General features: G+C 43.8%; 5 protein-coding genes, 2 long non-coding RNA genes and 1 pseudogene across 7 annotated transcripts in view; 2 read left to right on the forward strand and 6 right to left on the reverse strand.

The window, feature by feature from the left end:
- Positions 1-8,104: 8,104 nt before the first annotated feature.
- LOC107276421 (F-box/FBD/LRR-repeat protein At4g00160-like) lies at positions 8,105-11,343 on the reverse strand (annotated as a pseudogene).
- A 5,761-nt stretch (positions 11,344-17,104) lies between these two features.
- On the reverse strand, positions 17,105-18,865 carry LOC4342936 (F-box/LRR-repeat protein 13). Its single transcript, XM_015790766.3, has 3 exons — positions 17,931-18,865; positions 17,710-17,844; positions 17,105-17,590 (listed from the first exon to the last, which is right to left on the reverse strand). Exons 1-3 carry the CDS (start codon positions 18,822-18,824, stop codon positions 17,192-17,194), a joined length of 1,428 nt encoding a protein of 475 aa, XP_015646252.1. The 5' UTR covers positions 18,825-18,865; the 3' UTR covers positions 17,105-17,191.
- A 3,052-nt stretch (positions 18,866-21,917) lies between these two features.
- LOC136357360 (uncharacterized) lies at positions 21,918-23,891 on the reverse strand. The gene is made up of 2 exons (XM_066312590.1): positions 23,756-23,891; positions 21,918-23,564 (listed from the first exon to the last, which is right to left on the reverse strand). The coding sequence occupies exon 2, from the start codon at positions 23,509-23,511 to the stop codon at positions 22,144-22,146; it is 1,368 nt and encodes a 455-aa protein (XP_066168687.1). The 5' UTR covers positions 23,512-23,564; positions 23,756-23,891; the 3' UTR covers positions 21,918-22,143.
- A 6,041-nt stretch (positions 23,892-29,932) lies between these two features.
- On the forward strand, positions 29,933-31,345 carry LOC136357151 (uncharacterized). The gene is made up of 2 exons (XR_010742288.1): positions 29,933-30,520; positions 31,130-31,345. It is a non-coding gene; the product is annotated as an uncharacterized lncRNA (long non-coding RNA).
- LOC4342937 (F-box/LRR-repeat protein At3g03360-like) lies at positions 30,979-32,261 on the reverse strand. Its single transcript, XM_026027181.2, has 2 exons — positions 31,338-32,261; positions 30,979-31,204 (listed from the first exon to the last, which is right to left on the reverse strand). Exons 1-2 carry the CDS (start codon positions 32,259-32,261, stop codon positions 31,106-31,108), a joined length of 1,023 nt encoding a protein of 340 aa, XP_025882966.2. The 3' UTR covers positions 30,979-31,105.
- Positions 32,262-35,766: 3,505 nt separating this feature from the next.
- Positions 35,767-37,818, forward strand: LOC136357188 (putative FBD-associated F-box protein At5g56440). Its single transcript, XM_066312149.1, has 4 exons — positions 35,767-35,918; positions 36,012-36,995; positions 37,103-37,237; positions 37,339-37,818. Exons 2-4 carry the CDS (start codon positions 36,030-36,032, stop codon positions 37,702-37,704), a joined length of 1,467 nt encoding a protein of 488 aa, XP_066168246.1. The 5' UTR covers positions 35,767-35,918; positions 36,012-36,029; the 3' UTR covers positions 37,705-37,818.
- A 24,035-nt stretch (positions 37,819-61,853) lies between these two features.
- Positions 61,854-62,902, reverse strand: LOC136357202 (uncharacterized). Its single transcript, XR_010742386.1, has 2 exons — positions 62,816-62,902; positions 61,854-62,728 (listed from the first exon to the last, which is right to left on the reverse strand). It is a non-coding gene; the product is annotated as an uncharacterized lncRNA (long non-coding RNA).
- Positions 62,903-71,381: 8,479 nt separating this feature from the next.
- Positions 71,382-71,413, reverse strand: part of LOC107275454 (F-box/FBD/LRR-repeat protein At3g26920) — a 2,096-nt gene continuing 2,064 nt past the window's right edge. The window contains exon 4 of the mRNA XM_066312660.1: positions 71,382-71,413. This exon is cut by the window's right edge and continues 306 nt beyond it. The gene's annotated coding sequence lies outside the window, so the exon portion shown is untranslated.

Here is a 71,413-nt window from a genome sequence, read left to right on the forward strand (position 1 = left end):
TCTGCCTCCCTATGACCCCGCAGATAGACCTAAATCGGCTCAATATTTTCCTTGGAGATGTCGGCAACCCTACGGCGTTCACCGCTGTTATACGGAACCGTTCCTTAGGAATTTTGTTCCCTGTCCTAGGAGTACGTGCCCTTGAGGACCCACTAGTTGTCGTCGACATTGGTTCGCCTTGCTGAGACATTGTCTACTTTTTTCCAAAAAAACAAAAAAAACACAATTGAGTGCTACAATCTATTACAAAGAATTGAATGTCACTTATAAAAATAAATGAAACATATAAATAAACTAAATTGCGCATATCACAATGATAGAATGAATTGAATGGCACATATAAATAAATTAAACATATCATCAAATCCTAAAATCATAAATTCACCTCATAACATCTATTCATCCACATATCATGCATCTATCACTAAATTGATTAATGCACCACATTCCATCTATTCATCATCATGTCATCAATCAAAAAAATCATTCCTTTACCATATATCATCAATCCCTAAATTCATCCCAACATCCACATTTCATCCCAACATCCACATTTTCATTATCAACCACATGCAGGTAGCAGAGGGAGGCGCGATGGAGGACTCACATGAGGTCGGCCGGGGGGGCTCGGTGGTGGTGGCGGCGGGCTCGGCGGAGGAGTTCACGGCGGCGGCGCCGGTCGGTGTAGACGCCGGTCGGGGAGGTCGGCGTCGGGCGGGCGGCGTCGGGCGTCGGTGAGGAGTAGGCGACGACGATGAGGAAGGACGTCGCCGGCCTCGGTGGGGGCTGCTGTTCGTGTCGGTGAAGAGGCAGGCGGCGACGACGAGGAAGGCCGACGCCGGTCGGTGTAGAGGCTCGGTGGCGGCGGCGGCGGGCTCGGCGGAGGCGGCGGGCTCGGTGGCGGTGGCGGCGGGCTCGGTGGAGGCGGCGAGCTCGGCGGCGGTGGCGGCGGGCTCGGTGGTGGTGGTGGCGGTCTCGGTGGCGGTGGCGGCGAGGGAGGACAACGGTGGCAAAGGAGGAGTTGGTGGCGTCGCTAGGGTTCTAAGGAGGCGGGAAACTTAGCGGGACTTAGAAAAATTTTCGATCCGATCTGAGAAACCCTAGTTATATTAGAGTGATGAGTCATCTCAATCGGGCTTTGCCGTAGAGCCCGTCACAGATGACTCATTGGTGACGGGCTCCATACTAATGCCCGATTGAGATGACATTCAGGCCCGTCACGGATGACTCATCTGTGACGGGCCCTAAGATAATGCCCGATAGAGATAGATTAATCTCTATCGGGCTTGAACTAAGGCCCGTCACCGATGACTATTTTTCCATTTCCCAGATAAGTCTTTATATTTGTGAGTACAACATATATAGCTGCTGTATAATAATTCATTTTATTAGTCATAACACATTTTCGGATAGTAAATGATTTCAAATCGAAATATGGTCAACAACAAAATTGATCCTCTCATCAAGATCTACAACTTTTATTTTGGTCATTTATCTATATAACTTTGTTTCTAACAGCTTGAAATTGATTTTGACAATATGACAAATGTAAACAGCATTTGTAAATATTACATGACTTTAAATGGGAAAGCCATAAACAACTAACTTGTACAGCTAATCAAGATCTACAACTTTTATTTTGGTCACTTCTTCATCCAACAAAGTGATAGTACCAATGTTTAGAAAATTGACATATCTGTGTTGATATTTATAAACCAGATGAGAGAAATGTGATTTTTGTGAATAATATAACTATCACTTTGTCGGATGAAGAAGTAACCAAAATAAAAGTTGTAGATCTTGATGAGAGGATCAACTTTGTTGTTGACCATATTTCCATTTGAAATCATTTAGTATTTACAAATGATGCTTATATTTGTCATATTGTCAAAATCAATATCAAGCTGTTAGAAACAAAGTTATATAGATAAATGACCAAAATAAAAGTTGTAGATCTTGTTGAGAGGATCAATTTTGTTGTTGACCATATTTCGATTTGAAATCATTTACTATCCGAAAATGTGTTATGACTAATAAAATGAATTATTATACAGCAACTATATATTTTGTACTCACAAATATAAAGACTTATCTGGGAAATGAAAAAATAGTCATCGGTGACGGGCCTTAGTTCAAGCCCGATAGAGATTAATCTATCTCTATCGGGCATTATCTTAGGGCCCGTCACAGATGAGTCATCCGTGACGGGCCTGAATGCCATCTCAATCGGGCATTAGTATGGAGCCCGTCACCGATGAGTCATCTGTGACAGGCCGTACGGCAAAGCCTGATTGAGATAGATTAATCTCTATCAGCCGTAAACTAAGGCCCGTCACCGATGACTCATTTTCCATCTTTCATTTGTTGTGAGTGCAAAATATATAGCAGTTGTGTAATAATTCATTTTATTAGTCATAATACATTTTCGGATAGTAAAAGATTTCAAATGGAAATATGGTCAACAACAAAGTTGTAGAGCCTTTCAAGATCTAATATTTTTATTTTGGTCATTATTCTATATAATTTTTTTCCCAACAGCTTGAAATTGATTTCGACAATATGACAAATCTAATTAACAGCATTCGTAAATACTAAATGATTTCAAATTGAAATATGGTCAACAACAAAGTTGATCCTCTCATCACGATCTACCACTTTTATTTTGGTCATTTGTAATAAAACAAAATTAGCCATATTAATGACTACACATATCAAGTCTTCGCAATAAAACAAAATACTTCATTCATTACAATAGATAAGTACAAATGCATCAGTCACAAGGTTATGCCTTCGGTATGATCTGAACGAGCATATGCCACAGGCTCTTGGGGATCATCGTCAAGGTCAATGTGAGGTCTTACATGAAGATTATGGTTGTATTCTTCTTCATCGACGACGTTGTCAACTCCTACAATTCGGCGCTTTCCATCCCTCACGATGTGCATCTTCTTGTTTGAAGGGTCTTTTATGTAGAATATCTGCTCGACCTGTTTCGCAAGTACAAATGGTTCATCGGCGTATCCCACCTTAGATAGATCTACTAAAGTGAAACCTTCCTTGTCGGCTTTGACACCAGTGCGTAGATTCACCCAACGGCACCGGAACAAAGGAACCTTGAACTTGACGTAGTTTAGCTCCCAGATCTCCTCAATGCGGCCGTAGTATGTGTTTGACCCAACTTGATCCTGGAATGCATCTATACGGACGCCGCTGTTTTGCACTCTGCTTTTGTCATCTTGTTCGACGGTGTAAAATGTGTATCCATTTATATCGTATCCTTGCCATGTGTCTATGGTCCAAGACGGTCCCATCCCCAACAACTGTATTGTCTCATTTGGGACATCCGTGGACATTGTCACACGATTCTTGAACTATTCGTTGAACCGAGAATTATGTTCTCTGTTAATCCATGCATCAGATCGCCCCAAGTTCTCATCTCGGATTTTCGCTAAGTGCTCCTCAAAGTATGGGCCAACTTCTGCCATATGTTGGAGCACAGCGTAATGAGCCTGCGCGTACGACGCTTGATCGGGCCTAATTCTTTTCCTTCCGATTGTGCCAACACCTGACAACCTTCCCTCGTGACGAGACGCTGGAACTCCGATAGGATCGGAATCGGACATTTAATTGACACAGAACTCAATAGCCTCCTCGGTCGTGTAACCTTCAATGATGCTCCCCTCGGGTTTAGCTTTGTTACGAACATACGACTTCAGAACTCCCATGTACCTTTCAAACGGCCACATTTCCCTTAGAAAAGCCGGGCCACATAGTTTTGCTTGCTTCACCAGATGAACAGGGAGATGAACCATTATATCAAAGAAAGACAGTGGGAAAAACATCTCCAGGTGACAGAGGGTATTCACAATATCGGTCTGCAGCCCATCTAGATCTTCTGGATCTATAACCTTCTGTCCAATTGCATTGAAGAAGGCGCACAGACGTTGGATCGTGTGACGCACTTTCGGTGGTAGAATGCCTCTGATAGCAACTGGCAAGATTTGTGTGATTAGCACGTGGCAATCGTGAGACTTCATTCCAACAAGTTTTAGATCGTCCAATTTAACATACTGACTTATCCTCGCTGAATAGCCCGATGGAACTTTAATATCCTTCAAGCATGATAACATTGCGATCCTCTCATCCTTCGACAGTGTGTGGCAGGCTGGAGGGAGGTACACTTTACCTGTCTCTGCATCTCGTATGGGCTGGAGTTCGCTGCGAATATTCATGTCCTGTAGATCAAGGCGCGTGTTCAACCCGTCCTTTGTCTTCCCGGGAATATTCAACATCAGGTCAACCAAACTCTCACACACATTCTTTTCTACATGCATGAGATCAATGCAATGACGGACATCAAGATCTTTCCAGTAAGGTAGCCGCCAAAATATGGATTTTTTCTTCCACATACCCTTCTCCTTTGTCTTGCTACGTTTTCTTTTCTTCCCAAACTCATTGCTTATGTCCTTGACCATATTGTGGACCTCATCTCCGGACAAATCTTTGGGAGCAGGCTGAAGTTCTCTCTTACCATTAAAAATTTTCTTCTTTCTTCTAAATGTGTGACGTAGCGGGAGCCACCTCCGGTGATCCATGTATACCATCTTTCATGATTTCTTCAGCCACCGGCTTCGTGTATGTTCCTTGCAATCGGAGCATGCCTTCTTTCCTTTTATAGTTTGTCCGGAAAGATTACCGAGTACAGGGAAGTCATTAATGGTGCAGAACAATAGAACTCTTAGCTTGAAGTTCTCCTGACCATATGCATCCCAAGTTTCCACACCTTCTTTCCAAAGAATCTCCAGATCGTCGATAACAGGCTCCAGGAATACATCGATATCATTGCCGGGTTGCCTTGGACCTTGGATTAACAAGCACAACATAATATATTTCCGTTTAAAGCATAACCATGGCGGGAGGTTATAGTTCGCAATAAGAACTGGCCAAGTGCTGTGAGTACTACTCAAGTCACCGAAAGGATTCATGCCATCCGTACAAAGACATATCCTCATGTTTCTAGGGTCGGCAGCAAAGTCTTTGTGTTTTCGATCTATATTCCTCCATTCAATCGAATCCGCTGGGTGTCTAAGCATACCATCATTCCTTCTTTCCGTGGCGTGCCAACGTACTAACTTCGCTTCGTTCGGGTTGGCAAAGATTCTCTTGAAACGATCAATGATAGGTAGATACCACACAACCTTTGCCGGACCACCCCTCTTTGACTTATTTCCTTCGTCAGCACTTTTCTTTCGCTTGTATCGAGAAGCCTTGCAGACAAGACAAGCATCCAAGTCCGCATATTGCTTGTGGTACAATATGCAGTCGTTGGGACAAGCGTGAATTCTACGGACCTCTAACCCCAGTGGACACAGAACCTGCTTTGCTTCGTATGTCGTCTCGGGCAATGTGTTCTCAACAGGAAGCATAGCCTTCAAAATTCCTAAAAGATCTGTGAAACTCTTGTCTGTCCATCCACTACTTGCCTTCAGCTTCATTAGGTCCAAGGTAACTGACAACTTAGTGTGTTTTGCTTTGCATCCAGCGTACAAAGGCGTCTCGGAATCACTTACCAACCTGCTGAATTTCATTCCATCTCTCTCATTCTGGGCTGGGTCCTCAACGTCACATAACATGTCTTGCAGCATATCGTGATCCACATCAACCATTTCACCGCCCAATGGAGAAGGTATAAACATGTCATACTCATTTTCATCTTCCTGATTATGCGCACCACTTCTGTCTGCTGCTGCTCCACTTCCTGATTCTTGCTCTCCATGCTTCACCCAACATGTATAGCCCTCCATGAATCCTCGTTGTATCAGATGACCGTGTACGTCCTCTCCGCTATCAAACATATTCTCGTTCTTGCAATTTGCACATGGACAACACATGTAATCACTGTTTCTTCTTATCCGATCCTCCTCCGCAGCGTTCATAAAATTTATTACGCCCTTTCGGTACTCCGTAGAATGACGTTTCAAATTTTTGGCATACATCCAACTTCGATCAATTGCTACAAAAAAAAATTAGAGGCACATATTATAAGATCAGTATTGCAAAAGTAAGACGTGATGAAATTGCTCAATTAATGATTTATATTACTCACTTGATTGATCCATTTTGATCACTTTTGGGAATTTAATTTCTGTTTTCCTTGGAAAAAGGACAAAAAATCGCCCCCTACAGCCTCCCACCAAAATAGTAAACAGTGGGATACATTTACACTAGGTGGTGGGGGGTATTTATACTATGCAACAAATATCTGTAACGACTCTAAAACAATCAACCGTGACGGGCATACAAGTAATCTCTATCGGGCCTTAATAAAAGGCCGTCAAAAAAGAGTGTCATCTGTGACGGGCAATAAACTTATCTCAATCGGGCCTCTAGTTGGAGCCCGTCACAGATGACCCTCATCTGTGACGGGCTTCTTTTAGGGCCCGATTGAGATATGGAACCCTCATCTCAATCGGGCCTCAACTATAGCCCATCACAGATAAGTGTCATCCGTGACGGGCTTTAGTATCGATCCGATATACCATGGCTATGCGACCATATACCACGGCCCGATTGAGATTACTTCCTTGTGACGGCCCGCAAATTCAAGTCTTGTTATGGGCCGTCACAGATGGTAGGATCTGTACTAGTGAGTGCCACAGTTTTTAAATCCAAAACTGTAGTCTAGCATTAATATCCACACTACAAGGAAATACAAGTGTTGCTTTATCGAAATCCGACCTTATATGCTAAAACTAATACCCAGATTACACAACCGACTTATATATTTAAATAGAAAACACCAAACATCCCATGTGCATATGATAATACAAATATATGCCCATACATGTACAAGAAAATAAAGAGACGTAGTAGCATCATGTATTTCCACATTTTACATGTGTTCAAAATGGTGTCTAAACAAGAATTGACTATACTTGATGTTGCAGCAACAATTTGAATATATTTGTGTGTATTAAATACATCTCTGCTGATACATGATGATCAGGCTAGTCTAGATCTGCCAGTCAACTACCTTCCCTATTACTAGATCTGCTAGTCTAGTAATAGCTCAAGGTGTATGCAGTTCTTAATTACCATATCCATATCTGAAAATAGGACATCCATGGCAGGGAATGTATTAGTGGTAGAAACTTAAAATTGGACCGGTGCAATGGCCGAGTAGGTAGGCATAAGCATATAGATAGTTATGCGGCATAGAGATTTGATTTCTATCCTTTTTTCCTAGTTTATTTAGTTTGAATTGCAATTATATCTCTAGATTTCCTTATATAGATGGGAATATAAGCGTAAAGGTAACCTAGCTTGTATTAGGGTAACAAAAAGTAGTATCAAAACGGGTCTTCTACAAACCTAGTTATATCGAGCAGAGCCTCCAGGGAATGGATTCTAATTCTCAGGTGAACGTCTACCCGTTTCTTGCATGTTAATTAAATAACTATGAAAAATTTTAAAAAAAAATTTACAAGACAGATTAATATGTAATATGTCACTTCACAAACATACAAGTTCAAATTCGACTTCTAGAAGTTGTAACAAAAATAACAAATTAGTTAAATTTGTTATTTTTGTTACAACTTGTAGAAGTCAAATTTGAACTTGTATGTTTGTAAAGTGATATATTACATATTAACCTATCATGTCAAATTTTTTGAAAAAAATTTCATAACCATAAACTCTAACTAGTATACGTATATTCACAGTTAAATTTGTTATTTTTGTTACAACTTGTCGAAGTCGAATTTGAACTTGCATGTTTATGAAGTAATATATTACATATTAACCTATCATGTCAATTTTTTTGAAAAAAAATTCATAACCATTTAGATGACATGCAAGAAACGGGTGGACGTCCACCCGAGTGCTTAATACAGTTTCCCCTCCAGCCATGCATGTCCAGCCTGCCCGACCAGAGAACACAGTCTATATTTTCCTTGTCCCAATCAGTTTTCCAGACATGCACTTGTAGGGATGTATACATGCAGTATGCAGGTTTAAATAGAGTTAACTCAATGACTTGTTGACATAGTCTGACATCGTTGCATAGTAACGAATCTTTAAATAGAAGATATCTTTTGCAAACACACTATAACCGAAACCAGAAGCAGCATCAACACAAAGAGCGGTCGAAGGGGTCAGATATCGACAAATCATGGGTGTGCCTAATGCTAACGAATCTACACCAAGAGGTTTTTTTAAATGTAAATTGAGCATCTTGAGAAGCCTTATTTTCCAATTGAAGTCTCCTGTGTTGATTAGCCAACCATTTCTGATTGCAATTGGGAAGGCTACCGAGCTCCATTTGTCTTAGCACTTTTGCGTTCAAAACAAAGAACTAGACAAGGTCAACATCTGGCCTCTTGCCTCCGTAATTTCTTACCACCACTTTTTTGAGATGGAGCTCGATGCATTCTATTGGATGTAGCAGGTCACTCATACCTCCGCGCATTTTTAATAACCTTATCTGGGCGAGACTGTAAATATGAAGAAGAAACCATTTTAAAGTGGTTGCTAATAGGTTATTCCCAACCCATGATATTATTCATAGTTTCCATAAACTCTACATCATCAAGAAACTAGTAATAGACACTACTCTTCCAATGCAAACACCATTATTCCATACTTCAATTTAATACTACTTATCTCACATGATGTCTTAGATATTGTGTACAAAGCATGTCTCATGCAAGACATGGTTTTCTTCTCTTTCCTCATTTATTCACTTGTCACATCATTTTTCATCCTAGGTGATAGCTTATTTAATGCTATGGACACTATCCTAGTCATTGGGTTGGGAATGGCCTAACTACAATAGTTGGCAATGCAATAATTGGGAAGGTTATAATCAATCTAGTGTAAAATCAAAGGTGTTTTTGATTATTATTCTGTGATGAACAATTGGCATTGGAGATTATTGGTTTTGTTATTTGGAATTTATTCACGAAGTGGTTTTGGAGATGATTGGATTTCACAAGTGAATCTACAGGATACTGCTGTTATTTTATGTGGACCGGTCAGACCGGGTAGGTGTTGCCGGTCAGACCGGTGTGTATTGCGTGGTCAGACCGGCGCAGCCCACGGTCTGACCGGCCGACGCTGTGTCGGTTTCGGTTTCGGGTTGTTTATTTGGATATCCGTGATTGTTTCATGATTATGGCTTCTAGATGGATACTATACGTATGTAATACTGTTGTTTGCTACTAATGAGTCAAGTTGGAGATAGCTTGGTTTCGGAATATGGTTTCTTTGTTTATTTCATGTGTAGGTGACTCGATGCCTCGGGAGAGTATTTGCGGTGATGGACCGGGAGTCGGCTTGGGGATAAGATGACGTCCGTGGTGGTCAGAGATCATGCGGGATACTTAGGCTAGAGTTGATACACGTGGTTAATGGAGATTCCATATGGCTTACGATGGAGTTATTGTGTGCGTATGGGATGCGGAGTCGAATTTGGAAGAAGTCCAAATTTGGTACGATTGGTTATGTAAAATTTCTTTCTTGTACTAGAGGGTTTCCTAAGGTGTTTAGGACTCCTAGTATGAATTTGGTTCGTGGCTTTAGGCTGCCTACCTCAGGTATAAATAGAGGGGGAGTGTGAGGCTTCCCGGTATCGCTTTTGTATCGCTTTTGAGAGCAATTGAGTTGAGTTTTGAGTTAGGGTTTCGAGTTTAGTCGAAATTTTTTAAGGAGTGTTGTTGGTGCACTTTGTAAACACAGAGAGAAGTAATAAAGTCGTCATCCACTTTAAGAGTTCTTTGATTTGTGTTTCATCGGGTTTCGGCGGTCTAACCGACAACTCACCGGCGGTTGGACCGACGGCAAGCGGCGGTCAGACTGGCGGGAGCACGGCGGTCAGACCGGCGGCGGCGACAGGTGCGGCAGGCAACATCGGCGGTCAGACCGGCGGCATCCACACGGTCAGACCGGCAGATCAATCTCGGTCAGACCGATCTCCGTCAAATTCGAGGGTAACTTTTATATCCGCTAAAAGTTTTCGGTCTTTGGGGATACCAACCATTCACCCCCCTTTTGGTTGGCTTAGTTATTGCTATTCGATCCTACATCTAGTGAGCGAAACAAAAAGGGAAATACTCACAGTGATATACAGCGTCTCCAAGCATGGGACACATTTGAGGAAATCAACAACTGCATCCAGATTAGGGCCATCAGAGACAAGAGCCAAAACCTTCACTGTTGGCATTGAGCTTGGCATGTTGACAGCAGTCGTTTTCTGGCAAAAGAAGAAGAAGAAATAACAAGGCATAGATATCAAGAATAATAGCCAGCACATAGCAATGATGAATCGTCATTAACGAATTGGTTTGCTGCTACCGGAAAATATGTTGTTCCAAGGTGGAGTTCAGATATGCCATCAGAAATCCAACCCAATGCCTCCATTTTAGGCGCTGCAATCACCCGGATGGTCGCTGGACCATTATTCAGATAAGGTGTAAGCAATCTCTGGAGGCAAGGGGCATCCACGATGACCACCTCCTGCAACCTGCCATCATCTCGTGCATTCCACGAATAACAGAGGCCCAAGCTCCTGAGAGTTTGGGAGGCGATGCGGAGGCGACGAACGCCGAAGCTCTTCCCCTCTAGCAGAAGGCTCTCCAATGCAGGGCAGCATGAGAGCACGCCATGGATGGCGTCCTCGGAGATGCTGACGTCGGACAGCGTGATCTGCTTGAGGCGAGGGAAATGCGGCCGCGGTGCCATTCCGCTGGGGAAATCGCACCAACCGAGCTTGACCACGCGGAGGGTGGGCGCGAACCGCAGCGCGGGCAGCGGCAGCGGGTGCGGCTGCGCCACGCCGTCGAGGGCGGTGAGGGCGCCGGAGCGGAGCCAGCCGTCAGCCATGGCGTACCGGTCGCGGACGGAGAAGCGGCGGCCGGGGCCAGGGTGGTCGGCGAGGATCTTGGAGACGACGGCGGCGCGATCCTCTTCCTGGGTGGAAGCCGGTCGTCCGCCACGAGGTTGAGGGGCGCGGTGCGCCAGAGGCGGCGCCACCGGTGGGAGACGGCCTGCGTGCGGGCGGCGTCCTTGGTGGGGAGGAGGGAGATGATCTCCCCGAGGATGGCGTCGGGAAGGAGGCCGATGAGGTCGGGGCCCTGCTGACCCCGTAATCGAGCGGACCTACGCAACTTGGGTGCCGGCGCCACAGGTTCCATCGCCGGCGGCAAGCGGCGCGGCCGGAGAGGCCAGAGCGGCGGAGGGGTTTAGGTAGGGTTTAGGGAATGGGGATCGCCGGAATTTGTTCAGGCTTACCGTGCAGCCCCGGCGAGCAGAGACCCAATCTGATTCAGTTGACACCGCCTGCGCTGGCCCATCCGGTCCGTCACTGATTCTACCTACCTCGGAATAAGTTCATTTTAGATCCTTCAGTTTGTCGTCGAGTCTGAAATTCATTCCCAAACCATAATACCAACAATGACGTGTCCCTCAACTAAATCACAAGGTGGTTTGGATGACGGTTTCAGCTGATGTGACATCTATATTGTGTTGACATGGCTCTTAAAATTAGAAAAAATAGTAGGATCCATATGTCAGTGAGTGCTCGAATTTATATTTTTTTTATGTTAACAGAACGCTCACTGACATGTGCATATCACTATTTTTTATGACTTAAAGTGCTACATGAATACTATGTTGGCGTCATGTCAACCGAAACCATCGTTCAAACCGTATTTGGACCTTATTGCACTGTTTTTGAGAGTCGAGGGATGCATCATATCTGGTTTGCGGTTTAGGGATGAATTTTAGACTCAACAACAAACTAGCATTATACCTCTGTTCTTTCCGCTTGCGGCAACCACGGTCGGTCGGTCACACAGCTCGTGCAGGGCATCAGCATCAACACAGTGCTTGTAGTAGTATAGCTGTTGACAAAGATATGGTGTTCTTCATGTGCAATTCTGAAAAAAGAGGAGTGGTGACAATGTGGTACAATAATGCCATGTGAGAATATTTGCAAACAAGCATTTGTTAGCTACGATATGAATTGTGGGGGAAGTATAGGTGGTGCGGCGGTGGATTTATTGGTGTACCACTTTACCTATTAGGGTTTAAATTCTAGTGTTACGCACGTATAAGTGGATTTTCAATAGAATTTTACTAAGATTAGAGATGTGTCACTAGTTTCCATCTCGTAGAACATATGCTATGGGAGTGTATTTGTGGGTTGTGAATATAGTTAGGGACACATTCGTGGATATGTGACTATGGTGTTGCGTGTGTAGTGGTATATACACGTGTGTCTGCTATCTAATAAAAAAATATAATGCAAAATTTATGACCTCATAAACCGTGTTTTTTTTAAAAAAACCTCTATAAATGAATCTATTAAATTTTCATCCTAAATCCATTTTTCATTTTTTTATAATAGTTTATTCATTCTTTTATCAGCTCGAATTCATCTAATCGGCTATTCAGCCATTCAACATAAATAAAGAGCACACAGAAAGTTGAGAATTCGAGATACAAGTAGGGGAGTGAATTCTAGACTCCTCGAGAGGATATCCGCCCACTGCTGCTCACGAGCTCCCTTTTGCTCGTCGTTGCTTGTGCAGCGTGCGCTCCTTTCCAATCGCCGCTACTCGCAAAGCTCCTCCACCCGCTGCCAATAGCCGTCGCGGCTCGCCTCCTTTCATCTTCGGTCATGTGCTCCTCCGCCTGCCAGTCGTCTCTCCCTCAACCGTTGGTCACCGCCTTCAAGCACGTCACCGGGAACGGATGAAGATGCAAACATAGTCCATCCCATTCCTCCATCCCACGTACCAAAGAAAGAATTAGGATCGACCTATCCCACGAACCAAATGGATAAATGGAATCATCCACCTAGTCCCAAAATTAAGGAGTATTGAATTTGTATACATATTCGTGGCAGCAAAAAAAAAGCGTGATGAGCAAGTATCTATGGCAACACTAGTTCCATGAAACAAAACAAATTTCCTTTTACAGGGCATAGCGTTCATATTCTTATAGAGGACAAGCAGAGAACGTGAAGAGATACGTAGCTGGAGTTGTATGCAGACGAATACAATACAGTACTTTGTGCTGAAAAGGTAACTGTATTTTGCCTGATGTCATGTTATGTTATGACTGCACTACTGTATTTGAAACACCAACCTAATCAAACCCGAATTTTTTATTTATAATAAATAATAGTTTTTGAATTAAATAATTAGTAAATCAATGCTCCTGCTTTGAAAAATAATCCCTCTATCTATTTTTTATAGTCATATTTCATCTTGGCACACAGACCAAGGATAAGTAATTCTACTTATCATCCATTTAAACATGCTACTAGTTATTCATTGTAAACAAACGATTCATTAATATTTACATTTCTCGATGCCTATATAGCCAATCTTGTGTGGAAGAATGGAGAGTCACGCATTAAATCCAAGAAAGTCATTAAGATGATAGGTTGTTGGATTGAAATATGCCTATAAAAACAATTTTTTTAGATTTTAAAATATACCTATCAAAAATAGATGGAGTGAATAAGACCGACGCTGACGCAAACAGCATCCAGCTGTGGACACCCTTCCGATCAGCGTCCAGCTCTGGACGCTGTTCGAGGCCACGTCCACCTTCCTAGTGCGGCCCAGTGCCCAGCGCCCACACACTGACTGACACACGTCGTAACTTTGCGTAGCGCTGGCCAATGCCGGAACTTCCACACAGCCTTCGCCCTAGCCGATCGCAGGCACGACGTTGTGAGTGTTGAAAGCCTCGGCTCTTCCATTCGCTTTGCCCTCGACGCCATCATCCTGGGAGTGGCTTAGCCCTCGGCATCGCTACCATGTCGGCCTCTGTTGTGATAAATCTGATCGACATTATATATATAGCAAAGCTGCTCCCTTGCGAAAGAGAAGACGAATCAGGAGTTGAGGACATTAATCATCGTCGGATGTTCATCATCGAAGGAGTATATATGTCAGTATACTATAATCTGAAAGGCAGACACCGAGCCAGCTACTAGTATATTTGTTCGACGAATGTTCAACACACCTGAATGTAAATATGTATTGTGCTAGGAAATACTACTAATGTAATAACAAGCTTGCATAAATTAAAATTAATCGAGTTTCTCTGCTATTGTGCAAATCTCACGAGTGAATCAAACTATACTAATCAATCTGTCTTGGACTCTTGGTGGTCTCGTAGAGGATGGCGGCAGCTAAAACGAAAGTCAAGGCAGACTGGTGGTTTCCCTTTCCCCGGATCCCGGGTGGACAATCGAACGGCAGCGCGTGCAGCCTCTGGGCATCGAGACAGACTCACAGACGTCGTCCTCGCGTCCCGGGCATGTTGGTGAACAGACGACGCCCAGGGTGAGGTGGATGGCGGCGATGTCTCCCGATCGAGCGTCGTCTGCGCCTTGATCGTTTCGCAGTTTCAGTATATTGGAACGGCCCATGCAGTAACTAGCCTAGACGCCGTTTTGCAAAGCGTCCACAACTGGACGCTGTTCGTCTCAGTGTCCACATCTGGACGCAACTATAAACAGCGTCCATCCTATTTTTCCTAATTCTCACTTACCAATTACTAATTATTTAATTTGCAAACTATTAATTATTACAAATAAAAAATTCGGCAATCAAACCAGAAGAGTAATACTTCTAAAACAAATAGTTTAAGTTATAACAAGGGATTTATTTTTTATTTAGATAATGATACTAGAGTTGGAGAACTCAACAACATTAGTCACTACTGGAAAAAGTGTTTTCCCAGGTGGACCAAACACCATTTCGCAGGCGGGCAAGCGGTCCGCCTGCAACTCAACGACGGTAAAAATAGTTGATTTTCGCAGGCGTGTAACTGATCCGCCTGCGAAAATAGCTTCTAGCGCTAAAAAAATGGGCAGCCACCGCCGTTTCCAGCAGTAGCTTCCAGTTCCCACCCATTCCTCATCCAATCCAGTGAATCCAAACTCAACAGAGAAGCAACAGAGAAGTTCATCCAAAATTCAGTTTCACACGCGCCAGCCATATTTCAGTTTCACAAGAATCAATTCAAGCAAAGAAAGCAAACAAAATCACATGTAAAATCATTCCTAAAATCACTTTATACATATAGCTCATCCATCTTCATCGGCAAAAACTCCCACATCGCCGGGAGGGAGGGAGGGGCCGGGAGCCATCATCTGCCGCCACTACCTCACGACGTGGCCCGCCGCCGCCGGGAGGGAGGGAGGGGCCGGGAGCCGTCGTCCGCCGCCGCTGCCTCACGGTCGCGCCATGCCATCGCCGCCACACGATCACGCCCCACCGTCGTCCGCACCACCGGCCATCGCCCTCCCCCCGCTCCCCTGTGGCCAGATCTCGGAGAGAGGGGCCGAGAGCCGCCGCCGCCGCCATATCTGATGAGAGAGGGAGGGGAGCTCCGTCGGCTACTGCCCTCCCCCCGCCCCCCTCCGGCCAGATCTAGGAGGGAGGGGCCGGGAGCCGCCGACCACCGCTCCCACCGCCCCCCTCCGGCCAGATCTAGGAGGGAGGGGCTTGGAGCTACACCGCCTCAACCCTCCTCGCCGCTGCCGCCCTCCGCCGCCATCGCCCGCCGTTGCCACCGCCACCACCGCCGCCGGGAGCACACGTTGCCACCGCCACCTTCGGCCGGCGGCCGGGTTGAGGAGGAGAGGTGAGGGGAGGGGAGAGGACGGTGAGAGAAGTGTTGAGGGAGAGAGAAAAATGAGTGGTGGGAAGGGGTGGGAGGAGATAAGGATATGCATTTTTTTGGTAGGTACAATTTTTGCAGGCGGACCGCTTAAGTGATCCGCCTGCGAAAATGATTTTTGCAGGCGTAGCTTAAGTGGTCCGCCTGCGAAAATAGATTTTCGCAGACGGACAGCGAACTTCACCACAATTTATATTTTTATAGGCGGTCATTTGATTCCAAAGGTCATGTCCGCCTGCGCCGCCTGCGAAAAAAATACCCCCACATCAAAAAAATGCTTTTTCTAGCAGTGAGTTTGAAAAACACGAAGAAAAAGAATTAGCGATTTTTCGCACAACATACTGCACTGCACGGTTTAAAGAACATAAAAGATATTGTTTCCATCGAACTACTGAAGGCAGTCGTACACCATGGTACCATTTTTTCACAAAAGTAACTAAGAGCCTGTTTGGGGGAGCTTCTAGCAGCTGCAGCTTCTCCTAGAATCTTCAGTTGCTAGAAGCTCCCCCCAAACAATCCAGCTTTTTACCCAAATTCGGAGAATCTGTAGTTGTAGAATCTGAAAAATGAACTAGAAGACAGAAGATTCTCACCAGCTAGCTTCTCAGCAGCTGCTTCTCAGAATTTTAAGCTCCCCAAACTGGCCCTAGGAAGTTGGTATTACTAGTCATATTGCAAGAATGTTGTTCAGTCATATTACATGAAAATTGTTTTAAAAGCTAGAAGGAAAAATTAGTGCTGCCTTTTCTAACTCCGAAACTGTATACTAACACTAATTCCCATACTACACCAACTTAGTTGTCACTTGTCAAATATCAAACACCCATTGTGCAGGCGATCATACAAATACATCACAACACAGATTGCAAGAAAGTAGTGCCATGTTTTCCTCATTCTAGAAAGCCTTAAAATGGTGTCTAAACAAGGATGGATTAAACTACAGGTTTACCTTCTCCAAGCATCTAAGGTATTTTGACCTTCTGTAAGCATCAAATCAAAATAATATAAATACATCAATAACCATTTATTTGATCTTATGCTTATTAATCAGTTCAGACACGAAATCAGGTTGGTAATCTGTAAAACCGAAAAGCATCCATGAATGACATTAACACTAGAATAATTCAAATAGATTTGTGTGCATTAAGTACATCTGAAAATGATGGTCAAGCAACTCTATATCCGCCAAACTATTTTCCACATACAGCTTAATGGTACATATGGTTTTAATTTATTTCAGTAGACGAAAAGTAACGAACAATGCAAGGGTGGTAATAATATAAACATGAGAAAATAGGACTTCCATAGTCAGGGAATGTATTAGTTGTAGAAACATACCAGGTTGAAGCTTTAAATATAGGTAAGTCGATAATTTGATAACATGCAAACACAGTCCGACATTAAATATTTGCAAAGAAACTTTAAGATACAAATAAGAGCAGGTACAAAATATGCTAGTATTTGAACAGGATATAAGACATCTGTAAGCACATCATAACTGGAAGAAGAATCGACATGAAGAGCATAGACATGAAGAGAAATCAAAAGGATCAGACATTGACAATTCATGTGTATGCCTGTTCCTAGTCAACTCATTCCTAGTCCTAGAGGTAGTTTTAAATGTAAATTGAGCAACTTGAGAAGCCTTATTTTCCAATGAAAGGCGCCTGTGTTGGTTATCCTGCCATTTCAGATTGCGATTGCTAGGGCTACAGAAATCCATTTCTCTTAGCACTTTTGCATTCAGAACAAAGAACTTGGCAAAGTCAACATCTGGCCTCTTGCCTTCATAATATCTTATTACCACTTTTCTGAGATGGAGCTCCATGCATTCTATTGGATGTAGTGGGTCATAGCTCCTTATATTCTTGATAACCTTATGTGGGCGAGACTGTAAAAGGAAAGAAGAGACCATCGCAAAACAGTTGCTAACCGGTTGGCACTTGGCAATGTAATACTTGACAAAATTATAATCAATCTAGTGAAAGAAACCAAAATGGAAATACTCACTACAACATACAGCCTCTCCAAGCAGGGGAAGCATTTGAGGAAGTCAACAACTACATCCAGATTAGGGCCATTTGAATCAAGAACCAAAACCTTCACCGTTCGAATCGAGGTTGTCAGGTTGACAGCAATCATTTTCTGCAGGAGAAAAACAAGGCATATCAAGATAATAGCCACCATCCATACAGCATTGAAGAATTGTCATTGATGAAGCCTTTTACTACCTGAAAAAATGTTGTTCCAAGGTGGAGTTGAGATATGCCATCAGAGAGCACACCTAGTACCTCCAGTTTAGGCGCCGCGATCACCCGAATGGTCGCCGGACCATGATTGGGATAAAGTGGCATCAGCCTCTCGAGGCATGGAGCGTCCTCGATGACCACCTCCTGGAAGTTGGCATCACGATATCCTTCCCAAGAAGAAGCAGAGAAGCCTAAGCTCCTGAGAAATGGGGAGTTGATGCGAAGGCGACGAATGCCGAAATTCCCCACCAGCAAAAGGCTCTCCAATGCAGAGCAGCGTGAGAGCAAGCCATGGAGGGTGTCCTCCGAGATGGTGACGCGGTACAGCGTGAGCCGCGCCAGGCGTGGGAAATGCAGCGCCGGTGCCATTCCGTTGGGGAAATGGCATGTGCGGAGTTCGACGACGCGGAGGGTGGGAGCGAACCGCAGCGCGGACGGCGGCAGCGGGTAGAGCGCCTCCTCGTCCTCGATGTCGTAGCTGAAGTCGAGCTCCTGGAGGTCGGCGAGGGCGGGGGAGCGGAGCCATCCGTCCAGCTTGGCGTACCGGTCGCGGAGGCGGAAGAAGGGGAGGGACAAGCGGCGAGCGGGGCCAGGGTGGGAGGCGAGGATCCTGGAGACGAACATGGTGCGCTTGCGCTCCTGGGTGGAAAGCGAGTCGACGTCGAGGTTGAGGGGCGTGGAGCGCCAGAGCGGGCGCCACCGGCGGGAGACGGCCTGCGTGCGGGCGGCGTCCTTGGTGGGGAGGAGGGAGATGATCTCACCGAGGATGGCTTCGGGGAGGCAGCTGATGTGGTCGAGGCCGTCACTACCCAGCGATCCCTTGCCCGTGGACCGACCAAACCTCCGCTTCTTGGCTGCCGCCGCCGCCGCCTCCATCGCCGGCGGCGAGCGAGAAGGGATTTTGGGGTGTGGGGAATGGGGAACGACACGGAGAGCATTTTGGGGTTTTGAAAATTTGGAGAGGGTGTGGGGTTTGGTGGATCTGCTGCCGTTGCAGAGATATGGACGGCTCTGATTGATCGCATTTAATTTTGGTGTAGTTATCGTGGCGAAAAGAATGGGAGGGAAAATCAAGCGGGAATGGAAATGGAATTGAAGTTCGCGCGCGCCAAAATTAAAGCTTCTGCCGACCAACAACCAGTTTATCGTCGAGGAGATTGTCCTGCTAAAATGCCCAAGATGCAAAAAATTCAAATGAAATGATTCACTTTTGCCCTGGCTCATGTCCATTACTGTTCGTATTTCTCACCAAACCTCAAATGAAATGATATCTCCCGTTATAGCTCTGGATCATGTTGATTAAACAGCAAGCTCAGAAAGAACTATGCTGACAAGAAAGGATTGAAATTTTCATGAAAATATTAATCTCAATGCATAGGAAACTCTAAAAGCAGAGAAATTACAGTGGCACTTATCTAACTCCGCAAAAAAAAAATCTATATCTATAATAATTTGGAACTCTCTAGTAACTCTCATGTTAATTAGTAAAATCTATAATAATTGAGAACTTTCTATTAACTTTCACGTTAATCAGAAAAATCTAACTTTATATTGATTTTATCCTCATAACCACTACTAGAGAAACGGTTTTTACTCCTAGTTTACAACTATTTCTACTCCCGATTGTATCAACCAGGACGAGCAAATCGGGACTAAAATTTGAGATCTTTAGTCCAGATTGAGAGAACCGGTACTAAAGTTGTATAGCAAATGAAAAATATGTGTAATGTGAACTCAAGATCTCTCACCTCAGCCCTCACACACGTAACCATCGCACCTACTACACACATCTAATTTGAATAGAGATGCCGGGACTAAAACTTGAGATCTTTAGTCCCGGTTGAGAAAACCGGTACTAAAGTTGTATAGCAAATGAAAAATATGTGTAATATGAACTCAAGATCTCTCACCTTAGCCCTTACACACGTAACCATTGCACCTAGTACACACATCTAATTTGAATAGAGATGCTTTCCTTTTAAACTAACCCTGGAGGCATCTTTACCAATTAGTAACACCAATCAGGACTAAAAATATCTTTACTTCAGGTTGGTGTTATGAATTGGGACTAAAAATTCTTCTTTTTTAGTTCGGATTGGTGTTACCAACCGAGACTAAAATTTCTTCTTTTTTTCAGTCCGAGTTGGTGTTACCGACTGGGACTAAATATTAATTTTTAGTCTCGATTGGTAACACTAACCAGATTAAAAATGTTTTGAGGGACTTGGAGCAATTTTAGTGCCGGTTCTTAATCCAACAGCGACAATTGTGATTTTGGATACCACGGGAAAAGATTAGTTCTCCATTAGTGTACCATACATCACGTAAATAATTTATCTAATAGATCTATTTACATCGTGGGTCAGTTAAAGCCCGTTCGATCTCCTTATGGATCTGGGCCAGGGTTTCGCAAACCGCCGGGGCCAGGGTTACCGCGCCCCGGTGGTAAGCACGGTTACCGCGCGGTAACCGTGAAAAACCATACAAAACCGTATAAAATTCATCGAAAATTCAAATTATTTTTTAAATTTATTTGAATTTAAGAAGGTTACCGCGGTATTTACATTACCGTACCCCGCGGTAAATCCGATAACCACGGTAACCGCGCGGTTACTGCGGTATGGTGAACCCTGGATCTGGTGGGCCACCGTATCTCTCATGTAGAAGGACACCCAAGCAAGACTTTAGCAACACAAGACCTATACACGCACCACACACAAGCCGAACACTTCGCCTTGAAATACACGCACCACGTGGAGAAGAGCAACAGACTAGTTCTGCATGCCAATCTACTATATGCGTTTAATTAGGGGCAAGTTAGGAATAAATAACCACCCACGTTCGTTTTTTGGCCTATGTGAAAAAAATTTCGCGTTTTAAAAATTGAAAGAGGGAGTAGTACACTAGAAAGAATCTCGGAAGTCGGAAGCTGCCTTCTTTCCGCTGTTCTAGCAGATGAACTTCTGTGCACGACGTCCTTTGGTTGTGCCGGCAGTGTTTTGGGCTCGATAAGTGGCCCATATGCTGTATTGGCGTTGGCCTGGTGCAGGGCAACAAATTTGATCCCACGGGTACAAAACTAATCAAACGGTGTAAAACATTGCAGATGACGTGAAAGCACTACAACACAGAAAAATAATAATAACTACACTAAGTGAAAATAAATTGTATAGATTTATATGATATGATTAAGATCAAGGAATGAGAGGGATCCAAAGCTATTTTCTAGAAGATGTGGCCCAATGCATGTCAAGTTTGAACTATGGTAACCAGGTGATCATAGAGAAATTATATTTTTTAAAAGCGTGAATGCAAATAATTTTATTTAGATCTATGAAATTATTTGCACGTTTGCGTCTATATTCATGGTTTAACGTATCGCAGCAGTTCTATTCCCTGTTTGAACGTGGACGGCCGCCGATATGGCACTCCACGCTAATACTTACACTTAACCCCTCCCACGCTACAGGGCTATCCCCTGGACCACGGTGACATGTACTCCTATGATGCATGAAACTAAAAGATACAACAGTGATAGGGGGCATCTCGATCGTAAAAAGTTTCGAAGAGCATAGCATCATTCCAAGCATGTAAGCTCCGAAACAACGTAATCCCAAAATAACCAATGGTCCATCTATCCATTTCATAAAAAATTCTGCCATATCGATCGGGGCAACATGAAGACGACCGCCCACCTAACGATTTCCACATGCCGTCCGCCGCCCACCTTTGTAGATCTATTTACCTAAGATGTATGGTTACGCACCACAAACGAGAATGTCGTGCATCCTCCTCCAATTCTGGAAGGATCATCGGGCTAAGAAACTACTGATATCACCTCTATCACTCAATATAATCACTTCAAATATGAACACTAGAAAACAACATATTACAATAGATTTTGTGGGAAGTTATCGGTGTCCCATGACACCATGAAACATACATATATAGTATCTGCGCAGTTCAGCACTTGCAAACAGGTAATTTATAAAATGAGAAATGAAGTACACCATAACAGAAACAGTGTATCCATGCGCACAGCCGCACACACATTTGTATCAGCCACATGATCTAAATTAACAAATTAAAACTGTCGTGGCTATTGGCTAGTTGGGGCCTTACTAAATCTAAACAACCTAAATATTCACCCTGCAAAAAAACCAGTAAGATTCTCCTCCTTTACAGCTCCCTGGACCTAGTAAGGTTCTTCTCTTGAGAACTCTTCAGGCCTTGGAGTACTATTGGTTGGTCTTGGTGACAACGGAAGTGCAACTGGGACGATCGATTTTTGGACAGCAAAATATGCACAGCCATGCACTGACCAACTGAAGATCGAATAAGTAGCCACCTCGGGCTGACTGTTGAAACAACCGATTGCCTTGGATACTACCATCTCCTCCATCTGATGCATGCTAGTATCAATGCGTTCGTTGTTTCCTCCAATTATCTCATAACTTCCCTGCACATCTTCATGGTGCGGCTGATGAGGCGCAAAAGCAATTGTCAACTGCAGAGGCGGCCAATCTCTCATGATGTTTCTATCAATAACTTCATTAGTTGAGTTAGCCGACCTATAGTTGCAGTCAGATGCCACGACATAACCGTTAAAATGAACATTGGAAACTTGCTCAGGAAATCGATACGATAACTCCAACGAGCCAACGCCATGCCCATGTGTTCTGCAACATAGTGGATCAGGCCGATAAGTTGTAGCGGAACCTTCATACAATGTGTCGGATGGCAGAGCAAAGAAAATTCTAGCTGACGAGTTGAGAACATCTTGTGTAGGTAGCTCGGCAACTGTATTCTTTGCATTTTCAACCAAAGACTTGAAATGCGGTCCAAATGACTGTAAGCAGCTGATGATGATCCCCACTATGTCCGTGCTCTCAGAGAGACGTAGTATCAGCCTTAGATTGAAACTTCTTGTTAGCATTGTGACATTATCGTTACAAAGACGTATCTCTGCCTCCACACCACGCTCTTTCGAACGCACAGGGTCTATTTCAAGGCGAAGTGTTTGGCTTCTTTGCACCAGTTCATAGCAGAGCCTTTTGCCTTCGAGGAGATGCTTGATGAGAGGGCTGAAAAAACGGTAGTGCGCAAGCGAGCATCCAGTCTCCACATCTCTCACGAATTTGCCGGCCTTGTCTGCAAACCACTCGAACCTCCGGACCGCATCATCAGAATAGCTCGCCTCGTCTTTGTCCATGCCAATCAAAGAAGAGATGGACGACTTCACAGCACGGAAAATCCGCTTGGTAAAACCCCCTTTTACCATGTGGCTGTCTTCCCCCTCGAGAATTTGAAGCTTGCATCTGTGCAGCACATCGCCACACTCGTCGTAGGCGCGCTTGTAGATCTTCCTCTGACGGAGCAAGGATGCATCTGTGATGGGCAGCTTCGAGGATCTCTCGAGCGCGAGGTCCAACTCACTGTGCGCCATCTCCAGCCTCTCCATGTTGTGCCTTTTGGATGCCTTCTCTGTCCGGTTGCTGGATAGGTAGGAGAAGACTCCGCTGACGGTTTCCTGGACAACGGCTGATGCAACTGCTTCTGCCATGAGAAAACTAAAACAAGAGGTGTCGCATAGCTAGCGTGATAATTCGATCCTCACTGGAAAAATATATATACAGAAAAAGATTAACATAACCTGACTTTTATATATATATATATATATATATATATATATATATATATATATATATATATATATATATATATATATATATATATACATACAGAACAAGATTAAATTAGTTTATAGCTAGCGAGCCAATAATTGGTACATCGATCATTATTCTCACCTTCGAGGTGCAGTAGTTCATGAGCAATGCATAGAGCTGAAAGTTGAAAAACACATAGATAGAGCACGGCCGTGGGCAAATTAAATATTGGCAAACAGAGAGGAAATTAAAGTGGGATTATTTTTCTTCCTTTTTTGATAGAGATTGATCCAGGTGCCCACTTCTCTCTCGTCGCGTTCACTAATTAATAAACGGAAATGGTTGCCATCGGCAACGTTAACATAGAGGCTTCCTTGCTGCTACGGCCTAACACTATTCTTGCCATCTTGGAGAGGTCAGTGACTACGGTCCATAGAATGAAAAGATCGATCAAACAAGAAAAGTCTACATTACCCGCCTTAACAGCCTGAGTCAGCTTTTCCTCCCTCAACCACAAAGCTAAATACTAGTACTATAGCTTCCATCGGTTTGCTATATGCTAACTATAAGTCATACGGCTTATCAGAAAAAAAAATTTATAGATAAACTTTTATGTGTCCAAAGAGATCTAAAAGTTAATGTTGGAGAATAAACAACTAAGAATAAAGAACCTCAAATTTAAATTTTAGTTTTAAGATCTAAATTTTGATAGCAACTTATAAGCTAAAGCGCAAAAGATAAGAGCCAGTAACGGTTCATTTTGCCCTTGGAGTGGTGGTGGTTTCATCCGATGAAGCTTCAGTAGGACCCACCTATCAGTAGAACACTCCTTTTATCTTCTTCCCTCTTTCATCCGGATTTGGGAGCTACCAGCAGCGCAGCTGGGAGGCCGAAGAAAAACCCAGCCTTACTATGGTCTAGGGATAACGATGTCGGAAGGGCGCTGGGAGGCCGAAGAAAAACCCAGCCTTACTATGGTCTAGGGATAAGGATGTCGGAAGGGTGCATGGGGTTTCCTTTTTCCATCTGCGTCGGTCGCCGTCGTGGTCATGTTGTCTCCCCATAACCTCACTGCATCACACTACTTAAAAAATAATTTTTCTGACAGCCAAAATAGATTTTGCTGGCGGCCAGTGCTACCACCAGCGACATGAGGCTAGTGAAAATCAAGTTTCGTTGACAGCAAGCTCATTTTCACTAGTGCACTGCCAACCACCAGAGAAAATCGATTTTTACTGGCGAGGAGGCTTGGTTTTCGGTGTCTTATGTAATTTTTACAAGCGAGATTTTTTAAGTCTGCCAGTGAAAATAAATCTTAAGTGTCATGAAAAATCGTTTTTTAAGTACTATCACCTATACCACCTAGCATCCACATTTCCCTGTTCTCCTCTCGCCATTGTTGGTCACCCCACACTCTCCACTCACCATCAGTGCTGTGTCGCCACTCCCATGCCAACGATCAACACAATCACTCTCTGTGTTGACAGCCCCCGAATCATCAACGCCCATAGAGGTCATCCCTATTCCACCCCGTGGTGCTATACTCTTACCTCGCCTATCTTTCTTGGAACTCCACTGGCAACACCGCTCAACATGTGCGGAGCACCGTTAGAAATCCTTATCGGAGCCATGCGATCAAGGTGGTGGCCGATTGGCGGAGGCCCCTGGTGATGACGACATGTGCGAAGAGTCCGACGGCAACAAAGATCCTAGCGGGCATTGGTTTGGTGAGGACACTGAGGAGCTCCCTGATTTGTGGCTCCTCTTCCGCTGTTGCAGAGAGACCCTAGGAACGCGATGAGGACGGTCACCACTGCCCAGCAAGAGAATAGAGGGAAGAGAGGAGAGAATGGAAATGTGGAGGAAGAACATGGTAATTTACACATGGGTCCCTAATTTCTTAATTGATTTTTCCGAATGGACAACCACCATAATGTCATGCGTGCACCATATCGGATAAGACAACCGTCAAAACCTCTTAGAGAGTGCGAAAGGGAATATAGTCTAGTGATTGTAGTGATCTAAGAAGCACCCCAAGGTCCTGAATTCAAATCTCCATAGGAGCGAATTTCAGATAGGGTTGTTTCATAGGTTAAGTTCCTAATTTGAAATGGATGCATATATCCGGTTAGATATAGAGACCGTGTAAAAAAGAAATACCCCTTAAAAAAAATAATAAAACACTCAGAGAGGGAAAATCAATACATATAAGCCGAAGTACCCTTGGTATCCGGTTGAGGTAAGAAGTTGGACTCCGATTCTAGCTGAGGAAGGTAATATAGACTTTAATTTCCAACAAGTTATCAGCTTTCAAAGAGAAAAGAATGCGCAGTCACTAGCTGCATTTGATCTTGGGCAATCTCACTGGCCGTCATGCGATCAATCCAGTGATCTTGCCAAAAGAAAAGCGTTTCACCATTACCCAACTTCAAATGTACCGAAGCTCTGAAAATAGCATGTGCATTGTAGCCACATACGCGCTCACGCAACTGGTAGTCCACGAGCTGAAGCTTTGATGATCGATCCCTAGTCCACCATGGGCGAAAGGCCAATGAACTTTTTGCCACACCACCAGTCAGTGGCCTTCTGTCACCTCTTCCGTACCTTCCACAAGACGTACACTAGACACCGCTTGTATCTATTTTTTTTAGTAAAATACGTGACCGGTCCTTAAAGTTGGAGCGTGGTGTCACTTAGATCTATGATCTTGGAAAATCGATATTAGGGTCCGTGATCTTGTTTAAGTGAATCATTGCGGTTCAAAGAATATCTGACCGGATTAACTACCTTACATGGCGGTCCAGCGTGGCAATATATTTGCAGTTTGGCCCCCTGTATTTTGCTTCCCCCGCGTCTGATCTAGCTCCTACTTCGCGTGGTGCGCAGTGATGCAGCCCGATGGCGCCAACGAAGTCGAACGCGCGGCGCGGAGTATGCGGTCGATCTTGGATCAATTCAAGAACGGCGTCACGCTAGATGCAGACGACTTGAGGCAAGTGCTCCGCCGGGTAAGGATCAGTAGCTGGTCGATCAGATTGCTCCGAGGAGATTGCGTTCTTGGAGAGTGAGCTGTGCTTACGACTGGACGCCGGCGACGAGAACATCAATGACGTTCTCCATGAACAGCTTAATGGTGTTTCTTGTGTACTGCCGCGTCATGCTGTTTGACCACATTCGCCAACCGGGACGACGACAACGCGGCGAGGGCGTCGATGAGGTGGGCGATGAGGCCCGGCTGTGAGAGGACGGCCATGGCGCCCAATGGCTGCTCGGCTTTCCTCGCCAATAGCTTAATGCTGTGACCGGCGAGGTCATCGCGGTCGGTGGAGAGCAAGGCGGCGAGGGCAGACATGGCGCCTGCGGCGATGGCCTTGCCCTGGTTGGCCGCGCTCTGGAGTAGCCCGTACAAGCTGACCATGGCATTCTTCCGGCTGCCGTACGCGCCGTCCTGGATGAGCTGGACCAGCGTCAGGATCGCCTCCGGGATCGTTGTGATGCGCCTCGGCCTTGGTACTGATGTTGATCACGTTGACGACGAGGCCGACGCCTTCAACCTCCACGATGGTCATCCGCCTGGCGGGGTGCTTCGAGAGGTTGAGCAGCGACGCCACAACATTGTCCTGCATAGCGACGGCGGTGGAGGAGAGGAGGCATAGCAGCCAGGGCACGACGTTGGCGTCCACGAGGCACGCCCGGTAGAGCACGTTGTGCTTGACAGCTTCCCTGCCTCCGATGTCCCCTTCCTCCGCTCCTCCGTCGACCCCCTCGAGAGCGGCACGATGATGTACGGGCGAGGCGCACGGCTCCCGTGGCGGCACGACCATGTTCACAACGGCGCCGTGGCAGTGGCCATCGCCGGCGGCGCCGCTCGGCTCCGGAAGGGTGACGCTGTTGATGAGGAGCATCCTCTCAATGATCCCTCAAAGCACGGCGGGCGTTGGGGACGAGGTAGTCGGCGGTACTGAGCTTCTCGCCGGTGACTGGTTACGTGCGGCACCCGGCTTTCATCCACCGGGTGATCGACGCCCGGTTGTATGTCTAGCCGGTGGACACGGTCACCGGATCGGTCATGAGGTCCAGAGTGATTGGGCATGACAGCGCATCATCCATTCCGGGCACCTCGCCGGCGCCGATGCAAGGTCGTGTGGACAGCAGTGAAGCCTTCTTCTTTTTTGCAAATCAAATCGCAGGTAGAGAAGAAGATTTGGGGTTGGGGAAGGAGGAGGTTGGATCCCACGTGGGGGAAGCAAAATGCCAGGGGGAGGGGGGCAAAATACATATTATGTTGCCACGTTGGACCGCCATGTAAGTGAGTCAACCTAATCAGACATGCTTTGGACCGTAATGATTCACTTAAATAAGATCAAGGACCTTAATATCGATTTTTCAAGATCATAGACCTAACTGACACCACGCTTCAACTTTAAGGACCTGCCGTGTACTTTCCTCTATTTTTCTTTCCATGCTATATAACCAATTTTGCCTTTTATCACCCATTTGGGGTGCTCAAGGCAAGAGAGTAGTAGCTGATTTTTGTTCTCTTCCACATCAGAACCATACTTGCGCGGTTATAATTCTAACGAATTATATAGGATCAATTATGGATTCGCATCGTCTGCCATTAGGAGCAAATGGCAAACATAAACAGTAGGCTGAGATTACCCCAATGTCATAGGCACTGTGACGATACGCACCCATCAAGTATATAGGGTCAGATTAACTCTATATTACTCTTAAATTACAGGAACAGTGATTTGTATTTATTTGTACGTTAAAACATATGTTCTCAAGCGTTTACAGCTCGTGAGTTCTGATACACTGTTGTTTAATTCGTACTCCATCTGTTCCCATGCGCAGTCAAATCTCAAACCGTAACTCACTGATATGTGCAAAAATATTGAAATTGTACATTCTAGATTTGGCATGAAAAATACTTCAATGTACTTTCCACATCTTTGGAGACTGTTTTAACAAGTATAAATTAATTAAATTAAACTAAGGAGCATTATTTTTATAGCAAAGTCATGGTCATCTGTTTGATTCAAATGACCGCTGTTTAATCAAACTCCAACAGTTTCGCTGCTGTTAGCTAGCTAGTTTGGTAGTCTCCAATAAACATTTGTCCTTTTGCATGAATGCACACATAGGATGTGAAAGCTGGTATCACTATTCAGAAGCACTCAGCCTGAATGGATCTAAACTTGGAGGACGCAAGTTGCGTGTTTCTGAATGTTGAGGAGCAAGAAATTCTGGTCAGGCTGTATCATTCTTGATGGGCCTGGTACGCAATACCACTAATTTCATTTAGAGGACGACTACTTAGAATGAAACTAAGCACACCCCATGATTAATGGGCTCAAATTGGTATTAGAAGACATATAATTGAGTATAGAACATGCAGGTACACAAGCCACATCCAATCTGCTGTTTTGAATAAAAATAAAATGGACATGCCACATCTTGAGTAACAGCATAAAAAGTACTTATGTTGTACTGGAAATAGCTAAGCTGCGTGAAGAAAAGGAATGAATTACTACTACAAGAGCAAATATTTGTCATGTTTAATTCAAGCAAACAACACACTAGATAAAATTGGAGTTTCCATTTGAAGGCCGTCATCAACAACATCAACATATCGAACCATCAAAAGGGTCATCTCTGGCCAGATCGTGGATGCGCTTGTTATATAAAATGTTTCGCCAACAATAATCTCTTCTAAAATCAAATTGAGCATCTGGAGAAGCCTTATGATCAAGTTGTAGCCGCCTATGTTGATTGGCCATCCATTTCTCTGTGCAACCGACAAGGACACCGAATTTCATTGCCTTGAGCATTCTTGCGTTCAAAACAAAGAACTTGGCAAAGTTCACGTCTGGTCTCATTCCTAGATAATTGTTCAGTATTATATATATCTGAGATGGTGATCAAGGCATTCAATAGGTTCCAGTGGGTTGTAACGTCTTGTGTTTTTCATAGTCTTCTGCAAAAATGACTACAAACTTGAAGGAACAAAGTAAGTACCACCTATGTGGCATACATAAATATTGTAATCAAGGATTTAAATCTCCGGCTATAGCTGCCGCTATAGCCGGAGATAGCTGTTAGGAGAAGCAACCGCTAAGATATGTCTAATTTACAGCTACACGTTCTAAGGCGCTATTAGCTGCCTTTAGCTGGAGATAGCCGCTAAATGGGCTCTCAAATAGCTGCAGCTAACTCGTTGGTGGGCTGAAATCCTGAAATTGGCGAACGGCCCATATCACCTAACGAAACCCTAACTCTCTCCATCTTCCACTCAGTCACTCTCCGTCCTCTCCTGTCGACGGCGGCTTGCAGGCTTGCAGCGGCTGCTCAAGGAGGCAGCAGCAGCCGCGACGGCGGTTGATCCCGAAGGCGGTGGCTATGACCTGCAGTGGTGGCGGCTGCTCCCGAAGGTGGTGGCTGCGACCTGCTGCGGCAACGGTGGCGGCGGCGGCGGCGACTCCCAAAGACAATGGATCCACCAATCCCGGCCCCAAGCGACGACTGTGACAGGCGGCGGCGGCAGCTGTTGGTGTTGCAAGCGGCGGGCGGCGGTGCTTGTTCTGTCAGTATTCTTTTTCTTGTGCTCGAGCCAACCTTGTGTTGTTTCTTGGTTCAGAGATGGGTTGGTGGCTTGGTTGCTCACGAATTGTTTCTTCTTGGTTTGTTGGTGGCTTGGCTGTTCATGAATTGTTTCTTCTTGGTTTGTTGGTGGCTTGGCTGCTCATGAATTATTTCTTCTTGGTTTGGTTGGTTGCAGTGGCCTCAGGGTGAGGAGTATGGAGGTTCTTGAATTGTTTTTTTTTTGTTCAAGTTCAAGAATTCATGGGGGAGGAATTCATTGGCATGTTCCTCCTGTAATTTAGCAAGATGATTCAGGAAGTGGTGAGGATTTGATCCTACTGATTATCAAGCAATTCCTCTCTCCCTAGTCTTCTCTGCTTTCCCCAAGTTAAATAGCTTTCTCTTCCATATAACTGATTATCAAGTTATTTATGTCTAATTTTTGCAAAAACCGCTAAATAGCTTAGTTGCAGCTATAGCCAGCTATAGCTGATCATAGATGATGGAGAACCTAGCAGCTAAATGTCTTAGCCGGAGATTTAAATCCTTGATTGTAATTAAATGCATATGGTTCAAGCAGGAAAAATGCTTATTCGGCAGTAAAGCCCTACTAATCTTGATAACAAAAAAGAAAGTTATTTTTAAGTATTAGGTTTTTACCAGTATTTTAAAACAGATGTACAAGTTAATGTATTTTAAAATGGATTTTATCACATATAACTGCCAATTATTATATCCATATTTCAATATGATGCATTTAGAAAAATAACCAATCAAAGGGAAAAAAAGAACTTGTTAAATTTGATTAATTTTTTCATGTATTCTTCCCATAGTTGATTCCTTTAAATCAAAAAACAAGGAAGAATTTTCACCATGATGTACAGCTTCTCCAAGCATGGAAAACATTTAAGGAAGCCAAATTGTGTCCAGATTTGGTCCAGCAGACTCAAGAACCAAAACCTTCACTGTGCGCAGCGAGGCTGTCGAACTGACGACCATCGTTTCCTGAAGAAAACCAAGACGTACAGCATGTCAAGATGTCCATGTCCAAATTCACAACATATACTGATATATACGTGTGTCAAATCAAATCGAAGGCTCATGAACTCAGGGAGGTTTCAGCTGCTATGCTACGTACCTGAATAATTACAGTTCCAAGATCAAGTTTGGTGATTTTGTCGGACAGGTAGCCCAATACCTTCAGTTGAGGCGCCCTGACCACCCTGACATTCTTTGGGCCACTGTGCGGATCGAGCAACATCAATCTCTCGAGGCATGGTGCATCCTCGATCACGAGCTCCGTCTCGGCGGAGACGGCGAAGCCGACGCTCCGGAGCGTCGGCGAGTTGATCCGGACGGCGCCGAAGCCGCTGCTGGCCTCGAGACCCAGGGTCTCGAGCACGGCGCAGCCGGCGAGCACGCGGTGGAGGGCGTCCTCCGAGATGGCGACGCCGTAGAGGGTGAGCCGCGTCAGCCGCGGGAAACATGGCGCGGCGGCGGGGGCGACGGCGGGGAAGTCACAGCCGCCGATGTAGGCCGTGCGGAGCGTCGGCGCGAAGCGGAGCGCGGACGGCGGCAGCGGGCGCGGCGGCCTGGGGTCCGGGTTGACGCCGATGCCGTAGTAGCGGCCGTCGCTGGCGTAGGCGAAGTCGAGGTGCTCGAGGTTGTTGAGCGCGGCGGAGCAGAACCAGCGGTCGAACCTGGCGTAGATGCCGCGGAGGCCGACGCTGCGGAGGGAGAGGCGGCGGGCCGGGCCGCGGTGCGCCTCGAGGATCCTGGAGACGATGGAGATGCGCTTGCGCTCCTGCCCGGAGAGGCCGCCGTCGGCGTCGAGGTTGAGTGGCGCCGAGCACCAGAGGTGGCGCCACCGCGGGGAGAGCACGGTGGTCCGCGCGGCGTCCTTGGTGGGGAGGAGGGAGATGATGCTGCCGAGGATCTCGTCGGGGAGGACGCTGATCAGGTCGATGCCCCCCGCATCAGCATCGCCTCCCTCCGATCGTTCTTGGCAATCCGGTTCGTCGTGTCTCCGTTTCTTGGCGACTGGAGCGGTCACCTCTTCCATGGCCGGCGGTAGGCCGTGGGCGGCGTGAGAGGTGGCGGTTGTGTTGATGAGAAATTGAGAAGCGAGTCGGTTGTGGTTTTATTGGGCGAATTTTGTGGTAAAGGTAAACTGAAGCCGATCTAGACGGAAAAATGGCGCGCCAACTCAGAAACCTGCGTAAAACGCGAGAGAAAGGGCGGGACTTTTTTTTCTTTCTCGCTCAATTCAGGGCTTAAAACTAATCTGGAATATAGTGCTGAAAATGAACTATAAGTTTATAACTACGGAGAATAAAACAACAGTACCGCCAAATTTTAGGGATTTATCAGGAAAAGTGTAATTTTCACCCCCTCTCTTCTTCCATGTTCAAAACTTCATATTCCCATGCCAGGAGGGCAGCGCAGAAAACGTCGCACCGGTGAAGGACTATCTCTAAAGACACTGTTATCGCCGTAGCCACCACTCACTACTACGGAAATCATCTTTCGTGGTGGCCATTTTTGGTTTTTCCTAGCGGAAATTGCAGCCGTCACAAAGCAAAGGCCAGAGAAAATATCAATCTTCGCTAGTGGTTATCGGCCGCCAGCGATAATTGATTTTCGCTAGAGGTTGTATTATACCGGCCGCCAGCGATAACCGATTTTTGCTGGTGGCTATCTTATAACGGCCACCAGCGATAATCGATTTGAGACAAAAAAAAAACCATATGCAGCTGGCCTCCAGCTGCCAGCAAAAACCCCATGCTGCTACCTGCATTCCCAAATCCACATCCCCAAATCTCAAGTCCATAACAATTCAAATCCACATCAGATCCAACCTCAAGATAATACTACATCAATTTCTCACTTCATTATTAATAAACAAACATCAATACATGCTGTCGGTGATATGGGCCCGGGGGTATGCGAAGTATGGGGAAGTCTCCTTCCTGTCCAGCCACGCGGCCCTACAGCCTGGCTCTCCCCCCGCACCTCGGACGACGCAGAGGCAGCCAAGGGGCCTCGGGGTGCCACGTCAGACCCCTCGGGTTCTCGCGCTGCCTCGCCCCGAGGCCCTCGCCCGAACCGCCACGTGGTGGGGGGAGTGAGTGGGGCGGAGACCCAGGCTGAACCGCCATCAATGTGCAGCGCCCCAACCATCCCAATGCGGCGAGGGCGGACGTGCAGCGCTGCCCGATTGACCCATGTCAATCGGACGTGACCGAATTGTGACCGGCCTGTCGTCGGTCACGTCCGATTGGACGGGCGGCGGTGCCCCCACGTCCCGCCCTGTGCTCGGACGTGGTGGGGGCAGGTATGCTTCGTCCCATCAGAGCATCATATGGAGCCCCCTCCACGTGAGATGAACCGCCGAAAGTCTCCATTCATTTAAAGAGGAATGACAAGGGTGTCCGTCGTGTCAGGCGGGGGGCGGCGCTGGGCCCCACTCGACGATGGACGACAGCTTAGCTTCCGGGCGAAGGCATGAACAGTGGTCCGATCCAGGCGGAGTGGCCCCCCCTCCCGTGAAGGAGTACGTAGAGGCAGTGCATGTGGTATCCCCTTGAACTATAAATGGAGGACCTTACCCACCGAAAATAGGGATGACTCTTAGTTAGCCTAAACCCTAGGGGAAGAAGAGCGAGAGTGCTCCCTGGAGTTTAGGAACCTCTGTAACACTCAACCTTAAATCCCACGCACAGGAGTAGGGTATTACGCTCTATAGCGGCCCGAACCTGTATAATCCCGGCTCTCGCGCGCGGTCTGGGAAGACTCTAGGCGGATCCCCCGGCCGAACTCACAAAAGGGGATCTCTCGATCTCCCGCTAGAGTGGATCACTCCTCGACACATGCATATATGAAACATCAGTACAAACAAAATGGAGCAATACATGTCGTCACCAACCTACCATCGCCGCCGAGGTGGCCGTCGCCGCCCTATCCCTCCGGCTAGATCTGGGAGAGGGAGAGGGAGGGGAGGGGAGGAGGAGAAGGTGCTCTGGTCGCCCGTCGTCGTGGTCGCCGTTGTCGTCATCACCAGTCGCCATGGTCATCATCGTTGTCATGGCCCAGCCCGTCGTTGTCATTGTTGTCGTGGTGGTCGCCATGGTCATCGTTGCTAGAGGGGGCGCAGGGAAGGAGGAGGGGAGAGAGGTGGGAGAGGGGAGGAGGAGGAGGCCCTCCGCCCCCTCCTGCCGCCGCACATCCGCCGCCCGCGGCCTGGCCTGTCGTCATGGTCGCCGTGGTCGTCGTCGTCGTCGTGGCCCGGCGGTTGCGGATCCCGCGTCCCCACGGCCCAGCGGCGGCGGATCCGGCCTCCTGCGGCCCAGCGGCGGCGCCTCCCCGCCCGAGCCTTAGCACCGCCACCAACGCCCGAGAGCCACCGCCCGCCGCGCCAGAGCGCCGCCACCCGCTAGGTCCGCCTGCCATCGCCGCGGTGAGGTGGAAGGGGAGGGGAGAGAGGTGAGGAGGGTGGGGAGGGGAGAGAGGTGAGAATGGTGCCTGCAGCCACCAGCCAGCCAGAGAGAGAAATGTGAAAAGATGACAACAGATCCGCGGCCCTATCAGAGATAAGAAAGCAAGCTTGGGAGGCAGGGCAAAGAGGAGAAGGGTGATAAACTCATAACTAGGAGTTTGGCTGCGCTCATTTTATGGACTTGTAGCTAGTGACCGTGCAAAAACTATAGTTCGACTTGACTTCACTTCTGCCTCGTTATAAAACCGACAATGTGATCGTTTTCTTAGCGCTAGATCTAGCGATGATCCGGCATTAGTGATCAGTTTTTGGATTGGTGCTGTTTTAGTGTAACAAGAAAATGGCCGTTGTAGTATATTTTCTTTAACAAATTAAGTAATGACCAAGGTGTTTGGCAAATATATATGTTTGGCAAAGTAATGACTAAAAGCAGTAAAATAGTTACGTGAGCTACATAAATCATAACTGGACGTTTAGAACACTAATTCATCCAGCCATGTGTTCACCAAAAATATGTACTACATGTGTTTTAACACGGAGTGACATGGAAATTCACGTATAAGTCATGCTTGATTGCAATTCGTGTATAAACCTTGTAATTCCTTGAATTTAAGAAATATATCTATCCAGGTTTGCTTAAAAATTCTATCATTTCCCACATTCCATTGAACACTAATTTGAGCCAAATTGCAATGACGTAACAATTTCTTTAGTTTTTTATGCATAAAATTAGTGTTCCAATTCTTTTATGTTGCTTAAAATGGAAAACGAAATATATACTAAAAAAGTTCCACAGCAACGCAGTTAAATGCATTGAATGTACACGTAATTCTGTGCTGTTTTACAAATCACCATCTGTCAATTTTCAACAAATCACCATTTCACACAGGAGGGTAAAATAATACTAGCCGTTAAATGAAGATATTAGTCCGCTGTAGATACATGAGACAGAATTGCTGCCGCCAGCCGCCAGCCGTGCCAGCCAGTGCAGCCACAATGCCAGCCAGTGAAGAACTGTTACTCCAAAATTTGAAGGTATATAGGCTCCTCTTTCATTCTCTAGCTCATTCCTCCCCGAATCAAAAAGCTTGAGAAGAAATCTCCGATCCACCTCCCCTATCCTAGCAACGGCACGGCCTCTGCCATCCTCCATGGAGCTCCATCTCCCCTAAGTAGCAACAGCGGCGCAGTCTACCACCTTCCATCCCTCCATCACCATCCCAGGTTCGTGCTCCTCTAACCACAATCCCTATTGTTGATTCCAAGATCCATTTGGTTCATGCAGATCTGACATCTTCCTCCCCCAATAAACCTCAGGTTTTTCTGCGATCCAAGATGGCACCTGAGTCCTCCCAGCCGGCCAAGAAACGCCGCACCTACAGGTGCAGGCGCTGCGGGTTCCCCAAGAAGGGCCATGTCTGTGCCGCGGCTGCTGCTGCTCCTGGTGATCTGCCGCTGCTTCCCTCGCCAGAGGAGGAGGAGAAGGTCGACGGGATCAGCGCTCTCCCCGACGACGTCGTCCACACCATCATCTCCCTTCTCCCGACCATGGGTGGTGCCAAGACGCAGGTCCTCTCCTCCCGTTGGCTCCCGCTCTGGCGCTCCGCCCCTCTGAACCTCGACGACGCCGAGATTCCCGACCTCTGGGAGGACTTCCTCCTCAACGTCATCACGGAGATCATCACCGACCACCGGGGCCCGACCTGGCGCCTCTCCATCACCAAGCTCGCCCGCGTCAACGAGTTCCGCGGCGACCTCGTCGCCACCCTGGACGACCTGCTGCGATCCGGGACGCTGGACGGCCTCGAGGAGCTCCGGTTCCACTACCGTCCCAACATGACGGCGCCGGATCCGCTGCCGCCCACCGCGACGAGGTTCTCGTGCCTCCGCGTCGCGAGCTTCGGCTTCTGCAGCTTCCCCGGCGCCGGCGTGCTCGGGGGCGTCGCGTTCCCGAACCTGCAGGAGCTGACGCTGCTAGCAATCACCAACTCGGAGGACACCCTCCACGCCATGATCTCGGCATGCCCCGTGCTGAGAAGCTTGCTGCTGCGCGACAACGATGCGTTCCGCCGTGTCCGCATAAGTTCCCCAACCCTGGTGAGCCTCGGCTTGTGCTCGCGCACCTCGGATATGGAAGAACTCATCATCGACAACACACCGAGCCTGGAAAGGCTGCTTATGTTCAGATCATCCGATAAGTTGCCTAGGGTTGTCAGTGTGTTTTCTGCACCCAAACTTGAGGTGCTTGGCTGCCTATCGGATGGCATCTCTGATGAACACTATGGGGTTGTAGTTTGGCCGGTTAGTACATGCAGCCATCGATCGATTATGCATCTTTTTATTTTGTATGTGGCCTAACTGAGACATTAATCACCTTTATTTTTGTACTTCATGCATGATTGTTTCAGCAACAACTCAGGGTCAATTCGATGGCAATGCTGCGCACAGTAAAGATCCTGGCATTTAGGATTGAGGAGAATAGCCTGGATGCAACCGTTCATATCCTCAGATGTTTCCCGTGCGTGCAGAAGCTTCATATCACGGTGAAGTGACTTCTGGTTTAGTTGTAAATGATTATGTTAATTGTTCCTGTTTGAACTTCATGCATGTTATTTATTTTTGAACTTCATGCTATGTTTTTCAGCTGGCAGAAGGTCTTTTTGTTCCAGATATCCATAATGGTCTTGTAGATGATGCTGCTGCTATTGAATGTCTCGACCTCCATCTCAAGGAAATAGTGGTGAGAAACTACAGAGGCCAGAAATCACATGCTGCTTTTGCAAAATTCTTTGTTCTAAATGCCAGCGTGCTCAAGGTGATGACATTTCGAGCCTGTGTGAGATTGAGCAAAAAGTGGCTGTCAAATCAGCGCAGGCTACTTCGCTTGAGGGAAAAAGCTTCTCCAAATGCTCGATTTGAATTTTCATGTGACGGCTATTTTATGGATTATTATTACAACCATTCACAACGCAGTCATCAGCTGTCAGTAGGTGATCCCTTCGACGACTAATCCTGTTATTGCTCTTTGCGATGTTAATTGAGGGGGATATATGTACCTTTTGCCCATTTTTGTGCTTGTCCAAGCAAGACGTGCTGTCTTAATTAATATTTCTCTATCTTTGCATATGTTGAGATTATAGGCATATAATGATATAATTTATTCCATAAATAAATCATGACATTACAGATGAAAACTAGCATGAACGCATCATTAGATCTACACATGTAAACTACGCAGAATAACATGAACAGATCAAATATGCGCAACATATTGAACACGTACCGAGGTGACGAAAAGACCGGCTGCTTGGTCGAAACTTTTCGCAGGTGTCTACGAAGGCACGAAACACGCGAGCGAAGAGGAAGGCGAGCCGTCGCGAACGAACAGGGAGCAGTCGCGCGAAGCGCTTCCCAAAAACCTTATTGCCGCCTTCTCCCGGTGCAGGACGTCAAAGGCAGAGGTTCCGGAGACCTGCTCTCCCGATCGCTGGTGCACGCCGGCGAGCGGGATGGAGTAGTCTACGAGCGACGGCGCAGTACAGAGTAGGAGACAAACCCTAGATTGATTTTCGCATATATTGCGTGAAGACGGCGGGTCGGTTTATATAGAGAAGGGTCGCTTGATCAGGGCGCCCGCACGATCTCTACTGCGCGTAACCGAACCGGATAAGTCGCGCGTAACTTATCCGGACTCCACGCCGTTTGCACGCACCGGATTTTTCCGAAGAGGCTGCATCTGCGCAAGGGTGAGGAGCCAATTTTTCGGACCATTCGACGCGTACGTCGTGCACGCGCGCCGCCTGCCCTGCCCTGCCAGGCCAGGCCAGGCCAGGCCAGGCGAGGCGAGGCGAGCGAGCGCGCGCGTGTGTTTCCCCTCTTCTCTCCACCACACATGCTTCAAGTGGCTAGGAGGGCATCCTCCCTTTTAAGGAGGTCCCCCTCTCCTAGAATAAGCAAGGTGGTACTAAACTCCACATGCATGCCATCCCATGAGGTGGGCTTTTGTGATTTTCCAAAGAATTAATCTTCGAGTGGGCTAAAGCCCATTCATTAATTCCAACAATCCCCCACCAAATCTCAAAATCCCACTGAAATTTGCCTTTTCCAATGTACTGTTTATATACCAGCGGTTCGATGGAGACCAATTAAGGTTGAACATCCACCTAGAACTCCAAGCTACACTTACTCACAACTTGAACAATGGACTACGCCTTGAATTGCAAGTCTTGTGCAAGCAAGTTTCACTCAAAGTCTTATCTGGTACTAGACCGTCTGTAGACTACCCCTCGGGTGGAGCGTATAAGTCATACTCCTAGGTCTTTAGTAAGCTTCCTAGAAGATTCACCCAAAATCTTCATAGACTGCGACCAACAGTCAAGCTCACAAAGGTGAGTTCCTTCAAGAATGCTCTGCAGGACAACATCTTTGCTAATTAAAGCCAACAGAACTCATTAAGGCATAGCCAACCTGCCTTGCAGCTCACGAGAGTATATGCATCTTCACTTGGATAGGGTATATATATTGGTACTCTCCTCTAGTTTATTAATGGTTTGTTCTTCCCAGGATCTAATTCACGGGATCTCCGATCACATAGACTGGGTTACCACCATAGTATAACTCACATGGGTCTCAAACCCATCTCCTTCGATGCATTGTCTATCACATTTCGTGATAGTCCCTTCGTGAAGGGATCTGCCAGGTTTCTCGCTGTTTGGATGTAATCCAACGTTATAACTCCGGAGTTTCTTAATTTCCTGACAGACTTCAATCGTCTTTTCACATGTCTAGACGATTTCATATTATCCTTAGAACTATTCACTTTGACAATTACCGTTTGATTGTCACAGTTCATAAGGATAGCCGGCACCGGTTTTTTCAACAACAGGCAGATCCATTAATAGATCACGCAGCCATTCTGCCTCAACAGTAGCAGTATCCAGTGCCGTTAGTTCTGCTTCCATGGTTGACCTCGTCAAAATTGTCTGTTTGCAAGACCTCCATGAAACAGCACCACCACCCAGTGTGAAAACATATCCACTAGTGGCTTTGATCTCATCCACATCAGAGATCCAGTTAGAATCACTATAACCCTCCAGTACCGCAGGATACCCAGTATAGTGAAGTCCCAATTCCACAGTACCTTTCAGATAGCGCATTACTCGCTCAAGCGCACGCCAGTGATCATCTCCCGGATTAGAAGTAAATCGGCTCAACTTGCTCACAGCAAAGGAGATATCAGGCCTAGTTGCACTAGCCAGGTACATCAACGAGCCAATGATTTGGGAGTATTCCAGTTGATTCCTAGCAATTCTCTTGTTCTTGCGAAGCAACAAGCTAGGATCATAAGGTGTTGGAGAAGGCTTACTATCAATGTAGCCAAAGCGATTCAAGATCTTCTCCACATAATGGGACTGCAAGAGAGTAATCCCATTCTCACCTCTAATTAGCTTAATGTTTAAGATAACATCAGCTACTCCCAAATCTTTCATATCAAAATTTTGAGACAAGAATGATTTAACCTCATTTATCACCTCAAGGTTTGTCCCAAATATCAGTATGTCGTCAACATACAAGCACAAAATAACTCCCTCACCCCCACCATGGCGATAGTACACACATTTATCTGCCTCATTGACTGCAAAGCCTGCAGATGTCAATGTTTTGTCAAATTTCTCATGCCATTGCTTAGGAGCTTGTTTCAGACCATACAAAGACTTCAACAATTTGCACACTTTGCCTTCTTGACCTTCAACTACAAACCCATCAGGTTGATCCATATAGATCTCCTCATCCAGCTCTCCATTAAGAAAAGCTGTCTTAACGTCCATTTGATGAACGAGAAGACCATGTGAGGCTGCTAGGGAAAGTAGCACACGAATTGTGGTCAATCTAGCAACAGGTGAGTAAGTGTCAAAGAAATCTTCGCCTTCTTTCTGAGTATAGCCCTTAGCAACAAGCCGAGCCTTGTACTTTTCAATAGTACCGTCAGGCCTAAGCTTCTTCTTGAACACCCACTTGCACCCCACAGGTTTACACCCATAGGGTCGCTCTGTCACCTCCCAAGTCCCGTTAGCGATAATGGAATCCATTTCACTACGGACAGCCTCCTTCCAGTAGTCTGCATCAGGAGATGCATATGCTTCTGAAATTGACTTAGGAGTGTCATCCACGAGGTACACAGTGAAATCATCACCAAAAGACTTAGCCGTCCTTTGTCTCTTACTCCTTCGAGGAGCTTCACTGACATCCTCCTCAGAGACAAGTTCATGTGTATGTTCAGTTTGTTCTGGTGGTGTGATTGAACTGGGAATTATTTCAGAGGGTTGGTTCGAACCACTATGTGTATCCTTCATTGGAAAAAAGCTCTCAAAGAAGGTAGCATCACGAGACTCCATAATTGTACCAACATGCATGTCCGGTACCTCGGATTTAACTATTAAAAATCTATAGGCAATGCTATGATGAGCATATCCCAGAAAAACACAGTCCACAGTCTTAGGTCCAAGTTTGCGCTTCTTCGTTATTGGTACATTGACTTTCGCCAAGCACCCCCATGTGCGCAAATAAGAAAGTGATGGTTTTCTACCAATCCATATCTCATATGGTGTTTTGTCCTTATTTCTGTTAGGAACTCTGTTTAACACATGATTTGAGGTCAACAATGCCTCCCCCCACCATGCCTTAGGCAGTCCCGCGGTGTCCAACATGGCATTCACCAAGTCTGTCAGTGTGCGGTTCTTCCTTTTAGCAATCCCATTAGACTCGGGAGAATAGGGAGGCGTCCTCTCATGTATGATGCCATGTTCCTCACAGAATAAGTCAAACTCGTTCGAGAAAAACTCTCCACCACGATCAGACCTAAGCCTTTTTATCTTTCTGTCAAGTTGATTTTCAACTTCTGCCTTATAAATTTTAAAATAGTCTAGAGCCTCGTCTTTCGTTTTCAACAAGTACACATAGCAAAATCTAGTAGCATCATCAATCAATGTCATGAAATATCGTTTTCCACCCTTCGTCAACACCCCATTCATTTCACAAAGATCTGAATGTAGGAGTTCTAGTGGTGCCAAGTTTCTCTCCTCGGCAGCCTTGTGAGGCTTGCGAGGTTGCTTCGATTGCACACAACTATGGCACTTAGAACCTTTGACAATGGAAAACTTAGGAATTAAACACATGCTGGAAAGCCGAGACATCAAGCCAAAATTAATATGACATAAACGTGAATGCCAAACATTAGCCTCATCATCCACACTGCCACAAATATGGTTCACAGACTTATTGCAGAAATCAGAAAGGGAAAAGCGGAACAGGCCTCCGCACTCATAACCTTTACCAATAAAATATCCATGTTTAGACACGACTACTTTATTAGACTCAAAAACCAACTTAAATCCGTCTCTAGTCAGACGGGAGCCACTAACAAGATTCCTGTCGATAGAAGGGACATGCTGCACGTTCTTCAGCTGCACGATCTTTCCCAAAGTAAACTTCAGATCTACCGTGCCAACACCATGAACAGAAGCATGTGACCCATTCCCCATTAGGACGGTGGAACCCCGTGCGACCTGATAAGAAGAAAACAATGAGATGTCAGCACAAACATGTACATTGGCCCCAGTATCAACCCACCAATTAGTAGATTGATTAACTGAAAAAACAGTAGGTAAATTACCATACCCGCTTCCATCTCCAGTGTTGCCAATGGTCACATTAGCAGACTTAGAAGTCTGCCCTGCAGGTGCCTTCATCCCCTTGCGTTGTGGACACTTCCTAGCCAGATGACCAACTTGGCCACACACAAAGCAAGTCCTCTCATCCTGATTAGGATTGTTGTTGTTCTTCTTCTGCTTCTTGAAGTTGGTGGTCTGCTGAGCTTTGTATTTCCCCTTGCTCTTGTTCTGGGCCTTGTGCACAACATTGGCACTGGACTGCCCACCATCGCCCTTAGACGCGGCATCTTTTTCCCGAGCTTTCTCCTCAACATCAAGAGACGCAATCAACCCCTCAACGGAGTATTCCTGTCTCTTGTGTTTGAGTGCAGTACCGAAACTCCTCCAAGATGGAGGAAGTTTTGCAATAATGCACCCGGCCACAAATTTGTCGGGTAAGACACACTTAAGGAGTTCGAGTTCCTTAGCCATGGTTTGTATCTCATGAGCCTGTTCGACTACAGAACGGTTGTCAGCCATTTTGTAGTCATGAAACTGCTCCATGATATACAGATCATTGCTAGCATCAGTAGCACCGAATTTAGTATTCAGTGCATCCCACAACTCCTTAGCGTCGGTCATATGCATATACACCTCGACCAGACGATCGCCAAGAACGCTAAGAATGCATCCCACAAAGAGAGTAGTGGCTTCCTCGAATTGCTTCTGCTGTTCAGCAGTAAGAACTCCTTCAGGTTTGCCAGTACTCACCCAGAAGCATTTCATAGCTGTCAGCCATAGAGTGACCCTGATCTGCCATCTCTTAAAATGCACACCGGTGAATTTATCCGGCCTCAGTGCATCGGCAAAACCAGCCATAGTAAAATCACAGTGCCTATAATAAGGATTTTGGATTGTTGAGATTATAGGCATATAATGATTTAATTTATTCCATAAATAAATCATGACATTACAGATGAAAACTAGCATGAACGCATCATTAGATCTACACATGTAAACTACGCAGAATAACATGAACAGATCAAATATGCGCAACATATTGAACACGTACCGAGGTGACGAAAAGACCGGCTGCTTGGTCGAAACTTTTCGCAGGTGTCTACGAAGGCACGAAACACGCGAGCGAAGAGGAAGGCGAGCCGTCGCGAACGAACAGGGAGCAGTCGCGCGAAGCGCTTCCCAAAAACCTTATTGCCGCCTTCTTCCGGTGCAGGACGTCAAAGGCAGAGGTTCCGGAGACCTGCTCTCCCGATCGCTGGTGCACGCCGGCGAGCGGGATGGAGTAGTCTACGAGCGACGGCGCAGTACAGAGTAGGAGGCAAACCCTAGATTGATTTTTGCATATATTGCGTGAAGACGGCGGGTCGGTTTATATAGAGAAGGGTCGCTTGATCAGGGCGCCCGCACGATCTCTACTGCGCGTAACCGAACCGGATAAGTCGCGCGTAACTTATCCGGACTCCACGCCGTTTGCACGCACCGGATTTTTCCGAAGAGGCTGCATCTGCGCAAGGGTGAGGAGCCAATTTTTCGGACCATTCGACGCGTACGTCGTGCACGCGCGCCGCCTGCCCTGCCAGGCCAGGCCAGGCGAGGCGAGGCGAGCGAGCGCGCGCGTGTGTTTCCCCTCTTCTCTCCACCACACATGCTTCAAGTGGCTAGGAGGGCATCCTCCCTTTTAAGGAGGTCCCCCTCTCCTAGAATAAGCAAGGTGGTACTAAACTCCACATGCATGCCATCCCATGAGGTGGGCTTTTATGATTTTCCAAAGAATTAATCTTCGAGTGGGCTAAAGCCCATTCATTAATTCCAACAGCATACTGGAGTATGCATTCTGAATTTTGGTGGTGTGTCGTGATATAGCATATTGCATGCCATCAAAGGATGGGTTCATAAGTTGTAGCAAGCATACATTTGTTCTGCCAAACTAAAGAAGTTATGTTGATATAAGTTTTCTATGCTAGCTTCCGATTTACAGAATGAATGTATAATTAAGTCCGATGCTTTCTAATTTGATGGGATTATAACTGCAATGTGAACTAATTGATCGTGTAAAATCTAATTATTAACTTTGTTGCTTGTGACCGTTTATTTTTTGTATAATGTAGTTTTACTGATGATGATTATTATTACTATACATATATATTTGCCTCACATACATTAAAATGATTTAAAATTTTAAAACAGTAAAGAATTCATTAGTTTGTGTTGCTGCTGCGACATTGAAGTGTTGTAAATAGAGATTGATCCTTCAGTCACTGTAAAATTAATGGCAAAACTTGTGAACCTTAGTGCCACTTTTCTTTTATTAATATGCGTGTGCTAGAAGATTTTACTAATGAGTTAATCATGAGATATAATAAAAGTAATTTTGTTTTAGTGAAAAATTGTATTGCCGAAAATCATTTTGTTAATTGAGATACATATGCTCATGATAATCTGTATGTATTCCAATACACACACGCGCACACACAACACACAACATCACACACACGCGCGCGCACGCGCGCGCGCGCACACACACACACACATTTTTTCCAAAAAAAAAAAAAACGTATTCTAGCTCAAAAATTTGAAGAACGGTTACTCCAAAATTTGAAAGTATAGGCTTATGTTTCATTCTAGCTCATTCCTCCCCGAATCGAAAAGCTTGAGAAAAAAAGCTCCGATCCATCTCCCCTAGCAACGGCACGACCTGCCATCCCATCCTCCATGGAGCTCCATCTCCCCTAACTAGCAACGGCGGCGCAGTCTACCACCTTCCATTCCTCCTCCATCTCTGTCCTCCCAGGTTCATGCTCCTCCAACCACAAAAATCTATCATTGATTCCAAGATCCATTTGGTTCATCTAGATCTCATCTTCCTCCCCCAATAAACCACAGGTTAATTTTTCTGCGACCCAAGATGGCCCCTGAGTCTTCCCAGCCGGCCAAGAAACGCCGCACCTACAGGTGCAGGCGCTGCGGGTTCCCCAAGAAAGGCCATGTCTGTGTCGCCGCCGCTGCTGCTGGTGGTGTTCTGCCGCTGCTTCCCTTGCCAGAGGAGGAGGAGAAGATCGACGGAATCAGCGCTCTACCCGACGATGTCCTCCACACAATCATCTCCCTTCTCCCGACCATTGGTGGTGCCAAGACGCAAGTCATATCCTCAGATGTTTCCCGTGCTTGCAGAAGCTTCATATCACGGTGAAGTGACTTCTGGTTTAGTTTGTAAATGATTATGTTAATTGTTCCTGTTTGAACTTCATGCATGTTATTTATTTTTGAACTTCATGCTATGCTTTTCAGCTGGCAGAAGGTCTTTTTGTTCCAGATATCCATAATGGTCTTGTAGATGATGCTGCTGCTATTGAATGTCTCGATCTCCATCTCAAGGAAATAGTGGTGAGAAACTACAGAGGCCAGAAATCACATGCTGCTTTTGCAAAATTCTTTATTCTAAATGCCAGCGTGCTCAAGGTGATGACATTTCGAGTCGGTGTGAGATTGAGCAAAAAGTGGCTGTCGAATCAGCGCAGGCTACTTCGCTTGAGGGAAAAGCTTCTCCAAATGCTCGATTTGAATTTTCACGCGACGACTATTTTATGGATTATTATTACAACCATTCACAACGCAGTCATCAGCTGTCAGTAGGTGATCCCATCGACGACTGATCCTGTTATTGCTCTTTGCTATGTTAATTGAAGGGGTATATGTACCTTTTGCCCAGTTTCATGCTTGTCCAAGCAAGACGTGCTGTCTTAATTAATATTTCTCTATCTTTGCATACTGGAGTATGCATTCTGAATTTTGGTGGTGTGTCAAGAAATATAGCACATTGCATGCCATCAAAGGATGGGTTCATAAGTTGTAGCAAGCTAGCATATATACATTTGTTTCTGCCAAACTAAAGAAGTTATGTTGATGTAAGTTTTCTATGCTAGCTTCCGATTTACAGACTGAATGTATAATTAAGTCCAATGCTTCCTAATTTGTTGGGATTATAACTGCAATGAGAACTAATTGATCGTGTAAAATCTAATTATTAATTTTGTTGCTTGTGACTGTTTATTTTTTGTATTATGTTGTTTTACTGATGATGATTATTATTACTATACATATATATATTTGCCTCACATATATTAAAATGATTTTAAATTTTAAAACACTAAAGAATTCATTAGTTTGTGTTGCTGCTGCAATATTGAAGTGTCGTAAATAGAGATTGATCCTTCAGTCACTGTCAAAATTAATCAAAACTTGTGAACCTAGTGTTTTTTTCTTTTATAAATATGCGTGTGCTAGAAGATTGTACTAATGAGATGAATCATGAGATATAATAAAAGTAATTTTGTTTTAGTGAAAAATTGTATTGCCGAAAATCATTTTGTTAATTGAGATACATATGCTCGTGATAATCTGTATGTATTCCAATACACACACGCGCACACACAACACACAACATCTCACACACACACACACACACACACACATTTTTTCCAAAAAAAAATAAATCAGACTATTTTGATTGGAAATAGTGTATATGCATGATGACTTAGTTTCATATCGATATTGTAGCAATGGTGCAACAACAACGTATTACTCCAAGATATATAATCGTGGTGTTGTCTTGAATCACACATGGATCTATATCCAATTTTGTTATTAGTCCGACAACCTCTTCTTATACCACGACCTTCCGTTGTCCCATTTGTAATTCTCTCTGAGTTGAGTTCTAGAAGTCCTACTATCGTTTTCTATCCAATATTTCTTGGAGGAAAAGATCCAAATACCCCCCTCCCCCTAAACTTTGGATGGAAGTCCATATAGCATCCTAAACTTTAAAACCGGGCATCCAACCCCCTAAACTTTACAAAACCGTTCATATAACCCCCTAAGGTGGTTTTGCATATTTTAAAAGCTTAAACGAATAACTTTAAATATAACTAATATAACATATTTGCATATCATCAGTTGTAAGTCATCAATTTGTACTTATACCATGATACCGTACTATTGTTATGTTGCTGCTTGTTTTTAAGTGTGAGTTAACGAGTGGTAAAAAGAAAGATTTAAGTAGAGATTTTAATATATATGTCCGGTGTGTATGTCACATGATCAAAGTCATCCAATTTATATACAAATTAGATAAAAACCACTATACAAAACCACCATAGAGGGTAATATGATTTTTGCAAAGTTTAGGGGGTTGGATGTCCGATTTTAAAGTTTAGGGTGCTAGACGGACTTCTATCTAAAGTTTGTGTGTGTGTGGGGGGGGGGGGGGAGGGGGGGGAGGGGGGGGTATTTGGACTTTTTCCTTTCTTGGATGACGGTCCGAGTGTCTCAGTCCCATTCTTGTCCCATTTTCGTGCTTGTCCAAGCAAGACGTGTTGTCTTAATTAATATTTCTCTATCTTTGCATACTGGAGTAGGGAATTTTCGTGGCGCCAAGCAATAGCATGGATGCCATCAAAGGATTGGTTCATTTGTTCTGCCAAACTAAAGAAGTTATGTTGATGTAAGTTTTCTATGCTAGCTTCCGATTTACAAAATGCATGTATAATTAAGTCCGATGCTTGCTAATTTGATGGGATATATTAATAACTACAATGTGAACTAATTGATCATGTAAAATCTAATTATTAATTTGGTTGCTTGTTCCCGTTTATTTTTGTATTATGTAGTTTTACTGATGATGTTGACTGATGACAGCACAGATTATTCCAAATGGTGCAATATCTCAGAGAAACTTACATAAAAAATACTGTAAATCAGCGCTACTGGAATAATAGTACTGTCAGGATGGATTTCATAAAATCTATATGATCATGGTAAACTTAATTAAAATAACTTGGTGACTCCACGTGCTTTGCTGCAGGAATTACTAAATAATTTTTAATATATATATATATACATATATATTAACAATCGAGCTAAGAGTAAAAAAATATAATGAAACATCAGGGTTAATCAATACTTATCATAAAACAAACAAATGATACATGCGCTATATTTTTTTGAGGGGGTAATGTTAAATATTATAAAAATGATAGATACATTTGTTAAAATATTATGAAAATGATGTGAGGAGTGATGATTGGATATGCTTGCATGTTAATTTATAGAATTAAATAGATTGTGTAGATGATATTGCGTGCTTTCATGAGGTTAAATATATAATTATTGCTAGTGGGTAATGATGTGGTATGGTTGTATGTTGAGTTTTGGACTTAGAGTGTTATCACTTCATAGAAAGTATAGATTTAAATCACACAAAATTACCATGAAGAGTCATAGATTCATCCTGACATACAACTTCTCCAAGCAGGTAAAATATCTGAGGTGGACAACAGCAGCCAGGTTAGGACCAGTAGATTGAAGAATTTTCGTAGTGGGCACTGATGCTGCCACGTTACCAGGGGGCATTTCCTGGATGGCACAAATAAAACAAACATTAGCATCTGTGCTAAATGGAATCAGTGTTATATATAAATCACCTCCTAATACAATCACGTACTGACCTTCTCAAACAGCTAATAGTAGGCTAAAGTGAACTATATATAGCTGCTAAATTATCTATTGGGGCAAAAATAGCTAGATCCTAGCTACTTAAACAGCTATATCCAGAGATACCGGTAGCTATACCGGTCCCAATCTCAAGTCTGGAGATAAAGCTGTGCAGGAACCCAATATCTCCTGTATAGGTGATTACCCGGAAGCTCGGAGCGCCATCGTCCAACAAAGCTGACATTGGTCTTTCTAGGAGCGGCGCATCCTTAATAATTACCTCTTAGAACATGACCCCTTGATTTAGACCGTGTGTGGCACCTATGCATATATGCTCCTCAGTGATGCAGACTCGATGCGAAGATGATGCAACCCAATGGTGTAGTTGACTTGGAGGCTCTCAAGGGCCAGGCAGGCAGAGCATGAAGAGCATCCTCCGAGGAGGTGACAAAATGGAGGTTGAGCTTCCTTAGCTTCGGGAAATTAATGGAGTAGCTGGCTGATGATGTCATCATGTAAGCGGCAGCTTGAGAAGCTAACCACCTCCAAGCTAGGTAGAGGAGAAGTGAAGTGCATATATTACTAGCAAGTAGTTTATGTCATTTGCCTGATCAGTCATCGTGGTGTTGCCATGCATTAGTGAACTGAAAATCAAGGTGGGACAACCTGTTCATCTTAGGAAACTTTAGCCAGTCCTCGAGGTCATGTTGCAGTGTTAGAGGTGGTCAGAGATGAGGACCAAGTGATGAACAGGAACCCAATGAGCAGCAAGGATCCTTCCAGCGATGCCAATTTGATTGCACTCATCTACGGAGAGCGCGTTCATGTCCAGGTTGAGTGAGGTGGAGCCCCAGAGTAGGAGCCATTTGTATGTTTGCTACGTTTGTTGCACAATTAATACCTCTAGCAAGTGCTGCTACTTTCCTATGGAAATAAGAAGTGTATCTACGAAAATTCTGCAAGGCAGACACACATTTTATAAAATGCCTATTGGTTTCTGGAGACAATTCACTAAAAGACATTTATGAGCTATTTCTATGGCATCATGGTTTCTTATGTTTGTTGCACAACTGAATGCCTCTTGAAAGTGTCCCTACTTTCTTATGGACATAAAAATGACTCTACAAAAATGCCGCATGGCGTAGATACATTTTATGAACTACCTAATTGTTGGTGCAGACAATTCACAAAAAACAATTATGAGGTATTTTCCAAAATGCTTCGACAAAATTGTTAAGACAATAAAATAAGGGGCAATTGCTCATTTGACCCTGTTTCGAAGCCAAACTATCAATCTGACCCTACTTTTTCTAGTTTGCTTATTTGACCCTGTTTTCAAAATCGAAAACGAAGGCTGACCCTATTTCATTATAGTGAGTTAATAGTATGAACTAAGGAACAAATAGTCCATTTTACCCTTGCTTATTCGACACAAGTTTGGCCGACAGCGCCCCCTCCCTCCACGCACTGGCGCTGGCGTTGCCTCCTTGCTAGCGCCGCAATCTTCTCCCTCCTTGCACCGGCATCGCCTCCCTCGCCCTCCGCGCCGATGCCACACCTTACCTCCCCGTGGCTCGCGTAGGTGCTGGCGCCACCTCCCTCCCTCCACGCGTCGGTGCCGCCACCGGATTTGCCCGCCGCTGCCGAGCACTGTCGCCGAATCCGCCGACCGCAGCTCGAGCTCCACTGCCTAGACCAGTTGCCGCCACTCCTCGTCGTCGAGCCGCCGTTGACCTCCCCCGCCGGATCCACTCGTCACCACACAAGCTCCATCACCCGGGCCTGTCGTTGCTGACCCCTCCCTCCGTGCGGCCGTAGCCGTCGCCGCCGCTCCACCGTGCACCGCCATCGCCACCCTTCCACGCTGCTACTGCCACTCCTCATCCCTCCGCCCGCCAACACCATTCCTCCCTCCCTTCCTCCGCACGGCAACAGGCGGCGCCACTGCTCCTCCGCGCACTGACGCCACCGCCCCTCTGCATGCCATCGCTGCCACCACCACTCGCCTTGCGCCAACCATGAGAGATGGGATTAGGGTGAATGGATAGGGTTAGGAGTGAATGGATAGGTCATGAAGGGTATTTTGGTCCATTCAAATAATAATTTGTTTTTTTTTATTTTTTCTAAATGAAACTTAATGGTGTGATGAAAAGAAGGTCAGAAGGTAACTTCGTTTTTCAAAAGCAGGGTCAAATGAGTAAACTCTAAAAAGTAGGGTCAGATTAGTACTTAAGACTCTGAAATAGAGTCCAATGAGCAATTGTCCCTTAAAATAATGTCTCTACAGCACTTGAAAAATACCTCTACATGCAAGGCTATTTTTTTAGTGCGGATCCGGTAGAGTTGGCCTCCCATAGTTGGAAACACAAGGAGGAGATGTGGACTTCTCGTGATGGTGTCTCCAAAAGATAGCTTGACTCGGCATAACTTTTGAAGAGTGATGTGCTTAGCAAATATATATACCTTTTCACATAAGACGACATGGAATTGACGATTTGACGTGTAAATTTTGGTTAAAAATTTATGTGTATATCATGTAATTCCTCTTCCTGAAGAGATATGTACTAATAGGTTTGCTGGAAATTTCAATCATATCTCAGATACTATATACTTCTATATGTGTGTTGAACACATTAACTTGAGCAAAAATGTAATAACGTAACAATTTCTATAGTTTTTCACACATAAAAATATTTTTTTCAAATATCTTATGGTTTTAGTTGAAATGCAAAACGAAATGTACTAAAAATTCAATCAGAGCACACTTAAATGCATTGAATGTATTCTACATTTAACTCTATGTTGTTTTACAAATCACGATCCGTCAATTTGCATCTATACAATGTATCCCCGCAGCCTTTCACACAGGAAGATACAAGCGTTAAATGAAGATTATTTATGAAGATACAAGACATAATTGCTGCCAATAGCCGCCAGCCGCGCCAGCGAGTGAGGCATCTCTTCCCTAGCAATGTCATGGTCTGCCATCCTCCATGGAGCCTCATCTCCCTTAGCATACATTTGTTCCGCCAAACTAAAGAAGTTATGCTGATGCAAGTTTTCTATGCTAGCTTCCGAATTACAGAATGAATGTATAATTATAAGTCCGATGCTTGCTAGTTTGATGGGATTATAACTGTAATGTGCACTAATTGATCATGTAAAATCTAATTAATTATTAATGTTGTTGCTTGTGACTGTTTATTGAAGTGTTGCAAATAGAGATTGATCCTTCAGTCACTGTAAAATTAATGGCAAAACTTGTGAACCTAGTGTTTTTTTTCTTTTATAAATATGCGTGTGCTAGAAGATTTTACTAATGAGATGAATCATGAGATATAATAATAGTAATTTTGTTTTAGTGAAAAATTGTATTGCCGAAAATCATTTTGTTAATTGAGATATATACGCTTGTGAATAATCTGTATGTATTCCAATACACACACGTGCACACACAACACACAACATCACACATACGCGCGTGCGCGCACACACACATTTTTTTCCAAAAAAACAATCAGACTATTTTGATTGGCAATAGTCTATGTGCTATGCATGATGACTTAGCTTCATATCGATATTGTAGCAATGGGGCAACAACAACGTATTACTCCAAGATATATAATCGTGGTGTCGTCTTGAATCACACATGATCTATATCCAATTTTGTTATTAGTCCGACAACCTCTTCTTGTACCACGACCTTCCGTTGTCCCATTTGTAATTCTCTCTGAGTTGAGTTTTAGAAGTCCTACTATCATTTTCTATCCAATATTTCGTGGAGGAAAAGGTCCAACCCACCCTAAACTTTGGATGGAAGTCCATATAGCATCCTGAACTTTAAAACCGGACATCCAATCCCCTAAACTTTGCAAAACCGTTCATATTACTCCCTAAGGTGGTTTTGCATATTTTAAAAGTTTAAACAAATAACTTTAAATAACTAATATAACATATTTGCATATCATCGGTTGTAAGTCATGTATTTGTACTTATACCTTGATACTGTACTATTATTATGTTGCTACTCGTTTGCAAGTGAGAGTTAACAAGTGGTAAAAAAAATATTTAAGAGATTTCAATATATATATATATATATATATATATATATATATATATGTGTGTGTGTGTGTGTGTGTGTGTGTCTGTGTGTGTGTCTGTGTGTGTGTGTGTGTCCGATGTGTATGTCACCTGATCAAACTCATCAAATTTATATACGAATTAGATAAAAACCACTATACAAAACCACCATAGAGGGTATTATGATTTTTGCAAAGTTTAGGAGGTTGGATGTCCGGTTTTAAAGTTCAGGGTGCTAGATTGACTTCCATCTAAAGTTTAGGGGGGTATTTGGACTTTTTCCTTTCTTGGATGACGGTCTGAGTGTCCTCACAAATTTTGACAATTTGACCCTTTGCAAAAACTATTTTTACAAATGAACCGCTGTCAAAACTTATTTCAAATCTGACCCTTTTGCTCAACGCCAAATCGTGTGGCGCTGAATTTAGACACCTACGCGCCAAATAGCATGGTGTTGAATGTACGTTGACATGCTGACTTAGTCTCCCATCCGCCGTGGCACGGCATTCAGCGCCAGCTGATGTGGCGCTGAGGTGTCTAAGTTCAGCGCCATATGATTTGGCGTTAAGCAAAAGGATCAGATTTGAAATAAGTTTTGGCAGCGGTTCATTTGTAAAAATAGTTTTTGCAAAGGGTTAAATTGTCAAAATTTTTGGAGTGTCCTAGTCCCATTCTTGTCCCATTTTCGTGCTTGTCCAAGCAAGAAGTGTTGTCTTAATTAATAATTCCCTATCTTTGCATACTGGAGTATGGAGTTTTCGTGGCGCCAAGCAATAGCATGGATGCCATCAAAGGATTGGTTCATAAGTTGTAGCAAAGCATACATTTGTTCTCTGCCAAACTAAAGAAGTTATATTGATGAATGCGTGTATAATTAAGTCCGATGCTTGCTAATTTGATGGGCTTATAACTACAATGTGAACTAACTGATCGCATATAATCTAATTATTAATTTTTTTGCTTGTGCCCGTTTATTTTTGTATTATGTAGTTTTACAGATGATGTTGACTAATGACAGCACAGATTATTCCAAATGGTGCAATATCTCAGAGAAACTTACATAAAAACAATTGTAAGTCAGCATTACTGGAACAATAGTACTGTCAGGATGGATTTCTTAAAATCTATATGATCGTGGTAACCTTAATTAAAATAACTTGGTGAGTCCCCGTGTTTTGCTGTAGGAATTACTAAGTAATTTTTAATATATTTTTTTCAACAACCGAGCTAAGTGTAAAAAATTATAATGAAGCTGTCGTAGGCTCTCCAGACCTTCCATAATAATTGAGAGATGAAATGAATAATTCAAGTCATCAAACAAGCATAATGAAATATCCGACGCCTCGAGAGAGGAATATTATAGACATTGCTGGGCCTTTAGCCTGCCAGTCAACTTCAACCTGAGATGTGCCTGTCAAACCACTCGAAGGCGGCGACCAGATGTGTTACACATTCAGGAGACTTGACAAAATGGCTAAAGATCTACAACATCTCAAATATTCCTAACTAATACTCATGTGAATCTAGTTCCCAGGAAGTGCACTAGATTCACACTTTTATCTTAAGCATGAATATACATAGCAAAATACATCTAAAACAAATAAAATTTAGATTACAACTACTTAATAGATACATAGGCCGACCGGCCAAATATAACTATATCAGAGAACAACGGAAGCTTGACTACCCAATCCTCAAGCACACCGACTAGGGGTTTACCCCATTAAATTCAAATCCTAGAAGAAGCAGTCGAAACCAGCATCACTCAACTTAAACTAAGCCTATTCCTGCAAAACATAAATTAGACAAAACATGGCAAGACTCAGTAAATTAATCAAATTAATGTACTGGTAAGAGCACTATCAAACCTACATACATGAAAGCTCTATGCCAAAGGAAGGCTATTTGTAGTGTCAATTTTCAGCATAAAGCAAATTTTAGTTCACAAACCATTTGCAACGTAATTTAAGCAAAACATTTTAGCAATATGTGAAGCATATTAATCATGGCATGATATCAACATAAATAGACCGACATCATTCCCTTACAACACAACGGGAAGTAAGGCAATCATATCACATATATCAATCTCATCATCATTCTCAAAACATTTAGTTTAAAAGCATTTAGAAATCACAAGATTATACCTATAGCACATCATCATGTCACTCATGGCCGTGAGCACGGCTAATCGATTAGTTTTTAGAACTCTGCAGAGTTTGCACAGCTTTACCCATATGATGTGAATCGCTCTAGTTTGTCCGGTACCCGTCGGCACCACCATACTCTACACATTGAGTATGGTCTAGAGGTCACAACGAGGCTTTTACATTAAGTCTTGTCTAAACTTGCATGAGCACGATACGTGTTCCTCCATCCTAGACCATACTCGATATATGACCTAGAACCGTTAAGTGGCGGGCCCACGCCTTAAACTTAACGCCATGGTGACGGAATAACGGGTACCCACCACGTGGCACAATATCGTTGTATTGGACACGTACACTTAGACGCTCATGCCGTGAGGCAGAACAGTACACTCGTCTCCTCACGGAAATCACACACGTAGGGAATTTATCATCCTACGATCACACACTTAGGAACAGTACACTCGTCCTAAGGTTCAACACACACATGGGTAGTTCCTCTAGGTAGCCCACAGTACACTCGTGGCCCCTACCTATACTACAACGGCCTCCCGAATGCAAGATTAGACAAGTGCTTAACTTAATAGGCCAAGATCCCCCCATAAAGACACATGTGGATGTACGGTAAACACAATGGGTGATATGATGTTCGGTCCTTAATCGACTCTGGCGAACACTCCCCCTATCGGTATGCAACTACTACCATATGCATACCACTTGCCGCCCAAGTCTAAAATCAAATTTTAACTCATTTTATTTCACAAATAATCAGAGAATCACCTCTGAACATAATGTTTAGAAAGGAGTTCCAAATAGTATATCAAGTGATTCATAACCATGTTTTATTTATCACTAAGCAAGGCTAAGCATTTGCACTTTATAAAAGCATAGTATAGACATATGAGCACAAATAAAGTACTCTAATTATTCCTAAGGTTCAAAACAGCAAGGGGTGATTTTCAAAAGGGGATTCATGCATCTTTTAAAGGTAGAACTACAATCTATAGTTTTGAAAGTACCGTTAATTAGAATTACGTGTGCAACTTTACAATCAAAACATTTAGCCCGAAAACATAGGATTCAATATGTTCAAAGTAAGGGCAACACTTGCCTTGATTGATATGAGACCTTCCTGAGATCAGCTATAAGACCAATCACCTCACCGATAACGATTTTGCCATCTAAAAGAAATAACGGTAATGATAAATGCCAAAACATGTAAAAATCTAAAATGCCCTAAAATGCATGAGTTTACATGTGTGGTTAGGTGCTGGTCTAATATGAATTTAGGTGAAAGAATTTATATTTTATCACTTTGCATTAGAGAGTTATAAATTTTCAAAGTTTAATACTAGCACTAGATTAATTAAGCTCTAATAGTCCATAGGTGCATTTTAGGGTCAAGTTTTTGTGAAAATATGGCTTGCTGCAGTGGAGGGGATGTTCACAGGAGTTCAACAAAGTTGGTTTCACAATTTTTAGAGTTAGGATGATTTTACTAGTATTTTTCAAGCTAAATTATTTATTATAGTAATTGTTAACTATTTCAAAATTTAGACAAGTTTTGGGTACTGCAAGTGATGTGACCATGGCTAATACAGATACAACCATTGCTCACATCATGGATGAACAAGATGATATCAAGATCAAGTCCTCCAAGTGCTGGAATCAGATTCGGCCACCTGCTACATTGCTGACTTCAAACGGCCGCTAAATTTGCATACGAGCTCCGTTTTGGGCCCGTGAGTACTTGATGAAAAGGTCTCGGAGTCCTCTTTCCAATGGATCCAACCTCATCGCCAAACTCCATCTCAGTTGGCTGCAATCAAAGAAACAAGGTGCTGCGTCACCTGTCATGGGCCTATGGGCATGTAACTTCGTCTGGGACCCCGGCCCAAGTGGGGCCCATGTGGGGTGCGCCCCAACCAGGTGGATCACGACCCTAGGGTCCCTTTGTTCGTCCTCCCACCATTATAATTAGCTAGGTACCCCTTTAGACTTTCTTGGGTTTTGATAGATTAAAGTTTAGCCATTGCTACTTACTTGCAGCGCACGTGATGGCTAGACCGTCCGTCTGATTGTTCTTCAGAACCCCAACTTATCATTTGTATTCAATTCCTATTTGCAATATCAGATTGCTTTTATCTTGTTCTTGCTTGTTTCTTCGATTTGCTTGCAGGAATAGGGTTGATTTGCACCGGCAAGATCAACAACTCACGGAGAGGTGTATCGATCGCTAAAGCGCAACACAACGTCTCGTACAGTTGTAGTCGGATCGTCAACGTTTCTCCCAAATCGTAGTTATCAACTTACCGAAAGATCGGCCCAAACAACTGCCTTGAGTGTCGAGAGAAACTCAGGGTTCATCAGGTGATATCAGAGCTTTCGTTGCTCGGTGAGTTTTTATCTTCCTATAACCAGAAAATTGCCATACAAAAAAAATTGTATCCTGTACCTAGCCATACTTGTGCCATTGCATTGTCCATTTCAATTTTTGCTTTGTTGAGTTTTCTGTTGCATCGTCGAGTCGTAGTTGCTGGTCTTAGCATCTAGTTCGTTTAGAGTTTCGAGTTCTCGTCACGTTTTATACCACAATTGTCGTCGCCTCCATGTCTCTGTTGTCGTCGGGACCTACGAAAACAGAATCGGCTTGCTGCCACGGTTCTATTTTTGTAGTTTTCAGAATTTTTTATCAGTCAGTTTTGGAGTTGCATCTAGGATTTGATTGAGTTTCTGGTTTGCCCGTGAATAGATCGGCGTGCTTGTTGCCGGTGTAGAGAGGAGGAAGATGAATTTCCAAATATGTTTTTGGAAGTATGAGAGTTTAATCTGGACAGAAATAGTAGATCAAATTGATTGAAAATCAGTTTCAATTTTTCTCTCACCAAATCCGGACTCTAGGTAGTGCCGCATCCTTCCTTTCCTCACCCACCACCACCCCGGGTCCGCGACCAGGCCGAGTCGGAGTGTCTCGGTCACGTTTCAATCTATACCGTGATCTTGCATACTGCTTGGTGAAAATTTTTCGAGTATTGGATTGAAAATCCATTTGCAAAAACGGAACCTGCACGACAAGAGGATTTCATTTTTGTATAGTTCTAATTTTGGGTTTGGACTTTTACAGTTGAGTCCTTGTGATCTTACATTGAGGTCCTTGAGCCTGTTTTTGGTAAAAGAAAATCAAAAAAAAGAAAAAAAGGTATAAAGGTGCATAAAAAAAGAAAAGAAAAGCCACACCAAAAAAAAGAAAAATAAAAAAAATAGAAAAGAAAGAAAGAAAGAAGGGAAAAAAGAAAAATTAGTTGTATCTTTGAGTTTGCCAGACATCAGAGTGTGCTTGAGTTGTTTCTGTTTTCTATTTTGTGGTACCGTTTGTGTCTAGGCTCGCGTCTCTAGTACGTTCTAGCCTAGGACCAGCACGGTACTTGACTTTGAACCATTATTCAACTTTGTATTCTCTGATTTGAGCATTTGCTATTCCTTTGCTACATATTTAAGCTTACCCAGAGCTCCATAGATTTGATTGCAGCCGTACAACAAGTGTTTGCCAAGGCATCGATACATCCAAACTCCGTTGGGGTGCTTGGTTGAGTCGGTGTACATCACCATTCCGCTTGCTTTGGTAAGAACTTGTAAGAGCTTGGTTAAAAGCTTGAGTGTGTGTGATATTTGAGCTGCCACTACCTAGTAGTTGATAGGAGCGTGCATATTCTTGTGTTTGTTTCTTGTTTGCTACTAACCATGGCAGGATTGCGCAAGGGAATACGAGAACATCGACTTCTACACCTTCGACGAGATATGATGACTTCTCCACGTGATGCATATGAGGTACATGACTATAATTTTGCACAAGTTGCATCTAAGTTACCATTCTATGATGGGAAGTATGATTCTGTTGCATATATTGATTGGGAGCTAGCAGTAGACAATGAATTTGATATATATGATTTTTCTGATGCTCAAATGATTAGGGCTGCTAGTAATAAGTTTACCTCTTCTGCTCTCTTTTGGTGGAGTTATGTTAGTAATAAACCTGAAACTTGGGATGAAATCAAAACCATGATGAGAAAACGCTTTGTGACTTCTTATTACAAATGTACTCTTCGGGAGATATTAGAACATCTGAAACAAGGTGATAGAACTGTTAGGTAGTACATTCATGAATTTAAGGTCTGTATCATCTACAGTAGTCTCAATGAGTGCAATGAAAATACAATGCGTAGATTTTTCAATGGGCGTAATTCTAAAATTCAGGTTTTGCTTGACAATGTGATATATAATCATATTGGCCACCTATTCATGCTTGCTCGTAGCATTGAGACTCAGATCATATGAAGTGCGAGGAAGCATGAATAATGTGATTTATCTCCTATTTCTGAATCTCCTATATCCTTATGCAATGATGATGTGCAAACATTGGAGGAGCAATCTTTTGTCTCTCCTGTTACTAACGATTTGCAGGGAGTTCAGTTCATTCAATGAAAGGAGGAGAATAGTTTACTTGAGAAGAAGGAGGATGAAGCACCTGGGATGACTAAAGATAGTTTGCAAGGTAAATTAAATGGTGTTGAGATAAATAAAGGTGAGTATACTCAAGGTGAGCTACACATGTCCACTTTTCATGGTATAGTAGAGCAACCATTAGTGGAACCAACTGCTGAGATTCCTTTGTCACAAGTGGATTTATTTGCTGTTCCTTGTGATAAAGAAGAGTTGTGTGATAATGCTTCACTTATATCCATGCCACAACTGGTGAATGAACATGCTATTTCTAGTGTTTCTTTGTGTGCTGATTTTAAGCATGTTGTTCACATCGCTAATGAAGTAGAGGAATACGGATGGCTATCTTCTTTAAATACTTTGGGCTACGTTCAGTTTGAAGATTTTTGTGAGCTCGATAATTTGGAGGAGAAATTATTTGCCAAGTCTGATTTTCCATGTCCAACTAATGCTATTTTTGATATCTTTGGCGAATATGATGATAGAGGAATATGTTTAATGCATAGAGTTTATATATGTTCGGATTTAGAACCTCCTGTACATATGGATAAAACTTACAAGCTAGAGAGGCATGTTATTTCAAATCATATTACTTCGAGTTTCTCTAGTTTTGATTGGATAAAACAGGTTATTTTGAATGGACTATGTGACAAGCACCATATGGAAAAACCGAGGACGGTTATCCGTGAAGAAGGGGAGGATGATGTGACCATGGCTACTACAGATACAACTATTGCTCACATCATGGATGAACAAGATGATATCAAGATCAAGTCCTCCAAATGCTGGAATTAGATTCGGCCACCTGCTACATTGCTGACTTCACACGGCCGCTAAATTTGCATATGAGCTTCATTTTGGGCCCGTGAGTACTTGATGGAAAGGTCTCGGAGTCCTCTTTCTAATGGATCCAACCTCATTGCCAAACTCCGTCTCAGTTGGCCGCAATCAAAGAAACAAGGTGCTGCGTCACCTGTCATGGGCCTTTGGGCATGTAACTTCTTCTAGGACCCCGGCCCAAGTGGGGCCCATGTGGGGTGCGCCCCAACCAGGTGGATCACAACCCTAGGGTCCCTTTGGTCGTCCTCCCATCATTATAATTAGATAGGTACCCCTTTAGAGTTTCTTGGGTTTTGATAGATTAAAGTTTAACCATTGCTACTTGCTTGCAGCGCACGTGTCAGCTAGACCGTCCGTCTGCTTGTTCTTCAGAACCCAACTTATCATTTGTATTTAATTCCTATTTGTAATATCAGATTGCTTTTATCTTGTTCTTACTTGTTTCTTCGATTTGTTTGCAGGAATAGGGTTGATTTGCACCGGCAAGATCAACAACTCATGGAGAGGTGTATCAATCGCTAAGACGCAACACAACGTCTCGTACGATTGTAGTCGGATCGTCAACGTTTCTCCCAAATCGTAGTTATCATCAACTCACCGAAAGATCGGGCCAAACAACTGCCTTGCCTTGAGTGTCGAGAGAAACTCAGGATTCATTAGAGTGACATATTTTATTTTATAAAAACTAAGTTCATGGTTCTTAGACTCTAACAAACCTGAGATCACTTCATTAAGAGTTGTATTAAACTTTATATCAATTATAGAAGTTTCTATACTGTTCTTTAATATTAATTCATTATTCAAATTTTAGTGATGTTTTTGGATATGGTTTCTTCTACAGATTTATCTACATAACAAATGTACATTCTTTTATCAAACTAACAAATTTTAGTTTGTCTCATTTGGAGTTAAAATGAATTACTTATGGATATTATAGTTTCTAGTTTACACTATACTAGTTATTTTACTAGATAAATATTTGGTGATGTTTTTATTACAGAAAGTATCAAGTTTTAGATCATGTAAATTATGAACATGGTTTTGTGAGCACACTGGAACTTAGTTCACTCGAAATTGAGTTAAGATGAATTTTATATGATTTTCTAAGTTGGAGGTTGCTCTATGTTCATTGTTTCTTATATGAGTTTTTAGAGCTATTTCTTCTACTGTAAGTGCCAAGTTTTATGTTTCTAAATTTAAGTTCATAAGGGTATGAGTCCACAGAAATTTGATTCATCTCATAAGGAACTAAAATGGATTTTACATGTATTTTATAGGTTTGGACAAGTTTTCAATTGTAAAATATCTTCTCTAGTCACTTTCCTTATATTTTTCCAGATTTTAAACACATAGGGCCCACTGGTCAGTGAGAGCAAGTATGCAGAAAAGTCTCTGGAGTTTCTAGGAATAGGTCCCGAGGTCCTTAGCACATGTTTAATAGTTAATAGTGCTCCACGTTTTATATATTTACTGGTAGATCCTGGGTCCACATGTCATACAAAGATTATTTGCATTTACAACCTTACCAGATCTAAACATTCACTAATGAAAGTCCTTAGTGCCTAATCTAACTGGACCCATACGTCAGCTAGCCTGAGAGGAGGAGAACAGAGCAGCGGCTGGCGCGGCAACCTGGCGGTGTTCTCGCCGGCGCCGACGACGAACGGTGGCCCTTCAGAGGTTGCAACTAAAAGAGAAAATGAAGAGGGAACGACGGCGAAGCCATCGGTTGTGATCTCGCATGATATGGTGGACGGAATAGCGCTAGCGGCGAGCTCAAGCGACGGTGAGCTTCGGCATGCATGTTCATGTCGAGCTCCAGCTTGTTTCGGTATGAATTGAGTGTATGCATGTGCCTCTACGGGGTGCCTGGGTGCTCACTTGAGTTCGTGCTTGCGCTGACAAAGCTTGGACGACGACGACGGAGCGTGGAGCGTCCCGGCGGCGGCGGAAACAACAGGGCGACGGCGTCGGCTCCTTCCGGTCTTCGGGCTGCTAAGGAGAGGAGGGAAATGGATCAAAGACTACCTAAGGTTGCTTCACAAACGAGGAATTGCGCCGAAGCTCACCCGGGAGCGAGTAATCGACGATGATAGCCAGCGGCCGGACTTGAAGAAGAAGGGTTCGATCTCGCGATTTAGGGCTCTTCCGCTCAATTCCTCCGGTGGATGGCCATCTGCAAACTAGGTGACTATGGTGGGGCAGTGGCTCTGCAAGAGATGGCTTGGATCGTCGGCAACGGAGATGTAGCCCACGGTGGTGCTCCGGACGCCGGGAACGCCGTCAAGCGCGACACCTCGTGCTCGACCTGCGCCAAAAGAGAAAGCAAACAAAGAGAAGGATCAGGTAGAGGAAGGTGATCACGTTCCCGTGGTTGGATTGCGGCGAAGCTCACCAGATAAGTCTTGCTAGGGATCAAACACCTTCGGTGGAATGAAAGAAGAGGATGTTCGTGGAGATTCCAGAATGAGAGGCTGCCAAGGGGTCCCATTAGTGATTTCCTAGAAAGATATGAGAGGTAGGGTGATTTATGTGGTGTATGGTGATTTTTATCTCTCTCTCTCTTTGAAATCTTAACTAGATCAATGAGGAATTTACTAAGATGATATGGCTGAAGAAAGGATGACAAATGGCCCATATAGATGCTTCCAAGAAGGATTAGAGAGGTAGGGTATGATCATTGGTGAAATGTGTTTTCCAAATTAAAGCACTCTCTCCTTTTTCCCTCTTTTAACAAATAAAACTAATTATTTTATTGCTTGCTTAGAGTAGGGTTGGCTGTGGTGAGGATGACACAAGGGTCCCACCATGGCTAGGTCCCACTTGTAAGAGAGAGAAATAGAAGAAGAGGCCTAGAAGCTCTAAATTTTCTAAGTGTTGAATTTATTCTAACATGTGGCTTTAATCCCTCTCCTTTCTTCCATTTAATTTAGAATTTTACATTTAATTTAGAATTTTGCGGAGACAAGGTTGCTGCTAGGTAGACAATGATTTGATGGTTCACTGTGCCAAGTTCCCAGATTTAATTACTTTTTGAGTTACCATAGTAATTTAGTAAAGAGGCCTAAGTTACTGACTGCAGTCTAAATATTGTTTAAGCAACTTGTGGCTCTTATCTCATGTAGTTACATTTCGAATTTAATTGAGCCATTGCACCAGGTGGTAGAGTACACTATAGTTAACATTCTGACCAAATGGTTTACCTAGATAAGTTATGGTTAAATTTTGGTGAAGGTCCAAAGTAGGCTAAATGATATGCTGTTTTCCAGATTTCTAGCTGAGTTAAAGGATTTATTTGAGATATCATTTGATGTGATAAATTCAAACTAAAATTACTATAGACTTAGGATGCTGTTTAGTATTTATGAGAATTTTTGTGGAATTTGTTGTTGCATAATTTATTTTTAGGAGTTTTCTTTAGACATGACATGCATATGAAACCTATTATAAGATGCACCAAAAACAAACCTAAAATAATAAAATGCACATACAACCAAGTGTATTTATTTCCATTTAGGTTTTTCTTATTATTAAAACTTGTATTTCCATTTGTTTTCATTTGGCTCAAATATTTTGCTTAGGTAGCCAAAAGAATTAAATTCCTATTTAAAGTTTAAACCATCTTATTTGAATTGAGATTTGTAAACCAAGATTTTCTAAAATCTAATTTTGGATTAGCTTTAAATCTTGACCCAACAAAACTTGGTGTTTTATCTTATTTACAGGATTTTAATTCTAAGATTAGCTAATATATTCTCAAGTACATTAGCTTTCAAAAAGTTTTAAATTTTCCTCAAAAATTTTCCTAGGTGAAAATCCTGGTATGTTACGGAAACGCTGGGGTTAATCAATACGTATCACGAAACAAACAAATGTTAAACATTATAAAAATGATAGATAGATTTGTTAAAATACTATGAAAATGATGTGAGGGGTGATGATTGGATATGCTTGCGTGTTAATTTATAGAATTAAATAGATTGTGTAGATGATATTGCGTACTTGCATGAGTTTAAATATATAATTATTGCTAGTGGGTAATGATGTGATATGGTTGTATGTTGAGCTTTAGACTTAGTGTGTTATCATTTCATAGAAAGTATAGATTTAAATCACACAAAATTACCATGAACAGTCATAGATTCATCCTGACATACAACTTCTCCAAGCAGGGAAAATATCTGAGGTGGACAACAGCAGCCAGGTTAGGACCAGTAGATTGAAGAACCAAAATCTTCATAGTGGGCACTGACGCTGCCACGTTACCAGAAGGCATTTCCTGGACGGCACAAATAAAACAAACATTAGCATCTGTGCTAAATGGAATCAGTGTTATAAATCACCTCCTAAGACATTCACCTATACTGACCTTCTCAAACAGTTAATAGCAGGCTAAAGTGAACTATATATAGCGGCTAAATTTTATATGGGAGCAACAATAGCTAGATCCTCCATAAATAGCTATATCCACAGATACAATAGCTAATATATAGCCGGATTTAAACCCTTGAAGAAACATAACATCAAAATCAAATAGGCACGGCTGCTGCTATCTAACCAACTGTGTACCAAATATCAAGTAGTAAATCTATTTAAATCGATCTTTTCATGCTATTTTAAAATTGGTCTACTCATGCAGTGCAGATGATGGCTAGTGTGTAAAATGGAGCAAAAGATTAATGTATAAGGCTCGGTGATACCGTTGAATAACAGCAGTCTCAATCTCAAGTCTAGAGATGAAGCTGGGCAGGAAACCCAATAACTCCAGTCTAGGTGATTACCCGGAAGCTCCGAGGGCCATCGTCCAAAAAAACTGACATCGGTCTTTCGAGGAGCGGCACCTCCTTAATAATTACCTCTTAGAACATGACTCCTTGATTCAGACCATGTGTGGCGCCTATGCATACGCTCCTCAGTGATGGAGACCTGATGCGAAGATGATGCAACCCAACGGTGTAGTTGATTTGGAGGCTCTCAAGGGCCGGGCAGACATAGCATGAAGAGCATCCTCCGAGGAGTTGACAGAATGGAGGTTGAGCTTCCTTAGCTTCGGGAAATGGAGTGGCTGGCTGATCATGTCATCATGTAAGCAGCAGCTTGAGAAGCTAACCACCTCCAAGGTAGAGGAGAAGTGAAATGCAGATATTACTAGCAAGTAGCTCATGTAATTTGCCTGGTCAGTCATCGTGGTGTTGCCATTGGTGAACTGAAAATCAATGTGGGACAGGTTTTCATCATAGGAAACTTTAGCCAGTCCTCGAGGTCATGTTGCAGTGTTAGAGGTGGTTAGAGATGAGGACTAGGTGATGAACAGGAACCCAATGAGCAGCAAGGAACTGGCCAGCAATGTCAATTTGATTGTGCTCATCTATGGAGAGAACTTTCATGTCCAGGTTGAGTGAGGTGGAGCCCCAGAGTGGGAGCCATTGGCGGGAGATGGCCTGCGTGCGAGCTGCATTCCGAGTGCAAAGGAGGTAAACAATTGTACCGAGAATTTTATCTAGGAGGTTGCTATGTTGTCAGCCCTAGAGGTTTCTTCCCTTGGTTCTCCTCCTCCAATAGGAGGGAGACAACTGTACTTACCCTTCTTGGCTCCCAATGCATGGGGATCCCATGGCTAGCCTTAAGTTCTTGTAACATTCTCTTCCTTGTTCTTTTAGAGGATGAAGCACCCGCCACATGCTCCGCAAATCTAGAAATATAGAGGAGGTTCTAGGGTGTCAATTTCCAGATTTCATGCGAGTTGCTCATTGCATTTGGGGATTTTTCTAATTTCATTTGGGAGGCTTATGACAGATGGACTGGGTGAAAGACTGCTCGGGTTCCATATTTAATGCACCACCATATTTGCATAACAGTGCCTTTCTTATTCAATTTTGAAGGGATGGATGGAGTAGGTGAAGACTGCCAAGGTTCCATATTAATGCATTTGCATAATTGTCATTTTCTTATTTGATTTTGAATAGCTAGGATGGATGGACAAAGGGAAGATAGTCTTGGTCCCATATTTAATGCACCTGCATATTTCCACAATAGCCCCTTCCTTGTTTCATTTTGTGACGGTGGATTGACTGGGTGAAACTGCCTAGGTTCCATTATTGCGTATATTTTGACGGGTTGGGGATGAGTTAACTGGTTGATGTCTGTCATCATGCCATATTTAATACATCTACATATTTGCATAGTAACCCCTTTCTTATTTTGTTTGATAGGATAGATGGGCTAGGTGAAGATGCCAAGGTTTCACCTAGCTCATCTAAACAATGCACTATTGTTTCATATTTTAAAAAGTGCATATGTGCATGATAGCACATTTTTTATTCCATTATGCACGCGCGTGTGTGTGTATTTTTTTTTGGGGGAGGGGTGTGATGGTATAGGTGCGGACCGCTATGCGTAGTACCCCCTTTCTTATTTCATTTGGTGAGGGGTAGATGGACTTTGTGAAGATAACAAGGTTTTGTATTTAATCATTTGCATATTTATCTATCTAGTACCTTTGTATAAGCATTACTTCACGTCTTCCAAAATATACAACAAAAACCTTATGTAGTGGCACTTTTCTAGAGCTAGTTTTCAGTTTACCTTTAAAATTTGTCTAGGGACACTTTTAGTTAGAGGCATTGTATTGGCACATAAAAATTGCCTCGTATCTAAAGGCATTTTCTTGTGGTATTCTTACCTCTATAGAGGCATTTGTTTTAAGAGGTTAATATGTGCTAAATAACTAGCTATCAGCAACACATTACTCATATGAAACAAGTAGTCATACGAGGTTTAGATGGTTTGTACATTGAAGATAAAAGATAAGAATGAGGTTTGGATGGTTGGTACATTGAAGATAAGAATAAGAATCATTTTCTCAAGAGGTGTAGAGTTAGAGGATTGGCGGCATCACGCAATCATATATATGTCTCTCATTTTTAACAAAGGTTTGTTATGTTTGTTGCACAATTAAGTACTTCTAGCAAATGCCGCTACTTTCCTACGGAAATAAAAAGTGTATCTATGAAAATTGTGGCAAGGGAGAGCTCACACCAGCTATCTAAGAGAAGTTTTGGCAAGGGGGCCTCCTAGACGACATGTCCAAGGAGAAAAACGACGATGAGCACCATCGTTGTAGTCCATCGAGGCCTTAGGGAGAACCAAAACAGGGTTTTCATCCGGCAGCCCCACCAGAAGGAAAGAGACAACTCGACAACGCCCCTAAGAGCAAAAATGACGCCTGAAGCACGATCGTTGCCGGCACGGCAACAGTGGGCTAGGTTTACACCTACTGCCCACCACATGTTGATCCGTAGGTATTGCTCCATTGCTCCACTATCGGCCATCCTCCGTTAACCGCTATACCCTGGCCCCCTCCCCGCCGGCCAGCCTCCGCATGCTTCCATGTGAAAACATGGCACACATGCTGTCACCATCCACCGCCACGCCACCATGCCACCGCCACGCCGGCCTCTCGCGCCATCTCCCAAGATGGCCTCCCTGCCATCGCCCGCATTGACTTCCTGCGTCGCCGACCTTCTTACCGTTGCGTGTGCCATTGTCATCCTACTGCCGTCGCCGCCTCCCGGGCCACCATCCATGCCTGTGCCACGCTGGACCATGCCGCACGCACCTCCCGCTATCGACGCAGGGGAGGGAGCCGGATCTGGGCCCGGGGGATGCCAAATCCGTCCACACAAGCTGCTGCCCCCGTGCCATATATATTCCCTGTGTCCAGCGTCGCGTCGCTACGCCACTCCAACCACCATCGCCTCTATGTCCTCTTCCCCACTGCCACTCTGACCCGCTTCCGCTTCTCGCCGATTCCAACTCCCACGGCCATTGCACGCTGAATCCAGCCGCATGTGTAGCTTCCTTCGTCGCCGCTCGGACCACGTGTCGGCTCCTCACCGGATCCGAGCGAAGAGGGCTCATATCTACGCACCACTGCCGCCACCTCTCCGGGTGCCTCAGCGCCTGCAGCCGCTATGGCACCGTCGAGAGAGGGGGAAAAGGGCCCTGCCGCCACCAAGGTAGGGGGCGGCCGGAAAGGGGGGTGGCTGTGGTGGTTCTTCAGCACCGTCCGTGTCACCCTTGGCTTCGGGTGGGAGCGACGCGGACAGAGGAGAGAGACTTTTATTGGGCAAGGTAACATATATATATTATGAATATTAACTACGTTATTAAACAACCATGCCGTGAAAACGATAACTACTATTCAAAGTGTCTATATTCAACATAAGATTATTTAAACGGGAAGCAGGAACTTTAGAAAAGCTTGAACGCTGGCATGTCTTATGACAATGATCGATGAGATCATGAGATGATGCTTCACATGTAGTACCTGCACCACCAGCACTTCTTTGGCCTCAACTGCAAAGGAATGGATTGGAAAATTACATCAGATCAAAGAAAAACTATTCATATATCAAGAACTCATAATTATGTCATTGCTTAAAATTTGTCAAAATTTGAAACATGTGAGTATTAAATTATAGTTACAAAATTCTTGCATATCAGGGCATAGTGTTCACCAACTCTAATCAAGTAATGACAATGTCATTACTTTTTATGACAACTGTGCTAGCAAGTAATTATAACATAACTTTCACTTTCACTTTGGGAAACAGTTTTGGACACAACTCATCTAGTTGGAGCCAGGGTTAGCAATCTCGAAAAAAAAAATTGCCAGGGGGCGGCAAAAAAACCAAAATCTCGGAAATTTTGGAATTTGTTTGGCCAAATTTCGAATGAATTTGAATAAACATGGACCAAATTCACAAAAAATTGGGAAAACCCGAAAATTTCAGGCGAGATATGTGCTTACCGTTCCGGTAGTGGCCGAAATTACCGAAATTTCGTAAATTCAGAAATTCCATTCCGAAATTGCAAACACTGGTTGGAGCACACCTAAACTACAACACACTTTTACTTTCTTTATCTCGCTTTGTGCATAAAATTAACTTCGAATCGGTGTTACAGCCCTTAGGAATCCTTCCTATTTAAGCTGGTCACATTCTCTATTCTCTCCAAACTCTCGAGTTGGAACTAAACCTTGCCTCAGCTGCTGTTTTTGCCTACTGCCTGCTACCTGCTAGCTACTATTGCTGCTGCTGATTGCTTACACTGCTGCCGGCCTACAAAGCTGCTGCACGCTAGCTGCTTCTCCTTGTGCTTGCTTGCTCGTTCTTTTCAGTGGGAAATCTATTTCTACCTCTGTTTTTTAATTAATGACCAATTCACCATTTTCTGAATAAAAAATTACCCATCATTCGTTTCTTTTTATGTTTTTTTTTCTAAACCCAGTCTGATTGTTTTGGATGTCCTTTTCATGAGTACTGATTTTGACAATTTTTATATCGATCCTTACCACATGCAAAAGTTTGTCATGACTAAGTTTTGTCCTAGTCTAGTCTAGATGATATGGTGTATGATGTTTGGCTTGGCTTACAGAGACTATTGAAACCATAACCATAATGTTGCTTCCTCACTTACAATCTTTGTTTTCTACTGTTATAACTTATAATATATATATGTCCATAAGTTGTCATGAAATATTTTTTTATTGCATCGTAAAACATCAGATTAGCTTCCTTACTTTTGGGCAAATTGAGATATTGGCAAGGGCAACCCCTTGTAGCAACATCAAAGTTTTACGAATTTTAAAGAAGTATTGCATGAAGAAGCAATGGCGAGTTGAAGCTCTTGAGTTAGCAGTTCGTTTTTGTCGCCTGGATCGATCATATCAGATTCTGAGTCTCTGACTAAAAAGAACCTGTAACACCCATTAAAGGACTTAATTTCACCTTAGATTATAGTGTCGTTGATCTTGGAGAAGTTACAGACTTAATATTATTACTTTTTTCAGTCTCATGTAACAAATATATATGATGTATGCTAAAGCTACTAATAGTACTATGATGTATTTTTCTTTTCAGTTTCACTAGTGATGCACAGGTTTGGCTATGCTTTTCAGTTTCATATAGTAACAATTATGACGGAATTCTCTTTTCACTTTCACTAGTGATGCGCATATGAACAGCAAGGTTTGGCTTCCCTTCGCGGTCCTCTGAACCAGTTGGGTGGTCTGGAATCCGGACTCAGGAGAACCCACTCAGTTTAACTGTTAATCGAAGTGTGTGCAGCCATTTAGGCCTGGTTTAGTTTCTAACTTTTTCTTCAAACTTTCAACTTTTCCATTACATCAAAACTTTCCTAGACACACAAACTTCCAACTTTTCCGTCATATCGTTTTAATTTCAATCAAACTTCCAATTTTGACGTAAACTAAACACACCCTTAGCTTCATCAAGTATAAATAACTATTACCACGGGCATCGATCACATGACTATCTGTAACTGACTATTGGAGTAAATTAAAAAGATCTGGTATATTTCTATTTCACTCTCAGGACTCCAAAATGTATAACCATACATATACAAGATAGTAGATGTTGGAAGAGCTCGATCCAGTTTTCTTAATACATGTGGGATGGCAATCTTGCACCAGCCCATAGAAAGAATATTAAGAACAGCATGTGGTAGTACTTTTCTAAAGTTCTCCAAGTGTCTTGGAAGAAATCTTTTAGTTTCTTCACCTTCTGACCTCATCATACTTTTCTATTTGTAACCAAAATGTTTTCAATACTCTCACAAGTCACAACAACATGCAGACCGAGGTCGTAAGACATACTAGTATAAAACATGAGAATACATCTCTGGCCTATGCTCCAGCATATACGTAAAGAAGGATCATAAATAATGCATACTTGTATGGTTATACCATGAAAAATTGTGCCAACTATACAGATTATTCCAAATGGTGCAATATCTCAGAGAAACTGAGATAAAAACATTCTGGATCAACACAATCTGATCACATGTGCATATGTCTCACAGATTTATTGATGACAACACAGATTAATTTTTCCAAATGGTGCAATATCTCATAGAAACTAAGATAAAAACATTCTGGATCAACACAATCTGATCACATGTGCATATGTCT

This window comes from Oryza sativa, chromosome 7 (genome assembly GCF_034140825.1).
Source record: "Oryza sativa Japonica Group chromosome 7, ASM3414082v1".
Lineage (NCBI taxonomy): Eukaryota > Viridiplantae > Streptophyta > Magnoliopsida > Poales > Poaceae > Oryza > Oryza sativa.

What these genes read in the sequence shown, in the direction of transcription:
- LOC136357360 (XM_066312590.1), bottom strand. Translation starts at nt 23,511, where the DNA reads ATGGCAGAAGCAGTTGCATCAGCCGTTGTCCAGGAAACCGTCAGCGGA.
- LOC4342936 (XM_015790766.3), bottom strand. Translation starts at nt 18,824, where the DNA reads ATGGAGGCGGCGGCGGCGGCAGCCAAGAAGCGGAGGTTTGGTCGGTCC. An exon ending in TTGGAACAACATTTTTTCAG is followed by an intron (nt 17,845 to 17,930) that starts GTAGTAAAAGGC and finishes TTTCTCCTGCAG; the next exon opens with AAAATGATTGCTGTCAACCT. An exon ending in TGGAGAGGCTGTATGTTGTA is followed by an intron (nt 17,591 to 17,709) that starts GTGAGTATTTCC and finishes TTCCTTTTACAG; the next exon opens with TCTCGCCCACATAAGGTTAT.
- LOC4342937 (XM_026027181.2), bottom strand. Translation starts at nt 32,261, where the DNA reads ATGGAAGAGGTGACCGCTCCAGTCGCCAAGAAACGGAGACACGACGAA. An exon ending in TTGGAACTGTAATTATTCAG is followed by an intron (nt 31,205 to 31,337) that starts GTACGTAGCATA and finishes GGTTTTCTTCAG; the next exon opens with GAAACGATGGTCGTCAGTTC.
- LOC136357188 (XM_066312149.1), top strand. Translation starts at nt 36,030, where the DNA reads ATGGCACCTGAGTCCTCCCAGCCGGCCAAGAAACGCCGCACCTACAGG. An exon ending in ATGGGGTTGTAGTTTGGCCG is followed by an intron (nt 36,996 to 37,102) that starts GTTAGTACATGC and finishes TGATTGTTTCAG; the next exon opens with CAACAACTCAGGGTCAATTC. An exon ending in TGCAGAAGCTTCATATCACG is followed by an intron (nt 37,238 to 37,338) that starts GTGAAGTGACTT and finishes TATGTTTTTCAG; the next exon opens with CTGGCAGAAGGTCTTTTTGT.